This window comes from Lepisma saccharinum, chromosome 19 (genome assembly GCF_977018435.1).
Source record: "Lepisma saccharinum chromosome 19, izLepSacc3.1, whole genome shotgun sequence".
Lineage (NCBI taxonomy): Eukaryota > Metazoa > Arthropoda > Insecta > Zygentoma > Lepismatidae > Lepisma > Lepisma saccharinum.
In genome coordinates this window covers 29,792,814-29,864,902 of record NC_139247.1, presented here as the reverse complement: position 1 = coordinate 29,864,902, position 72,089 = coordinate 29,792,814, and the positions used below count along the sequence as shown (strand labels likewise).

General features: G+C 36.4%; 1 protein-coding gene across 2 annotated transcripts; it reads right to left on the bottom strand.

The window, feature by feature from the left end:
• Positions 1 to 17,971: 17,971 nt before the first annotated feature.
• Positions 17,972 to 40,006, bottom strand: LOC146003102 (uncharacterized). Of its 2 annotated transcripts, XM_083141274.1 has the most exons (10): positions 39,893 to 40,006; positions 34,768 to 34,825; positions 33,364 to 33,456; positions 32,703 to 32,822; positions 29,345 to 29,407; positions 26,935 to 26,997; positions 22,410 to 22,451; positions 20,436 to 20,507; positions 19,917 to 20,011; positions 17,972 to 18,140 (listed from the first exon to the last, which is right to left on the bottom strand). In XM_083141274.1, the coding sequence occupies exons 2-9, from the start codon at positions 34,798 to 34,800 to the stop codon at positions 19,928 to 19,930; spliced, it is 570 nt and encodes a 189-aa protein (XP_082997400.1). In that variant the 5' UTR covers positions 34,801 to 34,825; positions 39,893 to 40,006; the 3' UTR covers positions 17,972 to 18,140; positions 19,917 to 19,927. The 2 variants fall into 2 exon arrangements, with proteins under 2 accessions (XP_082997400.1, XP_082997401.1); XM_083141275.1 differs by lacking the exon at positions 22,410 to 22,451.
• Between the last annotated feature and the right edge of the window lie 32,083 nt (positions 40,007 to 72,089).

Sequence of the window (72,089 nt, the reverse complement as noted above, 5' to 3'; positions counted from 1 at the left end):
TAATTTCTCAAATTTCAATAAGGAGAAATTTGATGATGATGCTGCAAAAATTGATTGGGCACAAATTAACAGCTACGACAACATCGAAGATAAGGTACAGTATACATCTACCAATATTATCCACCTTTTTGACAAACATGCACCTCTCCACACTAAACCGGTTAAGCATAAAAGTGTTCCGTGGATATCCGAAAACACGAAATTACTCATGAAACTCCGCGACAGAGCTTTATTAAAATATAAACGCGAAAAGACAAACAACAACTGGGAACATTACAAGGAACTAAGAAACTTTACAACTACGGTGCAACGACAAGAGAAAAAAGCATTCTTTAACTATCACCTACGATCTAATGAAAACAACAAAGACCTGTGGAGTAAACTCAAGGCGTGGGGAGTGTATAGTAAAACTACTAATAATGAAATACCCTCTGATATACGAGACGTAGATAAAATAAACGAACATTTTTCAAACATTTGTCGTGAGGCCGACTGCTCGAAATCAGCCTTAAATAAAACCAGTAATTTTTTTAACTCCAAAATATTTAATGAAAGTGCACAACAATTTCATCTTAAAGAAATCAGTGAATATGACACAATTAAAGCAGTAAATAATATACGATCCAATGCCTCTGGCAATGATGGAATAACAATAAAAATGCTCAAACTATCACTTCCGTTTATCTTAAGTCACCTGACACATATAATAAATTTCTCCTTTCGGACTGGACAATATCCAATCAGCTGGAAAACAGCGCGCGTGATCCCTCTACCTAAGAAAAAAGTAACATCGTCCTTAAACGATCTTCGTCCTATAAGTCTACTACCCACCCTTTCCAAGATCACCGAAAAAATTGTTTACAATCAAGTCAGAAATCATGTGAACAGCCTCAATCTCCTTCCGAAATGCCAATCGGGCTTCCGCCCTGCTCACAGCACGGCGACGGCGTTGCTAAAAGTCACGGATGATATATTTCGCTCAATGGACAAGGGTATGACAGTTGCTCTGGTTTCACTGGATCTGACAAAGGCTTTTGACAAGGTTCATCACGACCTACTCTTAAGCAAGTTGAAATATTATAATTTTTCACACCCCGCACTCAAATGGTTCAGATCGTACTTGACAAACAGGCAACAGAACGTGTTCCTAAAAACTGCCACGCCCTCTCTCTCGAACACGCTTCCGCTAGAAACTGGCGTTCCGCAAGGATCAATTCTAGCTCCTCTCCTATATACAATCTTCACAGCAGATTTAGAAACCAACATACAGCATAGTACCGTACACTTTTATGCAGATGACACCCAAATTCAAATCCCATTTCCACCAAAATCACCAGATTATGCAATAGCATTACTTAACAAAGATTTGGCAGCCATCAATACCTGGTGTAATGCAAATGGTCTGAAAATAAATCCTCAAAAGTCTGTTTTCACCGTCATGGGTTCCAAGAATAGCCTCGCAATGATAAACCCGAATAATCCACGCGTTAAAATAGAGACATCCGAAATTCCACATTCAAAAAGTATAAAGAATTTAGGAGTTATGTTAGACGAACACTTGAACTGGGATCTTCATGTTCAAGAGCAAACTAAGAAAGCCTACGCAGCACTAAGATCCCTCTATAAATTTAATGAATACTTAAATACAAATATTAAAATGAAACTTGTGCAAACACTGATTCTCCCTCTTCTAGACTACTGTGATATAGTATACGGTGCAAACTTGTCTGTTCGAAATAAAGTCAAAATTCAAAAAGTTCAAAATTCGTGTTTACGCTTCGTATATAACATTAAAAAATTCGATCATATTCTTCCAACCCTGAACGAGAACAAAATGCTAAACATGAACAGACGTCGCAGACTTCATTTCTGTTGCTTTATACAGAATCTTTTGCACAAAAAAATTCCCGAAAATTTATTCGAGAAACTAAAAACCAGAAGGGAAATACACAACTACAAAACAAGAGGAATAGCGAAACTTGAACTCTTCAAACACTCACTGGAAATTTTCAAATCGTCTTTTACACTTTCAGCGGCAAAAACATGGAATGAACTTCCGCCCTCCATTACCTCCCTCCCCAGTCCTAACAAATTTAAGAATAACCTAAAGAATTTTCTGTTAGATGAACAATATCTCTGTTCAAGCTCCCACGAGTAACACTACACAATACAGTTTAGATTACATACGAGCCTCGCCAATCCAATCCAATCCTTGACAAATCTACAACTATATTGTAATATTTAGGTATGCGTTGTTCTATCGTATCTCACAAAACTACCATAATCATGTAACATCCGTGCGTGAATGTCCTGCTCAGAAATGTTTAGTATGTGTGTTTTAATGTGTGTGTGTGTGCGTGAATGTGTTTTTTCTCTCTCTTTTTTTTTACGTGTTGTCTTGATTTTTTTTTTAAAATCTCATCTTTGTTCTTTCCTTGTAACCATTTTTTATTGTATTTTCTTCTCTTTTTTATGATTTTGTTTATGTACACTAGATAAATGTCAAACGGGGTTAGGTGGGAGAACAGCCACAGGCTGAACCTCGCCCTTTAATAAAGAAAATTTGAATTGAATTGAATTGAATGACTTCCTACAATTGAGTTCAATCATATTTACAAAATTGGGAGAATTTTAGATTCATATACACAGATGCATCAAAAAATAAAGAAGAAGTAGGATGTGCTTTTATTGACTCTTCCAATGGAAATATTAAAAAGTTTAGACTACCTGGAGAGTGTTCTATTTTCTCGGCAGAAGCATATGGAATATATCGTGCATTGATGTACATCAATAACATTCCAGAAAAAAGGATACTAATATTAACAGATGCTAAAAGTGTTTTATACAGTGTACAATCGTCATAAAAAAGTTATATAAGGCATCAGCATTGGTGCTTTGCATAATAAGATTATATGAAACGTTAACTACAGAAGGAAGTACAATTCATTTTGCATATATACCAGCACATTCAGGGTTCCATTATAATGAAGTGGCAGATAAAAATGCTAAAGAAGCAAGCATAATGGATCACGGAACGAATATGTTATTATCATATACAAATATGTTACCAAGAGTTAAAAACAAAATTCAACGAGATTGGGAGATATGTGTCAAACAAAAATTTACATATATGGGTCGGGTCATTCATATAAAAATGTACTAAATTTAAACAATAAGACTCCGTGGTTTTATGCAATTAATATACCCAGAAAGTTTTTAGTTTTAATACTAAGATTAAGATCAGGTCACATACGTTTAAATCACCATTTATATAAAATTAAATTTAGTTAATTCACCTATATGCAAGTGCAATCTAGACCAGGAAGATGCTAATCATGTCATATTTCAATGTCCACTTTATACACCTCAAAGAGAGATCTTATTCAAGAATATAATAAAAAAAGGAATACCTCTCCCAACTTCTTTAGCCTCTTTAATATTGTCACCAGATGTAACAATTGTATTTATCATTTTTAGATTTTTTCATGATATTAATATAGACATATGAAAATTGTAAATATTCAAAATGTGTAACTTGATATAGTCACCAGATATAACAATTGTATTTATAATCAATTTTAGATTTTGCATGATATTGATGTAGATATATGATGTATATGAAAACTGTATACATTCAAAATTTGTAATTTGATGTAACAGTATCACGTATGGCATATTTTTAGGATTGAATGAATGAATGAATGAATGAACAGGGAAATGAGCCGTCATTGTGGAGACATGACCTTGTAATCAAAGGGTCTTTGGTTCGAAACCTGGTTTAAACAAATTGCACATGGTTCGGATCCCATTTTAAACTGTAGGTCCAGTCCCGATTAGCTTGTATGTGCATAAAGTGGACTTTAGAAATAAGAATAACAATTCAGTGTTGAGACTTGAATAGAATAACAGTTTTGATAGGAAAAAGGCGTCACAACAAAAGTCCTTGTGGATCTGCATTGCATACGGCTCATTTAAAAATGTGCACCTTAATGTCGTGTGAATGTAAATGTGAAGCGATCGTGTAGAAGCGATTCACTGGCGCACAATCTCTTCATTAAATTATCATTACAGTTCATTAGTGGAATCGTTTCATTCCAAGTCATTTGTGTACGTTGAGCCACGCCACAAACATGTATGCAGATACGCGGGATGTATTTGAATTTTCCATTGTGAGAGGGCGGTGCAGTTCAACTCTCCTACTGACTGGTGAATTTCTGGATCGCTTCCAATGATGCTCCACTAGGAATCTCAGGTTAGATTAATTCTTCTGGAGGTAAGAAGAAGCTTATTTCTTGTTTCAAGTAACCCTAAGGAAGATTATCGTGGTAACATACATGCTTATGATGGTTATATAACAGTGAAAAATCTTAATTTTATTTTGGAGATTGAAATATCATATCATTCTTTGATGTTTTGCTCATACTGTTTGTGAAATTAAGTCACATGTGACGAAACGATCATTCTCTTTATTAAAGAGTTTCTTACCAGTAAGAATCAAGCGTCGAGTGATCAGACTTAGACTATCGAAAACACTAATGTTGCTGACCTAGGCAGTTTATTATGATTTACAAACACTTTACATGTAACGTTTCTAAATTAAATTTTTAGTTTAGTTTTTCGTCTGAGGAAGAACCTGATAGAGGGTCGAAACGTACATTGTTTATAAATCATAATGAACTACCTTGGTTACCAACTTTAGTGTCTTTAATATGGATATAGCATTACCATTATACTACATATTAAATTTCAGAAAGCAAATTGAAGGATGCATATGCAAAATGATCTTATAAAACCTGATTTGAATGTCATTCTTGGTGCCCTTTTGAAGTCACCTGGTCAGAGTTATATAAAAGTTGTTTGTGTGAGAATCTTAGCCAAAAGTTGCAAAAGAGCGAGGTAAAAAAACAACAAATCAATCAATAAATGAAAAGTCTAGTTTTTAGGATAATTGAATAATATATAACCTGAATTGCAACTTTCTGTATCCTTCTCGCCATTAATTATTATTAGTTCATGTTTAGTATAAGTATGTTCTTTTTTATATTTTGTTTTATTCAGAACTTTTCTTCAGGCACCTATGATAATTCTTTTAATAAAATATCAAATTCATCCTTTGGCCTATGTAGCGACCAGGATTAGCGCACGTGTTGCAAATAATTCTATATCTTACGAGGTTCTCAATTTTGTAATAGTCTGTAATTCTTTGTTTCCCTAATTAATTTCTTCAGTATACATTTTCTTAAGATCCGAAAGAATAGGCGTAGCTTGGCGGAGGCAAGGGGGCCACAATTGCACAAAGTGTTGAACAATGCACAGTCTATGTCAATGTATTCGGCTGCAGCTGAACGGGCTTTTTCTGTAATAAGACGTCTGAAAATGTGGCTAAGATCACTATGCACTAAGACACTATTGAACATGGAAAGGGAAATTGTAGCGGATCGCAAAGAATTCTTCAGGTATTTGTACATAAGAACAAAAAAGGAACACTTAGATAAGACAATTATGTAATTTGTGTTATATGTTAGTTTTTCCACGGAACTAATTGCAAGTGCTTCTCAGTTCTTTGCCTTGCAGCATTAAAATTTGTCCATTACCATGAACACTGGATTACCCAATATTAACACACTAAAATTATACCTTCTTTATCTTAAATAAGAAATGTGTTCCTTAACAGTGTATTTATTTATTTTATTAAAGTAACACTCGACATAAACACAATTCTATTTCTTTTGGATAAGATGATCTGGGGATCACCTGTTTCCCAAGGAGAATGGCCACTACGATTTTCGTAATGGATAAAAAGCATGAATAATGTTATCCTCATTTAGCCCCCCCCCCCCCCCCAACCAGCCCGGTGGACGGACTAAACTACGCCTATGGGTATCGGTGAGTTGAACTTTTTGTTACTTTGGACTGTAATGTTGGAACTCTAAAATTGTACGTTTATCTCTATCTGCAATATTGCCATAGTATTGCTGGTCACAACAGCATTTCTCCGACCACCTGTGGCGGAGTACTTAGCAAAGCTCTCTGTGGTGCAAGGGGTTTCTGGTCCGAATCTCAGCCTGGGTATAGGTGTTCTTTGTGAGTGTATGTCTCCACCTTCCATCATATCGTCACTCATCCTCGTCGTCACAATTAGACAAACTTGGCAGAAAAGCAACCTAAAATAAACTAATTAAACAAACCTCACAGCATTTCTGATCTTTTATTTGTTCCACGTATTCGTATCTACCCCCTCCCTTAAAGAAATTCTGTATGTGTGTGTGTGTATATAAAACATTTGCTTAATACTGGAGAATTATTTTTCTCGGAATATCGGCATTGTATTTAGAAGGATTCTTGTATTTTTATATGTTGTATTGTGTTTGTATTTATTTATTTATTTATTTATAACAGGTGGTCAAAATTAATGTTGCCGTACTCAGATACCTCTGGAGCCATTTTCGGATCTGGATCTGGGCCCTACCTCAGAAATCATAGGGAAAACAAACTCTGAATTTTCAGCTTGGAATAATTGTTAAATCATTCTTTAAATGTAATAGTGCACGTAAGTAAATTCAAGCATGAAACTGTCTCTGCAGGTAATGGTAAATTTAAAGTAAATGGTAAGGCCTTGCACTCAGTGTATCCGGAGTTAGACACCCGCTGGAGGCAAATAGTGGTTCGGATCCTACTTGAAACTGCAATATCAGTCCGAACTATATGTATATATGCATAATGTGAACTTAAAAACACAATCTAAAATTGACTTCCAGAATTCAGTGTTTCAAATTGTCTGAGATTTTTAAGGAGTGTCAAGTATGTAACAGATTTAAATCATTTTTACGGTGGAACTTCTTGTGCACATTGGCCATTTACTTCAAACAAATGTGTAGATTCATTATTTCAGATTCTGTGTGTTCTTGCGTGTCTCTATAATGTTTGCAATAAAAGTGAGTGAAATATAGAAATGGATATATCATGTATAAAATTCATATTTTGATGGAAATTCGTTTAATTATGAAATTGTACTACAAGCCCTGATTGATTTGGTTTATTTTATTCCACTTTTCTGTCACTTTTGGCTAATCTCAAAGATGAGGATGAGTGATAATATGATAAAAGGACTCTTACAAATGACATCCATGCCCAGGCCGGGATTCGAACCCGGGTTCTTTGGCGCTGTGCTAACCAGTCCGCCAAGAGAGCGGCGAGTCTCTCGTGTGGTCGGTGGGGGGACCACCTCTATCCTTCTCCCCTTATTGAACTGGCGTCGTTTCTTTGGATTGGAATTCAGGGTTCTGTTCGAGGACTGTGTACGAATCTACTGATTACGTTTCGGAACTTCAGATGTGCGGTGTTGACACGTTCCACGTACGTCTTTACTCCGTTGAATAAAAATCTGCATAAAATCGGTTTCGCAATGTGAATTGGCAATTATAATGGATTTTAAAAACAGATTCAAAGAGCTTCAAAACAAGACCAATATTGTAGGTATTAGTAAGACTACCCAATACTTACAAAAAGTTGTTCCACAAAGCTCATAAAAACGGTTTTTTTTACCAATTTTAGAAGTCTAAAAATAAAGAATTGTGTTTAAAAGCTTTCTGCCTGCACAGTATTAAAATTCCATCACGATCGGAACACCCGTTTTCTATTTATAGATTTTCAAAGAGAACGATCGTTTGCAAAACTAAAAAAACTGCAATTTTTTGTTCACAACGATAAAAAATAGAAGGAAGGCACACTCGAAAAAAAATGTGGTTACCATAGATTGACGAAGAATTGAATAATCTAAATTTTGATATAACTCGTTTCTATGTAGGTCTATTGGTTAATTTTCAATTGGAGTACAAACTCGAGTATCTATAACTTTTAATCCGATACTAGTCTTCAACATTTTTCTTGCCAACAGCACTTTGCCAAGGCTGTAGCTCAGAGATAATTGAGTTCCAGATCTCTCTCTTTATAATACCTTCTTTGACCCAAGTTCCTTTTGTTTTATTGCGATTTCATCATGCTACGAATGCAATTGTAAGATGGTTAGATTTCGATTTACTTCTGTTAACACATTCTGCGGAGTTTTAGCGATTACTTATCATTTTGTTCAATATATGCATTCGAAGTTAGGTTAGACAGGCCAGGTTTTCTTCTCTTAGCATTAAAATAAAGTCCCTGATTGCATTCTACTAACGTTCCGATTCACTTCTACATTAATACCCACTAGTCTACGATACTTACAGTCGCTTGTCAACGGAAAATGTATTGTCCATGTGAAGCGCGCATGCTTGCGTAAGGTAATTTTTAAGTTGCTTTCTTCAACATAAATACCTTCTTTTCGAGATCCAAACAATGCTCATTACCTTAAGGAAGGTTCAAATTTCGTGTGACATTGACTGCCAAAATTTTACGATATTTATTCTTCCTGCTAGGAGAATTTGAAGAAAATCATAAGTCAATTGGAACCGTTACCCTTCTTGTCTTCAAGTTATTAATTCTCATTGCAAGAAGGGGAAAGTAGCTAAGAATCATATAACTGTACTGGACTGGACCTTTGGCACCTGAATGGGCGAATTTTTTTAAAAAATCCTTTCCATTCGAAAAACCGCTGTGATATTCCAAAATATGAAAAATTACATCTGCTTAGAATTCCTTGTAGAGGATTGACAAAAAATTTCATGCAGTTTGCTCTCACTGTTGTCTAGATATTATCAATAGTTTCGCGATTGAACTTTTGATAATACAGTAAAACCTGTCTATCCCGGAACATGATGGTTCCGAGCAAAATTTTCCGTCTTAACAGTTTTACTTCATATACAGTGTTGACTTTAAAATACAGTATAGGGCGCTCCAGGAAATAATAGAAAGACAGATTTACATTTCGCATTACTTAAAATGTAGAGTACTAATGCATGTACGTACATGAATAAAAATGCGATAGTCGCAATAAGCATAGCAGAGATTACAATTATGTAACTACACAACATGTTGGTACACTTTTTACAGTATTGTAAGAACCCGGGACCCCTGTCGTCGTAGCGCGATATGCATAGAGGGAAAGAGAAAGATCGAAAGATTGAATAAGAGAGGCGAAGAAAGATTGAGATAAAAGTGAAGAAAAAATAAAGAAAGAAAAAAGAGATAACAAGAAAAATAGAAAAATGAGGAAAGAACAGAGGAGAAAAAGACAAAGAAAGGTGGAGAAAGAGGGTAAGAGATGAATGAAATAAACGGAATCGTAACAACTATGAGTATTGTAGCGCATTCTTTCATATCGACAATGTTACCGATAAGCGAGTGGCAACAGAGGCGTGTTCCACTTACACAATTGCATTGTTTTCTTGCGAGCGAAAAAAATAAAGAAAGAAATTTCCGTCTTACTGAGAATAAAAACATCTCGATGGTCTTTAAATGGTGTTCCGTTTCCGCGTTAAGGAGGTTTCCGCCTTAAGCAGGTCATTTTCCGGTATAAAATCGGTTCGTTCTGGGGACTTTTTTTTTTCCGTATTTACAGGTTTCCTTCTTAAAGAGGTTCCGGGATATGCAGTTTTTACTGTATCTAGATAACAGTGAAAGCAGAATACACGAAATTTCACGTCAATGCTCGACTAGGAATTCTAGGCGTATGTAATTTTTCATATTTTGGAATATCACAGCGGTTTTTCGAATGAAGAAGATTTTTGTTAAAAAATCGCCCATTCGGGTGCCAAAAGTCCAGCCGAGTTGACAAGGGTATCCACCGATCTAAATAAATCCTTATTTTGATGACCTAAAAATATTTGAAAAATGACCTTTAAAATGACAACAAAAATCCTGTAAAATGACCTAAAATCTTTGAAAATTGTCTCAAAAATTCGTACAAATCTCAATCTGCTTATTGAAAATAGTATATATATTCCAAGACAAACAATTTAACAATTGCTTCTTCAACTTGGTGTGTTGTACGCACTGTGAATAAGAAACTCGACATTTCGCGATTTTCGGACAGGCTTTGTTGCGCTGGTAGTTAACACAGAGCAAGTACCGCAAGATAACATTCAGACAAAACAGAAATTGTTGAACTTCTTATGTTTCAGCATGCAATGACACAAAAGTATTTTTAAAAAAATGACCTAAAAATGAAGCAACACTAAAAAATGACCGAAAAATAAAAAAATAAAAAAATGACCAAAAAATTACATTTCTTCAACCTGAGGAGGGTGTTCAGGATTTGTGTACTAGTTATCAATGTCTACGTTGCACCAGTTAAAAGATGAAATGTCATCAAAATCCGGGCCCTGCGCAAACAATTTTATCTCCAAAACCATCTTCAAGACGGCAGTTCACTAATTGACTCCTTTATGTTGGTGCCTCGTGGAAGCCTAGTGCTCGGGAGTGGGTGTGTAGCGAAACGTTTTATGCCTTAGAGACCTAGAGAAGAATGCGGAAAGGTGTACATGAGAACGTAACACAATAAGTTGGTAAACTTTGGAGTGTTTCGTCTGCATAAATAATCCATTCGCGATGCGATTCATGGGTGGTGCAAATTAGAGAGACAGCTGCGTCTTGTGCGAAGGAAGGGCCCACTCATGTAGCAGGTTCAAGGTAATACGTCCTTACTGGGTCACTCGGATGTCACTCCATATGTTACTCTCCCGTTGCAATCTTTTGGCCAGTGTTGCCACAATCTGAGGGCATAATTTCCCTTTTCGTCCAAATTTTTCAATTCATATAAGAAATCTTGTAATAACAATGTTATTATTATTATGATAAACGCGATTTGACAACCAGGCACATTACTATGTCAAAATAGGTAATAAAAATTACAAAATTTAATAATGATTCTGAAATAATACAATGAATCCTACAATCTTATATATCATCACAAGTTCATATTGTAGGTTTCCACAAGTTCAGCTATGAAACCTCTGGTCATTTTGAGATATGTTAGAATTCAGATATTTCCTCTGCGTATATCTGGGAATTTTATAAGATATTTTATTCACTATCTATTTGGATTGATAAATTCTATTATACAAAATTGTTCCTTTTCATTTTCCTTCTTTCTTCTAAGGTAGACATATTTAACTGTGTTAACAATTCAGAATAATGCTATTTATAGTAATTCTTTCTAAACTTCGTGCAAAGTAACGTGATAAAAAGTTTTTGAACTGATTCAACTTTTTGAAGGTAATTAATTCTTGGCTGTCAGAAACCATAGTTCATTAGCATATTCAAGAATAGGGTGAACTATCGTTTTATACAGGTATATTAAGGTACTTTCTTTTTTATGAATTTTCCATGAGAATAACCAAGCATCTTCTTTGCTCTTTTGCAAATTTCTGAAATGTGCTCATCAAATATGAGAGAGGAGTCTATTAATATTCCCAAATCTTTATGGTTATCGCAGATTTGGATATTATTTTGATAAGTGTAAGAGTTAGAAACTAGCACAATTAACTTTCTTAGTACATCTTAAAACTTTACATTTTTTCAAGTTAATTTCCATTTCATTAATCTTACACCAATGTGTCATTCTATCAAGGCCAGCCGGAAGTTTAATGACATCATTATTTGTTAAAATATTCTTAACTTTTTTTATATCATGTGCATATAGTAAACATGTGCTATATTCAAAACATAAAGTAACATCATTGAGAAAAGCTGATATAATTGGCCCGAGTGGCCCAATAATAATAATAATAATAAGTAGTAGTAGTAGTAGTAGTAGCAGCAGCAGTAGTCGTCGTCGTCAGGTGAAGTAGGTGCCGTTGCACTTCACAACATATTAATATACAAAATGTTTTTAATAAATCATCCATATCACGTATATCGTATCAGTATTTAAAGAAATGTGTTTGTGCACTGTAGTCTGTTTTGTCTGCTCGTGAGCTCGACAACATATTTTGTCTCAGAGAACCATCCGTGTGCAGAACTCGAGCGGGAAAAACGATACCCCTCCACACCAAAGGAGCTGAGTTACGTTGATTGCCATGAAGTCGCTGCTTTGCCTCCGTGGTGTAGCCTACCCTCGACTGAAGAGCAAGGGCGAGACAAACCAATCTACCGCACTTGCCTTCGAGGAGTTGACCTCATTGCGTATTGCTTGTTACCCTGTCGTTCCTTTTCGTGCAGTTTTAAGATAAATATGATTGATTGATTTAGTATATTTTACTTCGATTTTGTGCCACTTTTTGGTTAATTGCGAAGATGTGGATGAGTGATGATATGATGAAATAGATGAATGGACACTAACAAACACCCATGCCCAGACCGGGATTCGAACCCGGGACCCCTGACTTTGTAGCGCGATGTGCTAACTACTCCGTCACGGAGGCCGGTTTAAGATAAATATGAATCCTGTTTATGATTTAGTGTATGCTTTGCTAGAAACCCCATTTTCTCTTTGAAAATGAGAAGATTGATTTATTGATTGATTGATTGATGTGGTCTCTTAAGTCAACTTTATTCACAGTAAGGCTAATCGGGACTGGGCCTACAGTTTTAAAGTGGAATCCGTACCACTATGTGCCTCCACCGGGTATCGAACCCGGGGCCCCTTGATTACAAGGCGACGACGATACTCCTGCGCCGTCGGGAGGCCCAAAATGCGAAGGATGTTTTACAGTGTGGATGTCCTACAGAATTACTAACAATCAGTTCTACTAAAGAGTTAAGAAATTCGATAAGTGCTACAATGAGATTCTTAAATGTCCGTCGAAATAAGCTTTTCATGCCTCAATCGTATAGAAACATACCTCGCGAATACAATTTCATAAGATGGACTTTCTTCATTAGCCAATATTTCAATTCAGAGAGAACCGTTACTTCAGATAATTAAGGAGCAGCCGTTGCACGGACATCGCTGACAGGTTTGCGGCCTCAGAGGACAGAAAAATTGATCAGATATACAAGAAATGGTAGGTTCATTGTTAAAATAAGTATGTGTAACTATTGATGTAATTTTCTCTATTACCCCATGATTTTTCTACTAGCCCTTCACCTATTTTCAGTCACCATCCGCAAGCTGGTTTAGTGCTGCTGTAGGTAGTAGTAGTAATAGTATGAAAAACTCAATATGCTAACCAATTCAGAAATTTATTTTATTTTAAAAACATAAACTAAACGTAACGTTTCAACCTTCTAGCAAGGTCTTCTTCAGACTCTGTACCAAGTACAAATGAAACAAGGTACAAATCAGGAAGATATATATACACAAAAATCACTCCCCTCCAGACACAATATTATTAGAAAGTTGTTTCTGGAACATTCTAGCAGGTGGCCTTCCCTTGTCAATTGTACCTTGTTTCATTTGTACTTGGTACAGAGTCTGAAAAAGACCTTGCTAGAAGGTTGAAACGTTACGTTTAGTTTATGTTTTAAAATAAAATAAATGTCTGCCTTGGTAGCATATTGAGTGTTTCATATCATGGAAACAAGGGTTAATGGTGTTATAGTAGTAGTAGTAGTAGTAGTAGTAGTAGTAGTAGTAGTAGTAGTAGTAGTAGTAGTAGTAGTAGTAGTAGTATTTTCGTTGGCTCACGTTTCATACATGAATATGTTAAAAGAGTCACATCAGCTAGATGTCTCAGATTCTAAGCCTGGTGAGGCCCATTGCCCATTTCATAAATTCATCATTCATCCTCATCGTTATTATTAACTGAGGAATAAGCAAAATAGAAATAGATAGTATAAAATGAATTGAAATAAGAAGATGGATACAATGATTGGATACGAAATTGGAAGCTAATCAAATTCGGCATTTTTCATTGAACTTCCCTTTTCCCTTAGGTTTAAAATTGGGTTTAAATTTCTCTGCAGCAAAAATTCCCTTCATGTTGCAACACTGCTTCTTACATGCGTGGGTAGGCAAAGGTAAGCTGCTCTTCGTGCGTGTGCGTAAGGGGGAAGCCCGCAGGCTACACCTGCCGTTATATAAAGAGTCTTATGGTTTCTTCTTCAATGGATGCGTGTAACAGAACCCATTACACATGTCAACATAGCCTGTCCTCGATACGGTTCTGTTATTTGGCTGTCTTCCTTCGTGTAGTCAAGGGGACATATTTGTCACCGTAAGTATGTTCATTCGAGGGGCGGGGGGGGGGGTGCATTTCTGCAAGATATACCACGTGGATCATCCGATCAGACAGTACAGGTTATTAGGGTGACGAGAAATACGAAGTGGATTTAACACTAGCTTACTCGTGCAGTGCTTACCTGAGTGTGTGTATGGGGGGGGGGGGGGGGCACAGGTCCTCACTTTTCTTTATCAATAAACTTCAAAATACTACTTTGTTATTGAATTCCTTTGTCGATTATATGTGTGAAGTTATTCATTAGCTAATTATGATAATTATAAAAATTATCATCATTAATAAGAAACTAATAACTAGGGCCCGGACTTTTTGGATTTTATTGACATCATTTTAGGCTTTATAAAGAGATGATTTAGCCTTTTTTAGGATTTTTTCCCTACCCGTATTTTTATTGAAATCAATCACAAATCCTTGCATTTACATGAGCATCAATACTGCAAACACTTTTCCCTTCACATATTATGTGTTTACTAAACGTAAAGCATACAAAGAACACAGTTTTTAGAAAATACACAAAATAATAAAAATTTAAAACGTGTCATTGTTCACCTATTTCTTTTGTAATGCCAACTTTGCTTCTCTTTGTTTTCTCATGCCCTTTCCCTTCTCTCATTTCCATTCCCCGTTCTGTGTGTGTGTGAGAGAGATGGGAGATAGAGAATACGTTTTCATATTGTCGTACAGTTAACAATGTATTCACTCTGATGAAACAAAACAAGGTTTCAGCATTTTTTATTATTTTACATTTAGTTAGCTGAAAAGTTCAATTTAGCCTTTTTTAGGATCTGAAGTCCTTTTAGCCGTTTTTAGGATCTGTAGGATCCATGTATTCCATTAAGAAATAGCTAAAACGAAAATATATGTTGGAATAGTGACGTTACCAAGTAAGGAATAAAATAGGTTAAAACCTGAAAATCCGGGCGCGACTAATAACTAATTATTGCATGAGTGTCACACACATTATTTTACTATTCACTAAATGTCAAAAAAATAAAAAATAATTTTTGATTAACGCTTTTTTGTTTATAGAGGTATTGTTGATCATTAATTATAATAATCACCAAAATTACACCTAGTGCATTTTGCCTTCTATTTACATTACAGCTATATTTTTATGAACAAAAGTAATATAGAAATATTGGAAACACCTTAGGAAAGAATGTAATTTACTTTCATTTTTATATTAACAGTTGCAAAATCAAAAAAATAGAGCCGGCTGGCTAGGATTAGCATATTCACAATCAGCCTTGACCTATTGCTGTTACTAGAGAGCGGAAGTTAATGAAATTTAAACGTTCCCATTTAATTCTTGAGTTGCCGGTTTAGAATTCTTGGAGGTGCCATCGTGTTTGCCACATTATGTGTTTTATCAGTTCATCATTGTCGCGATTAACCTAGAGAAGTATAAAATCAGTATTAAATAACCACATTAAAAATTAATATTATTTAATCATACTTCTAAAATTAATTATGCTTTTGTGCTGATCGTAGTATAAAGGTTCAAATAAAGCAATTTTTACAAATAAAATAAAATAACAAGTAAAAGTTTTTTAAGGGGCCTCCATGATAGCACCTTAATCAAGAGGCCCCGGTTTTGATACTCGATGGACGTACATAGTGGTTCGGATCCCGCTTCAAACTGAAGGTCAGGTGCCGATTAGCCCCTTTATGCATAAAATCGACTTACAACAAAGCTCAAGAGAGTTTTTCTAAGAACGCATTTTCTTAACATGCATATTTGAAGCGCGCAGAGGAGAAAGAAAGTCCAATTTTGGTGAAAATTGAGATATTGATACCATGCTATTGTAAGGGTGCTATAATACATCCCCCCATGCTATTTTTTTGCTAAACATACTCATAGTTCCGTGTAAATCAGCATCGGAAAAATGATTCTCTACTTCATTCTGTAGCTATTTCAAACTTCAAATTGCATTTCTCTAAAAGTTATAAAGTGGATTTTATCTTTCCCCTGCACTCCTCATTTACCGAATCTATCAATTATTAAGATTAGGAACGCAGTTTCCAACACCATGCAGAAGAATGTACGTAGATCAACACGAGGAGAGACAATTACAATTAATGAATATAAACTTTTAGATGTTTTTTTCTGAAATCCGAGCCTAACAGATAAGAATTATATGGCAAAAATGCTACTTTAGAAATGATATAGATGTGACGTGTAGGCTACGCACACTAACACGCATATATATATATATATGTATATAATCAAATGTTAAACAAAGTTGGTCCTGCAAATTATAAACATAAAAAGAGTTTCAAACAAAACGTAAAGGGTATGACATTTTTGGATAAGAAATATTTTGCATTTTTGTTTTAGAACTGCAACCGTTTAGCTGAAAATCATTGTCAAATTTTTAATTTTATAGACATTTTAAATTAGAACGAAAATATGTATCTTAAATTCGTGTAACATGATTTCCAACTTATAAATGGTTTACATATTGTAACCTACATATTTTAAGAAAGATGGTAAAATACCTACTGTAAATAAAGAAAATATGAATTGCCGTATTTGTTGCATTACATTTTTTCCTCTAGAAAAGTACTTAGTTATTTTTAAGTATAGTTTAAAGATCATATATTATTACAATTATTTCCATTGATAAAAGTTTTCAAGAATCAGTGGTCGGAAAGTTACTTTTATAAAAATATCGGGTTTACAGTTGCAGTTGCTTGATTAAAAAATAACTAACTTACAGTTACTCATTTTGAGAAGTAACACACTTGCCGTGCGGTCTAAGGCGTTATGCTTTGTGCTCCGGCTACGGGACGCGCACAGGTTCCAGTCTCCTGTGGGAAGCGTAACAATTTATTTCCTGGGATTTCGGCCTGTGTATGGAACCGGTAGCCATCCACCTTCGTTCGGAAATTGGGGAGCTACGAATGAGTAGTGTGACCCGGTCATGGAAACGTACAACGACTGGAGGTTCGTCGTTCTGACTACACGTCATCTCGTAACTGGTTGGATGATCGCCCAACCCGGCAGGTGAGAGTGAGGCCGGCAGTCGGTAGGTATGCCCTGGCCCTCACAGGTTATTTCGCCATGGGTTACTATTACTAACTCTGTAACAGAGTAGCTGTATCTTACTTTTTAGTTACTTTCTGCCGGATTTTTTTACAAAGAAATTATGCACTATTAATGATCATTAATTGTAATAAAATACATTTATGAAGACTTCCGTGTGTTTAATTAATTAATTAATAATGCTATAAATCGCCCTCATTAGCTATTACTGTAGTTCAAATAAATAACACATAAACCAAGAGGTATATCAATCAATAACAAATTACCTTTGATATCAATGTACTGATCAGTATCCATAGAGCATATGGCGGTTTCGAAGAAAATGCAGCTCCAATTTGTTTATATAGTCGATTTCTTTTTGGTCATTTTTTATATTTGGAACTGCAAAAAGGGTTACATTAGTTCGAAAATTGACCTAAACCACCATTATATGCCTTCCATTATCACAACCTAGACGACAAAGTGTATGTGACTGTGTGTGTTTGTGTTTGTGATTATTCCTGCACACAAACTAACAATGTGGACAATTGCATAAAACAAAACAAACGTTAATTTTCAAACCGGTCATAATTCAATAAATGTATTTTGCCATTGATAATATTACTCTAACATTTTCTCAAATATCAGTTTCCCCTACTTTTTTTTAGCATAACAAATTTTTATGCTTATTAACTGAGCAAAAATTCTTACAAATTACTTTAAGCCATAGAAGACGAGTCTTGTGACAGTAGTCATTTACGTGTGTAATTTAATTTGAATCTAAATTATAAACTTTCAAGCTAAAAAAATAGGATTTACTGTAATGAATAAATTAAAACAAAAGTATTAACAAAAATATAAAGTTTAAATTACTATTGCAATGGTTTTATTGTGACAATGTTGAAATCATTTTACATATTAACACTATTTCATTGTGACTTCCAAGGATAAGACTTCAGTAGAATTCTTGGTTCTCCATTTGCAGAAATTTTGTGACAGCATTCTGTATATACGTATAAATATTAACTTGACTGATAACACACACTTAGCAGTTTTCCCTGTAAGAATATATTATATGTACAGGGTGGGAAATAACCTTTTGCTAGGGGTCTGCAGGAAAAAGTAACAACAATTAAGAAATGATGGTAATACCAAATGTTTACTACGAAAATTGTGGTTACAAAAACAAAATTTAAAGTTAGTTCACGACAAAGCACCTTGCTTCAAGGCAAATGCTAAAACCAAGACCTTCTTCGGCGAAGTGGCATTGACTTCTTCAGCAGTTCTGAATGGCCGGCTGCATCACCGGACCTGAATGCAGCGGAGCATTTTGGGGCTATTCTGAAGGACGCAGTTGAGTCCTTGATGATAGTGGAACGCGGACCGGACCGCTATTCCCGGCCAACACTCCTTGCACATCTGGAACAAGTCCTCCGTGACATGGAATGGAATACGGACTGTTTGCGAATCTTCTGAGCTCCTACCCTGAACGTCTTCGTGCTGTGAGAGAAGCAAACGGCGGACATACTAACTTTTAATTTTGTTTTTGTAACCACAATTGTCGTAGTAAACATATGGTATTACCATAATTTCTTAATTGTTGTTACTTTTTACTGTGGACCCCTAGCAAAAGGTTATTTCCCACCCTGTATGTATTGTAACAAGTAAGTGTAACTTAGATTTAGTATACTTATAAAATTAATGATTCCTTTCAAGGACTCCAGCTGAGAGGGGCCAGAGTGGCACTTGCTCACCCTGAGATATCAGGAAAACTTCATATGATTCGAGTTGTGAAATTGCAGCATGAAAATATGCACACCATCAACCAAACTAAGCAAAGTACACAATCATAAAAACAAATAGAAATAAAATCTTTCAAGCTGCTGCCAGTATGCACCTGCTAAAAACGTTAGATGGGTACCCCAAACTGGCTACGAGAAAGGGTTTTCTACTCATTCTGTACTCAAAGGGTGATTTAAATTTCTACAATTCTTAACACATGTAGTACATACTGTTTTCTCCATACTCAGCCTATATATTTATGTATGTTTGTTTATGGTATTCCTGTATTATGTTTTACCAATGACGACATCTATTGCATTATTCTTAATGATGAATCTTGATGTTCACATTCAATTCAGTTTCTATTAAATAGTGGAGTCAACTTTGAACTTGATAACCACGCCAAGGCACTTTCAATTCATTCCAATTTTATGAGATGTGAAACATGTTGTTATTTTATGACTGAAGTGCAAGATATGAAATCTTACTCTGCCTGCCAAAGCTCAAAGTGTAAATTTCTAGAAGGTTGTAATGTTTGTATGGACCAGGAGGGGGGGGGGGAGGGGTGGCAATAGCAATTATTGTAGTGGGCTGCCATGAAACGAAAATTTACTTTCCAGTTTGAAGTGGGAAGAAGTGTATGTACATATACGCGTATAATATGATAGACATGCTGTATGATAGCGTCTCTCAAATCTGTGTAATTTGGTCAGCTTCTTAATTACATACGTAGTTGTTGTCGTTATGGAGTTTATAAGTCAATGATTATATTCCCAGCAACATTTTCTCAATGAAGGTGTCCCTTATTCTTCATGTCAGATATGCCACAAATTGCCACCAAAAAGAAAATGCTCAGGTTCATCAATCCAATTTATTTCAGTTTAACTCTTAAACTGTAAAGTAAAAATGTGTGAAGAAAAATTGTCAGCATAAAGTTATCTAGAAATGGTTAAGTGAGACATGATTTTAGTATTATTATTTGTGAGAAGGAAAATAAATTTATGTTGTCAAATATTTTATACCGGTATTTAGTATTTTAGGAAAAGTCTTACCTTCCTCCTTACTAAGAACAGAGAGCTGAATCATTTTCTGAATTTTCAAGCTCACCGATTTCGTTCTCCATCACGGTTTTCAAATGGCCCAGATACTGCAAAGAACAAAATTCATAGATACACTTGTGGACCTTATCTCGATTTAAACCAATCTAATGTTAAAATGTTTTACTCATAAGGTTCAAAAAATTGAAGGATTTGGTCAAATCTTAACTCTCGCAAAAATATCACAACGTTACAGCAAATATGCAGTGACATGATTGTTTAATTAAGTGTTTTAAGGGGGAGAGGTTCGAACGGGCAGGGTAAGTCCTCTTCTGTCCTAAGCTGCGCTACCGCCTATATACGCATTTCATTTTGGTTATTTAATTTTGATCTGGTCAGGTCTGTACCTCAATCGCAGTCTTTAAGGTGGACTGCTTTGAATAAGTGCCGAGCCAATAGGTCTTTGACACGTGGTGGAGATGCGGGGCATCTAAACTAGGAAGAAGGATAGGAGAATCGTAGTAAAGTGGTTACCTCTTCAAAAGCAGCTTCCATGATCTTTGTCTTGTCTTCAAGGAGGGTAAGAAAGATCTTGTAATTCATTATCTAAAAATATAAATAAAACGTTACAATACATACACGAAATCAAATACTAACAAAAACACAGGCATTTACTAATTGTTTCTAATTGTTTCAGTTATCTTAAAAGAATGATGATACATCTTGTAAACGTTTTTACTACGTTTTACTGTGAAATTAGCAAGTCGATCTTTTGTTACAAATTAACTAAGCACATTAGTAAATAGTAATAAACTGCCCACGGTAAGCCCTTACATGTATCAAATCTCTTTTTTGTTCCTACAATAGTGTATAAAAATCAATATATACATACAGACCGTCACAAAAAAATAGCACCACTCTTAAAAATTGCATGTTTACCGTGATTTAATAAAAATCGTAATTTTTATCCACCCTGTATGTGACCCTTGCCCTTGTCCGTTCACAGGCTCAGAACAAAATTAATTGTTTATTTATTTATTTATTTATTTTTTATTATTATTATTATTATTATTATTATTATTATTATTATTATTATTATCGTCCAGTTGCCGGAAGATCACATAATTCATAGCGGAGCACAAACGCAGTGGTGCTGTTTTTTTTTGTTTCTTTGGGTGACGGACTGTATATATATATATATTCATTCATTCATTCCAATATTGACTCAAACACGCAAATGTACGGGAATAAAGAATACTTATAGCGTATGAATTCCGTAATTTATAGTTTCTTAGTCCCCAAACTTTGCAGTTGATTAAAACAACTGTTAACGTTCGTATTTTTTATATCCCATACAACAAGCGGACTCACCGAGATAATTCCCATCGATAAGACTTTCAATATACCTAAATCATATCTTCCTTTCTTATTAATTGTGATGGATCTTTATTGAATATCTTTGTTGACCAGAACAGGCAAGTAGGCGGTCTATTGAGAATGTGTATATCGCATCAAGTTACATAGTTGATAGTTATTTCACCTCATCATATCTAATACACAGAACATTAATAATTTCTTAGATATCGGAAAATAAAATAAATCGATTGTTAACTTTCGATGATTGTTCTGTCCCAGACGGTAAAATGAAAATAACTTTGAACATAATGAATAATTATAATCATATATTCTCTTCATCTAATTCTTTTCTGTACCGACCATAGCAAACCTTAATTTCATATGATTCTAACATATCACTCGAACCTCCCACATTAAACCGTGATTAAATCGTCACCTTCTAATTAAGCGGTTCCGGATTTGATATCCGCTGGAGGCTCATAATGGATTCCACTTTAAACTGTTGGTTAAGTCCAGTTTAGCCTATCTGTACATAACGTGGACTTAGACAAACTGAACATAAACACCGCTCAATTTTTGGTACAATTTTTTTGGTTATATAACTTGCCATTGTACGTACAGTCACGGACACTGCTGGGATGTAAGAATTACATTAAAAATCAATGCATTCATTACAACCCAGAACTGTCCGTGACTGTACATATTCAATTTAACTAATCGCAACTATGAACCGTTTACTACTATCGTAGATCTACTTTATTACGGATCAAAATCACTATTGCATGTTGCATTTTCAATTAATAACGAGGAAACAACAAAAGAGTTTACTTAGAAAGGCTTTTATACTTTCTTCCATTTTTAGTAATAGTAACGAAACCTTCCTTACTGAATTAACAAGACATTAAGCATTAAGATGTAATAAACATTCTTCCTTTGTTTCCCAAAACTTGTATAATGAAATTCGTAAATATTCCATTCTATACTACACCAACATATAAGTTAGTTACAAGTATATACTCGGATTCAAGAAGCACCTACATTTTCTGCATCCAAACCCCCTCACTACCAAAATGTGCGCCTTAGATTCGAAGAAATACCGTATTAAAATTAATCCTTTTAGTTGTGATTATATTGAATGCTTTGAAACAATACCTGCTTCTTGATGGCCAGCAGATCACATCCTCTTTTCTGTACCTACGATGAATCAATTCATTTGCATTAATATATAATTGCTTTGCTTATATTTGTTTTACATACCAGCAACAAATGCTAAATACCTTAATTTATAAGCTGCTACAAAGTCTTTATCCCAACAATAGACAATAACTTAAATGTCAGGAAATGCATGCATGTTCATTTGTAATTTTTCATATTTAACTTCAATTTTCAACCTGTTAAAGTTAATTCCGACCTTGAGGTTTGAAAATGAATTGATGTAATTATAGAATGAATTCGAACACCAAAATATGTTGAGAAAATTGAAAAAAATATAATAGATGATGTGGAATTTTGAAAGTAAATTTTGGAAAACAAATGAGACAAGAATATCAAATTAAATACCATAAAGTAATTTCAAAACCAGCTTTTCTACATGGCAGCGAATGTTGGACGTTTTGTCAACATGATAGAACTAGAATAAATTGTTCAGAAATGAGCTTTTTGCGGTGTTTAAGTGGAGTAACCTTACGGGACAAAATTAGAAGTGAAGAAATCCGACATAAATGGAAGGTTGAAGGAATGATAGAATAAATTCAAAACTATCAGATAAAGTGAAATAAGTATGCTCTGAGAATATCAGATAGCCGTTTGACTCGAAAAGTTTTATATTGCGGGGCAAAGGAAAGAAGAAATTTAGGAAGATCACATCGCCGATGAAATGGTCAATTTAAGTAGTCGCAGAACTGGATTGGGTTACTCAGAGATGGAAAAGGTTGAAGATGAAAGGTTAATCACATATCGGTATATCTTTCATAAAGCAAGGGACTAAATTATTGGGGTCTAGTCAAGATGAAACGAGATGGAGGCAAATCGAGACGAGATCGAGGCTTTCTTGTTTCTCGTTGCTGTCTAGTTCAAGATTGCTAATACGTTTGAATGTAAGGTGTATGAAAATTTCGCTTCAATCAAAAATGATTTAGCATATGACTCATTCTCGTGAGTGTGTTATATGTGCAAAAAAAGTTTGTTTTCAGTTTGCTTTCATGTTTCCTCTGTTACATTTTCTTCCCTACTGAATTAAGACTAAAACAAAATAGAGAGTTTCAGAAAGAAACTACGCCCGAAACTAGAATGTCAATGAAGTTTAGGTAATCTAATGTGCCCAAAAAGTGTTGTGAGTGAATCCTATCTACTTTTAACGATGATATGTAGAAACGTTTTCAACATTAACACTGCAGAACCGAAAAGTGAAAATAGCGTTATTTGGGTTGAGTGATATTAACCACGTAGAAGTCATATTTAGCGTGTGATTAAGTTAACATCTACATTAATGAAATTATATTTTTATTATGAAACAATAAAAGTATGCACAAGTTGAATAGCAAAATAGCTGGTATCACGGAATTGTAGAAGAAATCGGGGAATAATTACAAAATTGACTCTGTAATGTACTATTGAAGGAAAAATTGCCATAGGAGTTGAAAATAGAATTTAGTTTAAGATATTTGACGCCTTAAATATTTATTTGTTGTTGATTGTTGTTTTAAGTACACTTTATGCACAGAAAGGCTAATCGGGACTGGACCTACAATTTAAAGTGGGATCCTAACCACTATGTGCCTCCACCGGGTATCGAACCTCGAACCCCTTCATTACAAGGTGACGACGCTACCACTGCGACATCGGGGAGGTCTAAAAATATTCATTTGTGAAAATGGTAATAGTTTTAAATCAAGTTCTAATGAATGAAGATAGTTTGGGAATTATATAGACGAAGCAAATTTCCTGAGAAACCATACAAAATATTTCTGAGAATCCAAACATTATTAACCAAGACAAAATAACAAAATACAAGGTATCTGAGAGTGAAAGAAAATGAAATTGCAAATTGACTCGTTTGATGATCTCAATGACAAAAGCCCACACTGTCAGTCAATAAAAAGTAACTAATACTTCTCTCTCAAACACTGATTCGTCACCTCATTCTGTTTTCTTTTATTTGTACAATCTTGACGTCATTCAATCGCAGACACATCAGATTTTTCAAGCATGTGTGATAAAATGTTAGTCTGTAGCTATTGCATTTTTTGTTTGCTTTACAATTGAATTTAATTAATCGCGAGAGATGTAAATAATTTTACAATGCGACATTATATATTGTCTTACACTTCTTGTTCTGGAAAATTCAATTTATTTACTATTTAAATTCACGATTGTAGTGCTTGCGTCATCAGAACCAATGGAATTGAACAAACAAGTACAATAAACAACATATGCTGAACAAAATCCTATACATTTTTTAAATGAATAACCTCACAGTCAACAGATCTTGTTAAGTCATATGTTTATGTTCTTTAACCAAATTCAACAGTTTTGATTGTAAATTTATTACTTGTGTTGGAAAATAAGTGACTTGACTGGCTCAAATATGATACAACAGTTCTCTAGCATCAATAACTTTATACTTATTTGTACAGACGCAAATACGAGGCTCGTTCGAGGTTGACCAAGACTTTTATTTATAGACAGGAAATATACATACATAGAAACACCAAACTATGTCAGTTTTTCAAAGCATTCCCCCTGACATCCAGACAACGTTGCCATCGTTGTGAAAGTTCCTTGATGCCTTTGGCATAGAAAGAAGTAGGTTGGTGTCGTAACCACTGCAGGACTTCGTTTTTGAGTACCTCATCTGTCTGGAAGTGCGTATCGCCCAAATGCTTTTTAAGAACCCCAAACAAGTGGAAATCACTGAGGATCAAATCTGGACTGTAAGGACTGTGTGATAAAACCTCCCAGTGCAAGTTATGGATATCGTAGTGCGCGCGAAGCCGTCATTTTGTTATATATCTCTTTCATTTGTGCCAGATTGATGGAATCATTATTAATTTTGCCACCAGAGGTCAATAGAATCGGTTACGCAATGACGTAATGAGGATGCCTCGGTACAACCTCGCAGCTCTTCAGGCAGCGCATTTTGGATTCTGACCCAGAGAGAGGAATTTTTTTTTCTTCAATTCAAGGTAGACACTTTGTGAAGGTGTCCGAGGAACCACAATATGGAGGGGAAGGATATGTACTTTCCGAAATGTTTTAAGTTCCGATCTTGCACTCACTAACTCAATTATATTTTGTTCATCATCTTTCTCTTCTATACTACGTGAAGAAGTGACTTGACAGTCAAAAGACAGGTTTAGCTCATTATTATTAATTAGTTAAAGTAATATCCATCAAACTGACGCAAGTGATAAGACAATGTTTATTTGAGCGAGTTTATTATCGAACAATCTTTCTTTATGTAGTCTAATTGTGCTTGCACATTATGTCAATAAACTCGCATAATTTGGAACAGTGGTGTATCTGTGTTGTATCTGTACATTCGAATAGCATAGCTACCACATAGCTAATAAGTAGACCTTTAAGGCGGAAATCTTCCAATGCGCGCTTACTTCAAGGATTGTATGCATTAAACAAGCCAGTTTAACCTGCATGAAGTTGGCCAGTGTTGTTTGAGTCAAATAGGCCGTGTGTGGCCTGGCATTGTCATGGAGAAGAATGACATGTTTCGACAACATTCCAGGTCTATTCCTCCGAACGGCCCTACGTACAGCACATGGATAACACCTTCCATGTCCCAGAAGACAGTTTCCAAAATCTTACAGGCAGACGACAGCGCTTTGCTTCTTTTGGGTGGAGGGGAACCCATATGCCGCCACTCCATGCTGCTTCGTTTGGTCCCCGGGGTGAAGTAATGCAACCATGTTTCATCACACTTGATGAAGAACTCCAGAAATGCATATCCATCGTTTCGATACCGATTCAGGTGCTGTTCACAGATCAACCTGCGTGCCGCCTTCTGATCGAATGTCAAATGTCGGGGCACCCATCTTGCACAAACCTTACGGAACATTAAATGCTTGTGAATAATTGTCTACATACTGCAAACACTGATATTGACTGTATGCGCTATGTCACGCACTGTTACTCGCCGGTCTTCAAGGATAACTTGATCAACACGTGCGATATTCACCGGAGTAAACCTGTCCGTGCGGTTCATTTGCTACCAACTCCCACCCGTCTCTGAACTGTTGACACAATTCGTACACTCTTGCTCTTGACAGTGTTTGTTCACCATACTGTGCTTGCAGTCTACACCAAATTTCAGCAGGTTGCACCTTCTCATTCACGAAAAATTGCATTATACACCGCTGTTCCACAGCAACAGATACACTACTTGACGCCATCTTTGTTTACACTACTGCGCATGCGCCAAATGCGTCGCAAAGGATCATGGTTATTCGCAAAGAATTATGGTCTGTCCTGCCAAAGTAATGCAGCGTTACATTGATTCATTAATATTTTAGGCACGAAAGTCTTGATCAACCTTGAACGAACCTTGTAGTTATCTAATGTATTGTGCAGTTTGTTTTGTGACCATACCACATTCATAAATCTAAAAAGTTTTCTATCTTGATGTATTACTCAATCAATAACTAAAAACAAAACTGTGACTTACCTTATCGTGCAGAAATTCCATGTCAAAATCCAATCTTTCAAGATCCTCTTTGTCCAGGAGAAGCTGAAACATAACAAAAATATAGATACATGAATAGACCTTTAAAACCGATATTTATTAAACTACTGTATCATAAAAGTAAGATAAAGTAATATTTAAAGTAATTTTTAAAATTTAAAAATGATGTGCTCGAGGTCAAAACATGGTGATATTTTGGTCATTATTGAATTACAAAGTAATAGGAGCCATCCTTCTGTTTTCACCTGTAATTTTCGTGTCATGCAATTTGCATTGGACTCATTGAACACTTCTAAAATTGGAAAATACAACACGAAAACATTTTATTTTCAGTATAGCGTCTCATACCCTTTCTGCTCAAGAAACTCAATAATGACCAAAATGTCACTTACAAATGTTTTACCCCCGAGCCCTTCTGCCTTGTTCTACATTTTATTTAGAAGCAAATTGAAGTAACTGATTTTATAACGAATAACGATATCCAGAACTAATTTTATTCCCGAACAAAATGTCTCTTTCTGATGTATTTTTGTATAGTGAAATCAATTTTGTTTCCAGAATTTCTCTATCACCCATAGTTTTACTGTGTTCAGGATGGTTCATATACTTACGTAGACATTATATCTGAAACAAAAGTTTACTACATTCAACGATAATATTATTTTGCCTCCCGAATGGCTAAATAGTAACAACTGATTGAGTGATTGATGTGTTTTATTTTACTTTGCCTTTCGTGCCACTTTTGGCTAATTTGCGAAGATGGGGACATGATGAAATTGATGAATGGACACTAACCAACATCCATTCCCAGGCCGGGATTCGAACCCGGAACTCCTGGCTTTGTAGCGCAATGTGCTAACCAATCCGCCATGGGGGCCGGCTAAAGGGTAACGACCTGCCCTTGTTATGAATGTATTTCGGGCTCGATAACCGGTGGAGGTCGTTGCATAGTGATTCCAATTCCATAACGAGTAGGTCCAGTCTCAATTAACCTAATACCGGCCTCCGTGACGGATTGGTTAGCTCATCGCGCTACGACACCAGGAATTCCGGGTTCGAATCCCGGCCTGGTCATGGGTGTTTGCGAGTGTCCATTCATCAATTAAATCATATCATCACTCATCCTCATCTTCGCAATTAGCCAAAAGTGTCAGAAAAGCGAAGTAAAATAAACCAATTCAGTCAATCAATCCACTAGTCTATTTGTGTACATAGCGGGTTTAACTTTCACAATATGATCATTGCGTGTGATATGAAATAATGTTTTATTTCTGTAGATTTGTAAATGTATTTTAGGAGGAATGGAGACAAATTTGTTCTTCGTGTAAACTAGGGGTAGCCACGAAAAATTCTGGGCAGAGGTGTAGAATGAGTTCAGTGTAGGGGATTCATCACTATAATAATTACTTCTTGATTTAAACACTCGACGTTTTTGGGAATTTCAAAGTGTCACCATCTCCGAATACCACTTCTCTGTTGAAGTATCACAAGTGCAGTGCGATTACAAATTACTTGGTAAACATGTTCTTTTTAGGTCATAAATACCCCTACCTGTTACCCTGTTATTATTCATCTTTCCCATTTGCATATCAAGTCTGAGCTGATGATGATCTTTGTCAAAGCTAGAGTCACATGCACGAGGAACGGAGATCATCAGTATCAGTAAAGTATAAATCAACAATAAATTAAAAAGTGTTTTAGTGCTCTATGTTAATTGAATTCAATAATTTGAAGACATTTTTGACACATAAAAGTTAAGTAGGTGTCTAGTTTTGACACAAGAGTGGCGTGGATATGTGATATTTACATTAGAGATCAGAAACTCCATAAGTTACCACAATTATGACAGAAATAACAACACAACTGCAGAAATGGCTGGAAAACATTGAGTGCACGACACAGAAACGTCAAAGGACAATGACAAACCAAATATCGATGCATTAGTTACAACGTTAAGGCACCACTAATTTAGAGAACATGCAATACGAAACTATATTATAATTTTAAATCAAGTGTGTCGTTTTCGCTCGAAAACGTTAAACGGATTTCTTACTTTGTTGTACATTGTGCATACCAATTTTCTAAGGCGCTGGGTATGAATGTTCCATAGAATATATAATATATTCATACCCACCGTCTTAGATAATTGGTATGCATAATGTACAACAAAGTAAGAAATCCGTTTAACGTTTTCGAACGTAACGATACAGCTAATAATCACGATGTAAATTTAACAATTAGGATATTTTTTCTTATTCATAGGAGAAAAACCATCCTCAATTTATTTCATATACAGTATATGTATTTTTCTATTTGGCATGAGATACCGTGAAGATACCGGTATAGATAATGTTATTACTGTGAAATATATAAAATATATTGTTTTGTTTACCGTGTATATCCTTCCTATCTGTTTCTCTAGCACAACCTTTTTCTTGCGTTGGAGTAGAAGTCCCTGAAACAATAAGTTTTATTCATATAAAACGTTTAGTAGTGGATAATGATCAAATTTGTTGAAAAAATATAGGTAACCAATAGGTTAATAAATACGTACAAAGGTGTCGTCAACATGTTAATGAAGCCACATAAATTGGTACAACGCAGAATAATAATCTGATAGACGTGATTCGTACATCAAGTGTTGTTTAATTTTTTTAGGGCTTTTTGGCGTGAATACATGGATAAGAACATTCTTCCGCAAATTTGATTTTCGTACTCGACAAAATGATGCCTACAAATTTCATCTTGGTATGGTGAACTCAAGAATACCTTTTCTTGACATACGTTCAATTACAAAGTCTTTATTGGTCTTGATATTTGATAAAGAGTGCAAACAAACTTCCAAGGACGAAGAATCTCTCTATGCTCCTCTAGAAGCGTCACAGTTATTCACACCTTCTTTCACACACGCGACTGTAGAACCCCCTCCCCCAGATGTATGCAATTCTCCACATTGATACAAAATGCCCACGTGTTGAGACAATGCATAAGATGTACGCTGTACAAGTTAAGTTGAGGAATGTTACAAAACAGACTCCGCAGAAAACTTTTATGAACGGTACCGAATTCCTGGGTGCAACACAGACCATTGGCGGTTATATTTAAATCACAAAATGGAGTGTATCCCATTATGACTTGCCGGCTCGGTTTATCACGTGAACGCAACACCCGGAATGCCTATACGAGAATTAAAACCGGTCCTGGATGCTAGAGAATACTCATTACTCTATGATGCCTCCAATCCATGTTCACCATGTCCTCTCCTCTTCAGGCATCTATATAGGTTAGCCTTTTGTAAGGTGTCCAGATATTATTCACCCCATAAAAGTTGTCCATATAAAGCTTTCTATTCAAGTGAAGTGGAGGTTGTTAGTATTAACATGAAGAAGAACACAAAACATTTTTTCTATGTACTTGGCAACACTCGGTATCATCATGCATTTCAGCAAAATATAAAAAATTGAAATGGCGACGCTGCAGGGAAATGAATTTTTGTGTTGTGGTTGTGAGGAACAAAATCTCCTATACAACATCCCACAGATTTATTTACGTGGGGCTACGTGATGGACATCGTATACAACAAGAAAGTTACGGACTTGGTGTAATTGATGTGCAGGAACTAGGAGGCTGTCGCATCAGTCACCGTGGATATGATCAGGAATACGTGGAGTGAATTCATCAGTAGACTTGATATTATGGAAACCACTTCGGGTGCCCATGTAGAGGTTTATTAATAATGATAAATATGTGAACTAAAGATTCCTTGAGTCAATTAATGTAATTTCATGTCTGTTGTTTTCGAGAAACTATTTACAGTTAAGATATTTTGACGTGTTATGAGGTGTACAATTTATGGACACCCTGTATTTAAGTTCAAACCAAAATGTGAGATTCACACACCCACACACACACACACACACACACACACACACACACACACACACACATATATATATATATATATATATATATATATATATATTCGTCTTGCATACATGCACCCACTATCTGTGTTTCTGTTTGCTGCCTTCCAATTCCTTCTCCTCCTCGCACAAGTTGTAACTACAGTAAAACGTCTTTAATCCTGACCCCGATATCCCGGACTTCGCTTAATCTGGACAGGCAGAAGGAAAAAAAGCAGAATGCAAGGTTTTAAATGTTGCTAGAAGTCAACAAGAGAATTTCTCAAACAAAAGGCAGTCAAACACTGATAAAATTCTGTTTCCCGCAGACTTAGTACTCCATTGTATAGTGAATTTAGGCTTATGCCCTTTAAATACACCATAATAAACGTGTTTTGTTGCTATAAACGGAGTTTTAATGCACTTTCTACTGTTCTTTTAGGTTATTTCAGTTAATCCGGACTTTTGTCAAACCGGTCAACTTATCCCCCCCCCATTAGTCCGGATTAAAGAGGTTTTACTGTACTACTAGTTAATTATGGCTTAGCCGATTGGCCTATACCAGTGGTATCCGAAAGTATCAGCTGTATTATATTTACCGATACCGAGCGACACTTTTCTCGACGTTTGGATCGTTCACGGAATCAAATACAAGAAGTCAACGTATCCTGAAAGTTATGCAAACATTGAGGTTTCTATTGACTTTGCACCAATATTAAGGGGAAAACTGTATTTTTGTGATAGGCATTTAAATATTCTGATGTTATTTTTAAATACTTTAAAGCAAAATTCTGGAAAATTTATGCTTGTAATTGGAGTCGAATACTCATGTACTAATATTTATCAATATGTTGTACAACTTTTACTATTACAATTTTCAATCACCACTATTAGTATCGATGGGAATCGGTAAGAGAATTGCTATCGGTATAGGTAACGGTTCAAAGTGGTATCGTTTCAGCCCCTACTAATTCATCATCCGATGAGCTTCCATTTGAATTGCTGGCTGGTCCGATGTGTTTGTAGCCGTGCTGGCCGTTCACAATTGCTTAACACTACGGTTGCAACATGAGCCCAATTATCGATTTATTTATATATTGACTTGCTGTTTTAAGTTCACTTTATGCACAGTAAGGCTAATCGGGACTGGACCTACAGTTTAAAGTGGGATCTGAACCACTATGTGCCTCCATCGGGTATCGAACCCGGGACTCCTTGATTACAAGGCGACGACTCTACCACTGCGCCATCGGGGAGGCCAATCAACAACCAATCTTGGGTTATGAATGTATGCAAGAATTATTTTTTTTGTGTGCTTCTGCACATAAGGCCATTTTCCACCCTTCAGTGTATATGGGGAAATAGCCCCTTATCGAAAATATTTACCTAAGAGTTAAAGAAAGGGGTGTAAAAAACTCCTTGGGAAAAATTAAAAGTGCAAGTTAAAACAATACGAAAACACTAAAGGCTTCATGAAAGAGACCAGCTCTTCTTAAAAAAAAGAGCTAAAAACATTTGCTAAAACGTTGTCGTCATCTCCCAACAGGGATGATAGACAGTTGGGAAGGTCATTTTGTATTTCACTTCATGGGTCTCTCCGATGGCATAGTGGTAACATCCGCGCTCCTCCTTTGATACCCGGTGAAGGCACATTGCACACTGATCTCACTTTAAACTGTATGTCCAGTCCCGATTAGCTTATATGTGCATAAAGTGGACTTAAAACAACAAATCTCCACAAAAAATATCACTTTGTTCCTAATGTCTCCAACAACAGCGAGCGTTCTGGAAGAAACGTAAAACATTAAGAGGCTCCTTTCATCTTTGCTGTTCACTGGAAGGACCCACCTTAACAAACAGGGCGAAAATCATCAGAGAAACCATGAATAGGACCAGGAGTTCCAAGCTTTTTAAATGCGCGTTGTACCACTGCGCTGCATCGGCCAGGTAGCAGAACACGGAAGCCTTCTGTAACGCAAAATTATTTCCAATTAAAACCAAATGTGACATACACACACATACACATGATTTATAACATTAACCTGCAACTCAAATGTATTTATATATTGCACCGTAGAAAAAGGTGACTTGTTTCTGTAGCTACACCCCAACATCCACTGCTCGAAATGGAGACTTTGACATTCATAATGTTATTTTGAATATTCTTGAATTGGAAATGTCGAAGGTTAATAGCATAAAATAACACTTATTAACTGTATCTTCTGTGGCAGGAACTAAAATTGGTGGAACGTTTTAATACTTTTAAAAATTACAGGTGTGTGATAGCCGGCTGTGTTCTCCTTCACAAAAATCCCGTGTCATTTTGTATAGAAAGAGATTCAAAATCATCACCCACCATATGTATAGCACTAAGTATAATTTATTAAAACATAATTATAACCAACATTAAAGAAGCCACATAGATTTTATTTCTATAGCTTTATCAATGTGTTGATACTCTACTAATCTGTTTTACTAACTGATTCTTTTGAATTTGATATAGTCTCACCAAATACTCCAAGCCGAAAATTCTGAAGAACGAACATTTTGGAGTCACCTTGGGCGAAGCACACAACGACCACAGCCATGTCATGGGTCTTCCCTGGAAACAAAGAGCACATGTTACACCAGCTTTCTTACTCTGCATTCATCCAAAGGAATATAGCACACAGCAGCCACGTGATCGGTAGGTGCCATCGGAACAGAAGGGTGAGGGGATACTTTTACTCTTTGTAGTAGCCAATCCTTTCTTTTATTATTATTTTACGATTATTCGATAACATTAAAACAACGGGAGATTGAAACATATGAAAGGTACAAATTTTTAGTACAGAAATTAGCATTAGTATCCAAATCCAAATAGCCTACATTATATTTTTTGCGTCATTTGTATTAGGAAAAATAGGCACATACAGAGAAATAAGAGATAGAAAGGAAAAGATTGAAACTGTTACAAAGTGAGAAAACGAGACAAAAATGAAGTGAGAAAAAATAGTAAGAGGGGGAAGAGAGAAGAAGAAACAGAAAAATAGAAAGACAGAGAAACATGTGAAGAAAGAAATTGAGAAAGACAGAGAGAGAGAGAGAGAGAAAGATACAAAAAAGGTAATTATAATTATAATTATAAAATCAGAAGGCGAAGGACAAATAGATTTACTAGAAACAGAGAGAGAGAGAGAGAAAGAGAACGAAACTGAAAGGATAAAGAGAGGGAGAATAAGTTGGGGAAGAAGGGGAGAATCTTAGTAGCAGAAAACTAAACACCTCAAATCTATTTGATGGTTCAGAAAAAAAAATTGATGGAGTAGTGTGTTTCTTGGCTTTTTCCACTAATCAGTTACGCAGTTTGAGACATTTCTGCATATCGTTAAATGATGCGAATGAGTACTTTTCTCCATACCGATCTGTGCTGCATCTTTCTGCATCCTTATCAATAATGCACCTAAGCATTTGGTCTGAGCTACAGACTTTATGATAGTCAGTATAGTCCTCTTTATATTTCAGACACGTGATAATTTTAGGTACGGTAAGGGGCTGAACCCCTTATAATGTGAATAACTCAAATAGCTTAAGTGCTGACGCACCCACAATTTTAATTTCAATGAATAAAATTTGAATCTTCACTTATTTGTATCGTCACGATTAACCAGAAAAGGTTGTAAATTGACGCTAAATAACAAGCGAGCTAAATATGATTTAATTTTATATTTCTCATTGTTTATATATAAAAACACAGAACTCTCATTTGAACTGCATTCTGGCAACTAATTTCATCCTAAAAAGCAAAATTTGTCTGTTTTAAATTCAGAAGTTCATTTTCTAGCCAGTTTGAGAACCATATTTCACACCCCAATCCTAGGTTATTAATTAAGTATTAATAAAGCCATTTATAAATAAGAAAATATTTACTTACGATGTTTGTAAAGAAAGAAACCACATGATCCATTATTACAGGTGTCTTGTAGAATTATCTGAAATCAAACACAAGAAGTAATTCACAAACTCATAAATATTTAAGCTAACTATACATAATTGTATTGCATTACTCAGATAATTTTCAGTGTCATTATCAAATGAAATGCGAAAAACTGAAACGTCTATATTAAGAGTATAAATATCACATACCATTTAAAAATAAATCATTAAAGTTGCATTAACGTATAATTTAATTCCATTTTATGGTAGTAAAGACATAACTATTCCCTGTACGTACAAGGTCGACTAATTTAGTAATAAGCGTGTTTTATATAGTATAAATTAATACACTTATTTTTCACTCTTTGTAAAGGACGTCCCAATAAGAGTGACGGATTTAATATGCTTAATAGAATACTTTCTTAAAAAAGAATGACAAGTATTTTTACATCATTAAAACAGGTAAATGTTCCTATTTAAGAATGACAAGTTTAATTTTCACAACATATCTTGTGGTTGGGTTAGTAACAATGTCCTTACAAGTTCCTTTATCAGTTATCGTTGTAGCTTAGTTGACATGGAGCGTTACACAAAGGAACAATGAGTTAATAGAGAAAAATCATTACAAGAATGGCGAGTGTTATGCAGAGAGTGTTAGTAAGATTCGTGCAATCGTTGGACTTGAAAGTGTGTCTAGTGAGAGAGTACATTTCGCAAGTTGATCAAAAAATTTAAGGAAACAGTTTCGACAGCAGACATTAAAACATCGCGCTCTCGATTTAGTCAGGGGACATTTGCCGGATGTCATCTTTTATTCTTAAATCGGAACATTTACCCGTTGTAATGATGTAAAGAATTTTGTCATTTTGTAAATATACAGTATTTTCTTAAGCATATTAAGTCCATCGCTTTTATTGGGACACCCTTTACAACAGTTAGAAGCCATTTCATCTTCATGAATAAGAATGGAAAAATAGATTGCATGATAGAAAGTATGGTTTTATCACAGGCCTATCACGTAGGTTGAATTGTATGTTTTACAAATACGCTGTAAAAATAAACAAACTATCGGAGTAGTAAGCGAGGCAACAGTACAGTCAATGGCAATAAAATGAGACACCTAGATCCTTAAATACTCGTTTTTCTACAAGGCGTTATGTGTGTTGCCTAACTCTACGGCATTGGTAGAATTTGCCATTGCAAATTTGCTATTGAAATAGACTTGTCGCCTTAGAGGTAGGCAACACACATAACGCCTTGCAAGGAAACGAGTACTTAGGGATGTAGGTGTCTCATTTTTATTACCGTTGACTGTACATTGCATCATGACATGAAGGCACATAGAGGGTTGTGGAGGTAGATCTCCATCCATTCTCAATCTTGGCCATAGTGGAGGTGATGCAAACAGCATCATTCTCTCACCGTCTTTACACTGCAGTGAGAGAAGGGGGCGGGGAGAAATCGAGTGGGCAGAGCAAAGCATTACACGCTGCTTGGAAGGCTGATAACTGCCGTCGCCTCCCCCTCCACGCAATCCCGTTTCTCTCACGTGTTCATTGGTGGAGACGAATATGAGATTGAGTGGTGAACTCATAATATGGATGGTGGAACAAACTCACTTATGCATCCCATGCCTTACAGAGGATTCAAACCTGCGACCTCTGGGTTCGTAGCTCATTACGTTAACCACAAAGCTGTGCAGATCGCCGAATGCACCACCGTGACTCCATTTTAGGAGTACACCCACGTATGTAATTTAAAAGCGTGTGTCCCGTAGAAAATATTCGCGTTCCCCACTTTCTACGTCTCCCCACCCACTTTCTCTCGCACCATCACTGTAAATCTAAATTGTGATTATCCGTATTGAAATTGTATTCATATTTGTCATCTGGATACTCGTCAGACAAATACCCGGATACCCGTCATGTGATTATCGAATACTTTGATTTATTGTTTTGTTGCTTTTAGTCCACTTTATGCACAGGAAGGCTAATCGAGGCTGGACCTACAGTTTGAAGTGTGATCCGAACCACTGTGCCTAAACCGGGTATCGAACCCGGGATCCCTTGATTACAAATCGACTTTCTTACCACTACGCTATTGGGAAGGTCCGTTATCGAATACTTGTTTGGATGCTCGAATATGCATGGAGCGGCCACACCCAGCCCCCCGAAAATTTTATATACACCTAAAAATATATATATATTTCACACATAATTTAATGTCAGTCACAGTAATCCTTGTCTATAAGGACGTTGGAGGAACATGATAATTTCAGACCGAAGCAGTGTTTCTTGAAGGGGCATCACTATTATGGGGGAAAATATTCATCCTTTGCCTCTCTGCAAAAAATTACCTTGCTTGACCCTCCTTTGAAAAAAAATCCTGCGGACATCCATGCGAATGTAGCATATTTTTCTATCATCTCGACACCGATAGTGGAGTCATCGCATTAACCAGTGTCCATTCACAGCGCAGAACTGTTATTTTGACAAAATCCCGTTTCCCTGCTGGCTGCTTCGGGGAGGAGGGGAGGAGAGGACTTAAGTTTGCAGCGCCTAAGTGTTTCCACTCGTAGATATTCGCCATCCGGTTACCTACACACCTATTCCGTCGATACCCGAATAATCGTCATTTGAGCTGAACATACGTTGCCTCCATATCAAGATAACGGTCATCTTGGTACCCGGCATGACAATACCTGGAGACTTGGTCCAGATACTCATCAGTTGGATACGCGCCGTCCTGATACTCCCGTAAGCAGTCTCTCGAAACCATCACGGCAGTACGTAAATACTCATCACGTGGATACCCAAACTTCATATATCAGTCATGAAGATACCCATCCACTGGGTATCTAGATACCTGCCATCTTGATACCTCAATACTTACATTCCCATACTCGGATATCAGCCATATCAGAACCCAGATACCTGTCACCTGGATATCCGCCATTCGGCAGAGAATTATTTGATACACAGATACAACTCATAGCGATACCTGGATATATGTTATTTAGATACTAGTCAAAAATATGTCCACCATGTAAATACCCTTTCTCAGTACTCAGACACCCATCAATTGGATACCCAAATGCCCGTTGTGTTGATATCTGAATATCTTTCCTTACTGAAATTTTATACTTGCTATCGGTGTTTTTGTCATCTAGATACAAGAATACTAATGTTTTCAGTGCTTGTCATCTAGATATTCGCCATTTCCATACTCTTCACCCGCTGGTACACTGATACTAGTTATCTGTATATTCGTCATCTGGACACCCGGATACCCAACATCTCGATACTAGCAGTGATAATACCTCTATACACGTCTATCGCAAATGCATATTCATCTCATCTGGTAATCATATATCAGAAAAACACAGGGCTGAATAGGTTGCCTTTTGGGATATTCGCATAACAGGTGCATATTATGTGGATAACTGTCATAAAAAAAATATTTGAGTACTATGTTAAGCCATATACAGCATAGCCGGCCACCGTGGAAGAGTGGTTATCACAGCCCACTGTGTCGTCAGTGATCCCTGATTTGAATCCCGGCCTGGGCATGGGCCTTCTTTGTGAGTGTCCCTTCATCAATTCCATCATATCTTCACTCATTCTCATCTTCGCGATTAGCCAAGAGTATCAAAAGACAGAAGTAAAATAAACAAAATCAATCAATCTATCATATTTGGATATTGTAGATATCTAGTTATCATGATGATTGTTCAAAACCTGAATTATACTGAGTACCAAATTTAATTTCGCCTTGAAATCAAGGGATCCTGGGTTCGATACGAAATGGAGGCACATTGTGGTTCGAATGCAACTTTAAAATGTAGGTCCAGTCGCGATTAGTATTTCTGAGTACATGGTGTTTTTCTTTTTAAAAACAAAAAAAAGCTCTAAATCCAAAATTTCAATTTATTACGAATACTGATTCTTTATCATTATCGTTAAAATAAAATTGTTCCACGCAGGCTCAAACTACAAAATTGAGTTAACAAGGATTTTTTTTTTAGAAGGCATATGTTGTCATACAGACCGTGGCGGCGTTGGAGTGGCGGGGGGGGGCAGGAGGGGCAGTTGCCCCCCACTTTTCGCCACTTTTGCTCCCTCACTATGCTAAATCTTATCTGCAAAGGAAAATATACTCTCTTTGCCCCACCAGTTTTGGCACCTTGCCTCCCCGATTTTGGAACCCAATCGCCGCCACTGCACACAGATATATAGGCCTATATGCGACCTGCGCAAGGTGATTACCATCAATAAACTTATCTGATGAACTCATAAATCTAATGAAACATTAAAGTTCATGAAAGACATTTCCTTTTCGTGTGCATTACTCAACACTAAAATCATTGTTACACGCTTGCAATCACATATATCTCATATAGCATAACTCACACCAAGTCATATCTCAATTTTGGCCCTTTAATGCTCATTCTATTTGATGCATTTTTGTCCATTTTCATTTATTTTATTCAAAATAATGATAATAATTTGCAGAATAAATTTTGAACATTTGACATTATTGGTTCATTTAAATCATAGGATACGATTGATTGATTGATTGAGTTGGTGTTTTAAGTCCACAATTATAGGAAACGATATGTCTCTATTTAAAATGTACAAAAATTGAACCCTACATTTTGAAAAACGAACCATTCTCTTGAATGCTATAGCTCTTTTCCTGGGCTCTTCCTCTAAAGATCGAACTACTGAACCTTCGTTTGAACTACAGACGCAAACATTAACTTTTATTTTCTTAACGCACTTCTACAACCAGAAAAGATAAAAAATTTCAGTCGGACTTCTGTACTTATTACTAATACAAAATGTGTATATTTTACTTACTAGAAGACAGAGTTTGGATGCTTACGCACACGAATATCAAATATCTAACATAAAAATAAAAGTTATGATGTTAATTATATTGAATCTCGCTCTATCTGTCGATTGAGTTCACTCAAAAATAACTTAATTATCTGAATTGGCCTTGATAACCTTAACAGACACATGCTTCTAATTTCATGAAAAGTTTGTTATGATTCACTCAACTATCTACAAACATAAGAAGCTGGACATTGGTGTAATTGAAATGAATCATACAATACTCACTCCACTTCTGAAAAGCGACGCATGACACCGTTGCTCTCTACAGCGAACGTCGGACGTTCATACAAAGCATGAAGCGACAGGTAAGTAAATATGGATGGACTTGCATTATTGCCTGGAGATTTTTATGTGCGATAATCACAGTTAACAATTCGAGAAAATGATTGATTTGTGCACTCTTTGTTATTCCAGCAACAATAATAAATCTAGTAATTAATATTATATCATTGCATTGTTGCATTGTAACTAATGTAGTTCTTTATACATAATATCACACTTTCTCGAACACGTAGTATATTTAACAACGTGTTTGTATAAATATCAAAAGTGATTCTATATGAATTGCTTTCAGCAGTGCAAAAATACACGAATGTACAAATTTTGATATATTTGCCTTGGGCAGTTTCTGACTACTTTTTGTTGATAGATTCCTATGCTAAGTTATATGACCTAATAAATGGACATAAGTAGCTACATATTTTACCAATGACAACATTTATCTAAATGTCAAACCTCTTTCCGTTATCCTGATCTTGAATAGTAAAATGATTTTATCTCAAAAGTAAGATTTAGTACATTCGTGATTTTGTTATTGGTGCGACTATATGAGGTATGAGATAGGCTATCTTACCTTCATAACTCCGCCAAACATAACGGCCACATTTATCCTCCATTGTTACCCCCAGACAGTGGCGGAGATTAAGATGGACGTGGGGGAGGCAGTTGCCCCTCCCCCCTATTTTGCCACTTTAGCTTTCTGTCCTTGGAACCCAATCGCAGCCACTGCCCCCAGATAATCATTAATAATGAGATACTGGTTTAATCAGCTCAAGCTAACTCGCTTCTGTACATTGCAGTCAATGTTTAACTTTAAAAACCCACATTATTCAGTTTTCCCGACATTTCATTTATTATCATATGCAGATGCTGATTTCAAAATGTATTGCAACGAAGGTGCTCATCACATTTATAATTAAAAAAAATAACTTGTTCCTTGTTTCTTTGAATGCGATCAAAATAGCATTTTATTTTGTATCTATTTAAATAAGCAATATCGAGGCTTTTCCTGTGACTTTCATTCTCTGGCAAACTTTTAAGAAACACTAATAACATAAACAGCGATGTTGTTTATGTGCTGTAAAATTTGATTCTAAGTCTCTAAATTAATTCGCCTATTATTGCAATTATTCAACTTTACTGGAACTTTCCCCATCGTTTTGGGGCACTTCAGTACCAGACTAGCAGACAAGGCACTGAATGCTTTTTGCATATCAACTGAAGAAAAGTGCCAGTGAGGAGGAGAAGAAAAAGATTTGTTAGGCCTTGTGCAAAGATGCCGTATGATACAGCATCTCCAGGAAGCAATTACGAGAGAGGAATTTCAATCTAGAAGATGAACAGCATCCTGGACAGTCAAAGAAAGTGAAGAATAAAGAAATAGAGCAACTGTTGAACGAAAATCCAAAAATTAACGTCAAATGATTAGTTTGAGTAACGAAATTGAGAGGAAAATACCATTTATAGGCGGTGGTGATATTGCTGCACGATAACTCTAGGTCCCACACAGTAAAATGAACTAATTAGAAGCTCTATTCATTGGGTGGGAAAGTTCTGCCTCATGCGACTTATTACCCTGACGTAGCCGCTTCAGACTACCACCTGTCCCGGTTCCTGCATCACAAACTAGTGGATTTCCACTTAAGATACCTTAAGGAGGTGGAAAATAGCATTGCTGAGTGGATAGTCTCTAAACCGTCATTGTTCTATTACTAGGGGATTCGCCAGTTGCCTGAAATATGGCAATACGTGTATACATTTCCATAGAGAAGCTTTCACCGATTAAAATGCAAGACTATTTTTTTTATGAATAAAAATGTTATTTCCTTAAAAGAACCGAGATTATTTTGTGCACCTAATATACAAACGCAAACGCACTATTTTCAAAATTACACCAAGTACTTGGTAGCTCCAAGCGCAAAGTGCAAATTTAAAATTTTTACATTTTATTAATACAGACCTCAGACCAACAAAATAATAGCGTAGATAGGGGTGTAAAAATAGACAATACAAATATCGAAAAGTGATAGAGAAAAGCTGAAAACGCAAAATAAAATACGAAAACAAGTCACAATGAAATGCACAACAACTGAAATCCAACGAGGAATCCATTTTAATTACAAATATTGTTCTTATCTTTCTAACTGTTGGACTTTTCTAGATATAAAAGTTGGCATAGATATTTTATTAAATTCTTGAAAATCATAGTGAAATTTTCACTCCACAAAATATAAATAATTATTTTGATAATTTAATAGAACAAGTCTGTATGTATATTGTTACTCCTATTTTCAAACAAACCGACTAATCATTTGATATCATCCAATCGCCGTCCCCCGTGACGGAGTGGTTAGCACATTGCGCTACGACGCTAGGGGTCTCGGGTTCGAATCATGGCCTGGACATGGATGTTTGTGAGTGTCCATTCATCAATTTCATCATATCATCACTCATCCCCATCTTCGCAAAATTAGCCAAAAGTGGCACAAGAAGCGAAGAACAATAAAGTAAATCAATCAATCAATATCATTCAATCGTATTACGAGGGTCACTATTTATATTTTGAGCCTAACAATGAAAAAACAGGAATTTGGCATTGAAAACTGCTTTATTGTTTTTCGAAGTATTCTCCTTTATGGTCAATATACTTTTGCATTCGTTCGAACCATTTGTCAAAGCAGTTTTTCCAATCTTCTTGAGACACCTCCATAATATGGTTTTTGAACGCATCAACGGCGTCTTCCGCCGACGAAAATCGTTGTCCACGCAATTTATTCTTGACATTCGGGAACAAGAAGAAGTGATTGGGTGCCAAATCAGGACTGTACGGCGGATGACCCATCAATTCGATTTTTGACTGTTCATAAAGTCGGTTGTTAGACGAGATGTGTGACAGCTGGCATTGTCTTGATGAAGAATGATCCGACGGCGTTTGTTTGTTTTCCGTATTTGACCGAAGACCTCTGGCAAACAAATTGTTGTGCATCATTCAGAGTTGACCGTTCTAGGTTCCTCTAAAGGCACAGTTGCCACATGACCAGTTTTCCCGAAAAAACAGGCGACCATTTGTTTCGATGTGCTTCGAGCGCGAACAACTTTTGTTGGATTGGGTTCATCTTGAAACACCCATACAGTCGACTGCTGTTTACGTTCCGGCTCATATGCATATATCCATGATTCGTCACCTGTTACAATCTTATATACGTCTTTTGAAGCACCACGATTGTATTTATTGAGCATTTGTTTGCACCAATTGACGCGAGCGTCTTTTTGAGTTCTTGTCAAATTGTGTGGGATCCAACGAGAACATACCTTTCTCACAGCTAAATGATCTTGTAATATTTTATATATGCTGGTGGAACTAATGCCTATGGTTGCCTCAATCTCACAGTATGTCACATGACGATCTTGCAGTATTAGGTTTTGCACAGCATCAATGTTTTCTTGAACAACAACTGATTTTGGACGACCTTCGCGAATCTCGTCGGTGAGCGAATGGCGGCCACGATTAAATTCGTTATACCAGCGTTTCACAGTGGAAAAGGATGGGGCTTCATCGCCAAATGTGGAAGTAAGTTGATCGATGCACTCTTGTCTTGATAATCCACGTCGAAAATCGTAAAAAAAATCATCGCACGAAAATGTTCACGAGTTAATTCCATTTTATTGTTGTCTCGCAATCTCCAAGGCAACATAAACAACACAAATGAAGCTATTGACAAAACATTTGAAGTACGTTATGGTCAATAATGCCAGACTATTCCGTGCAAACGTCAAATCGCGCCTAACTTCAATCAGTGTTGCCAAGGCTCAAAATATAAAACCTCATACTTCCTTCAACTGACGAAATTTCGTATTTTTATCTGTTTCAGTTTCAAAAGAATGAACGAGTATTGAAGGTTTCCATTGTGGACGCGAACAAACAAATCGAAAACATTTTATCGGACGAATGAAGTAGGTACTTTATGACCTCTAGTACAATTAATGATATTTTCGTTTCTTCACTGACTTCTGAGACATCTTAGGTTGGAAATGCAGTATATTGATGGTTGAGTTTATATTACGTACTTGACTCCCACAGATAGCGTATATTCAGATCAGAATCTTATGTACTAAGTTATGTTAATATCTGCATCTTCAGTTTCACCAAACGTTGTTTCAACCTATAGTAATTGATAAATAATTGGTTAGTATATATATATTTCCTCGAACTGTAAATTATACAGTCCAATGAAAACGCCAATTGAAAATAAAAGTAGTTCCGTAAGTTGCTATTATGGATGTATTTTAGTTCACTAAATTTGAAACTTATGTGTATTGCGAATGGTTACGGAGATATCACTTACTACAATACTACATATTGTTGATTTTCGATTGTTTCACACTCATAGACGCCATAGAGATGAACGTTTGAACCGGTACAATGCAATTGCTAGGGCCAAAAGTTCACCAATATACATACGAATATAGCTGTAGTTCTGAAACTACTACTAGCTGATGTTAAGCCAGACATATCTAGGGGATATCCAACGAATGTCTAGTATATTTTCCTGGATTCCGTCTGGCAATCAGAATTTTGGCACGAATACTCAAAAGACAACCAACCATTGCATGTACCCTGGACATAGTGATGTATTCATTTTTCAGGTGATTCCGTCGACTGACTGACATACTCGTTCATACACTTGAAGCGGGCCAGCAGCTGTTCCATGGAAACTCATTCTTGTTGTTTCAATGAGTCATCCTCTCCAAGTTCCACAGTTCTGCAGGGACGTCGCTTTCGTTGCTGCTGGTGCAGCAGTCTTGTTTGAGAGTTCAGATAAGATTCAACACAGCCCATATGACTTTGGTGATTTCAAGCAAACGCGGTGGCGCCAAGATTAATCATGTAGGGGTAATGAGGGGTGCGAAATGAAATTTAGAGGGGTGCGATGTTGAAAGTAAAGAACAAACGAAACATGCATGTATGCTTTAGCCACATTAATGAACTGTTAGTAGGTTATTATGATAATATGCCAATGAAATTGAAAATTACGATTCATTTTTGCTTACTTGGTTTGACCACAACAACATGTACAGAGAAGTAAATGTGGTTTCCCTTTCAGATGAGTATCAATAAAATACTCGTTCAAAATCTCTCGTTCATCATATAGCTAATTGCGCAATACACACTTATCTGAGAGTTATTTTTTCATCCATGATGTACCTAAAAGACATGTGACGAAATAGACTGAATTTGGAGCCCACTCTCCGTTTGAAAGTTTCAAGTTCACAACCAGACATCAAGAAACTGTATCAGGATATGCAGGCAAATCCTTCCCACTAGAAACTCGCAGGATTTACAATAAAAACTACAAAACTGAACTTGACAGTTCGTTTACAAACTTATTTTTGTTCATTACATTTTTTAACAACACTGGAAAAAATATATGCAAAATTATTTTTTTTATGTACTTCTTAGCACACATACGTTTCGCATTTTTATTTATGTAACTATTCATAAAGATTGTAAACGTATGAACATTCAATAAAATAATAAACGTAGAACTCTAATGTTTATTTGTTTACGATCCTTTCACATACTCCCCAAATACCATTTTGCTCAATTCCAGATGCACGCCTCCAACATATCAAAAACGCTTTACCAATCAGGCAGCCAAAAGGAATTCCCAAAACCCACTATTCGGAGATAATTTATGGTGGGGGTACATTAGACGTTTACACACACTTATTGTTATTGCCCGTTACTCGATCTTAATCAATTCCAGATCTTATCCAAGTTTTCACCAGCTCGGATAGGAGAAACGCAGATCTGCTATGGCTATTGCCGCCGAGTGTGTTTACATTCTTCTATGTAATGGCGTCAGTTGAAGGTAGAGGTGCTTATTGTATTGATTGATTTGTTTTATTTTACTTCGCTTAACCGATACTTTTGGCTAATTGAGAAGATGGGATGAGTCATGATATGATGAAATTGATGAATGGACACTCACAAATATCCATGCTCAGCACGGGATTCGAAACCGGGTTCCCTGGCGCCGTAGCGCGATGTGCTAACCACTCCGTCACGGGAGCCGGCAGAAGTAGTTATGGTATTATAGTTTGGCAATGAGTGGGTATTCTGAGTTGGCCGGAATCAGATCGCTAGCACTAATACAATAATGTATTAGGCACTGTATGGGCTAACAACACCTGCTCCTCATTCATCATTTTCTTAAGATGTTATCAAAACCTTTTGTAGTTTCTGATTTAGTTCATTAGCCTACATTTTATTTGAATTTATTTTTTGAGATGGTGATTCCCTGTATTTTTGCTCGAGTGAAATAGCGTACCGTCTGAAATAATAAAGTTTATTTGCTGCAAGAAGTAATGTAACACGTGGAAGTTTTTAAATATAGTAACTATAATGTGCTTCACACATATTTTATTTATCTGTGGTTAAGTTTAAAAAGATGTTTCAGTAACTACATTTTTAAGAAGTTAGTCATGAAAGGTCAATCATGTTTCTTGCCAATTAGACTATGCATGTGATAAATGTAAAATGGAACCGTAATGTTATGTATTACGTATAGTTGATAACAGCAAATTAAGGAAATATCGATATTTCACTAATTTGCAAAATAGATATGACTTATATAGGTGTGATTATTAGTGACATGACTATTATGTGACAGTATTTATACAAACTTTCAAAGCTTCATAGTTGTATTAAATTAGCAATATTTTGCTTGCAATGTAAACCAAACTACTAGCAACATCAAATTTAAGTTGCATAAGAAACACTGAATTTAATTTATATTTTAATGAAATAAAAATGTTCAAGAGGCATCTGGGTATTCCAATCAGGTTAAATGTCTACAAATACTGCTATCAGTTCTTATTTAAAATTAAAAGACTTCTAGTTCTTTAAATATTGCAGAAATGCGAAGTAAAATAAACCAAATCAATCAATCAATCGTTCTTAATAATATTTCCTGATATTTAAATAAGTTCCGTGTTATAATCAGTAATATTTGCAATACTAGTCCGGCATAATATGTATTGTGAAATATTTCTAAACCAGATTCAGTTGGTGGGAATGCTAAAAGTAAATAATTCAACAAAGTATAAAATAAAATATCAATTTAGTAAATAATAATACGAAGTGTATCTAAGAAATCAGAATAAACGAAACATTTTTTTCACAATTTTCAGATTTATTTACTTATTCTGGAGACAAAATAAATGAAATGCTTATTTACGCCGAGATAGTATTTTCTGTGGCAATCGTTTTTGTTAATGTGGATTCTTCTATAAAACTAAACCGGTAGCACTTCTTGGCTTAAAAATGCAAAGGAAACCACGCCGTTCCGCCAATTTAACTCGGAGGAACATGTGAGTTGCATGTGGTTGGAGGAAACACAGAAATTTGCACGCAATGACTAAAGTGCCCTGGTTTAATGTGATGCATGCAACAGGGACCCAAATAAGCGCAGAAAGAAGGAAGATCTAACGATATAGGCCTATTAATAGAGGGAATCTTGCACGTGACACAACAGATAAAGATACCTCAAAAGGATATATGGAGCTTTATGTACTTTTCACTTTACAAAGAAGTCTACAACGCGCCTTCTCCGCTTTCTATTCAGATGTTCCCCCCAACCCGTGTGCCAGTTGACAACATTTGTATCTTTTTGGAGAGCTTATGAAACGAGGAAGTTTTTTCCGTAATTTTTACGCTAAGTGTGTTACCATTTTTTTTGAGTAATCCTCTTTGATTTAAACGATAATTTCCAAATTTCTTCATGACGTGTGCTCCAATGACTGTTTCTTTCTGTGGGTATGGTAATTTTGGGCATGATTTTTTTTCCAGTAGTCACTCATTCGTCAGCTGTTAGCAACGTGTCAATTAAGTGCCCAGGGTGTAGTAGTTTTATTCAAAATTATTAGTTTTTTGGTCGCAAGTCGGAATATGTCACGAAAATCTACAAACTGCAATAACTCGAAACCCATTGATTTCCGACTACCGGTGCACAGGGTCAAATTTGTTGCAAATGTGCTCTAGTATTACCCCTTTCTAGGAATTGGTCGAATTACCAATCACCCTGTACATACATACATAAATATACACATAGAAACAGACACACACACACATTTAATAAACATGAAATTCCCATATTCTATTGTTTTTCATATGTTTTAAAATTGTCCTTTTCAGTTTTGAAGTCGAAGAAAATAGGTGCACATTGTTTTCACATTTAACAATCTAGTTAAATGCCATACACATACTCCAAATTGGCGATATTTCAAGTGCACTGGTTCTACTGTGTTGGAGGCTAAACAGATGCTTTCTTGGTCGTAACTTACTTAAGGGGACATAGAAATCCATCTGTGACAGGGCGAATGGAGCTTCAGTGTGATTATTTAATATGTTGTGAAGGAAAATGAGCTGGTGCATGTCTGCTGCTAAGTGTTGTTGAGTTAAAATATCTGAGAAGGCTCTCAAGGGATTCCATTTGAGGGTAACTGCCATCTAATTTGTATTTTACAAATCTCAAGAATTTAATCTGGATTCATTCTATATTTTGTTTACGTCTTGCTGGGTTTGAGGGTGCCATACTACACATGCGTTTTCGATTTTGGACCTGACGTAAGCATTATAGAGCATCATTAAGCTTTCGACAATTTTGAATTCCTTGCATGTACGCATTATAATTCCCAGATGTTTGTAAGCTTCGTTTAATACAAAGTACGAGTAACGTGCGCGTTTAGAATCAAACAGAACTCCCAAATCTTTGATTGTTTCTACTTGTTTTAATTTTTGCTTTTTTATGCAATATTCGTATTTTATTGGAGTAGTGTATCTAGTATATGACATTTGGTAACATTTTTGTCTATTTAAGATTAGTTTGTTGTTTTGGCATCATTCCACAAGGTTGTTAATGTCTGCTTGTAAGTTGGTGCAGTCACTGTAACTGGATATTTTTTTGTATATTTTTAAGTCGTCCGCGAATGGAAGCTTACCCGATTGATTCAAATGTTCATGAAGTTCGTTTATATACATAAGAAAGAAAAAGGGTTCAAGGTTATAGCCTTTGGGAACTCCGGATGTAGCCTCAAATTCATCGGAACTAATCCCCTGAAACGTGACGAACTGTTTGCGGTTTGTTAAGTAAGACTGAAATAGTTCTAACATCGGATTCGATAGATTGTAAGATTTTAATTTTTCCATTAAGACTGAATGATTTACGGTATCAAACGCTTTCGAAAAATCTGTATATATTACATCTACTTGGGCTCCGCTATCCATTGCGGTTGCGATAAAATGAGTGATTTCAGATAAGTTGGTACAGACAGACTTTTCACTTCAGAAACCATGTTGATAAGGAAATATCACTGATCGTATGTGATAATAAACGTGCTTGTAAAGAATTTGCTCCAAGAGCTTGGTCGGTTCTGCCGATTTTGGTATCGGGGTTATTATCGATAGTTTCCAAATGTCTGGAAATGTTGCGGTCGAGAGCACTCGATTGAACAGCGTGCGCAGAGGATATTTGAGTATCTCGCCGCATCCTTTAAGTATATAAGGCGGAATTTTATCGGAACCAGTAGATTTTTTCGGCTTAAGATTTTCTATGACATCTTCGATTTCTTTAAGACTAATAACTGATAGATTTAAGTTATCGATTTCACTGTAAGATTGAATATTCAAAGTCTTATTTGTTCCATCATCTTGCTGGTATACCGATTGAAAATATTTAACAAACGCTGTTGTGTAACGCGTCTGACTACCATGCTCAAGGTCCCGGGTTCGATCCCCGGCCGGTTCAAATCCGGGAACTTTTCTAACGGTGGAAGCGGCCCCGGCGCCCACCCAGCGTCGAATAACATGGGTACCTGGGGGAAACCCTGGGGGGTAAAGGCGGTCAGGGGCGTGATGCTGATCACATCACCCCCACTCACGACCGGATCAAGAAAGTGTGGGGCGTTACCCCCACACCCCCTATACGCCTTCATGGCGTGGTGCTATGCACAGGGGAAGACTTTACTTTTTTACTTTTTTTTGTTGTTACTTCTGGAGTGTCAGGAAGTATTTTACCCTGATATTAAAAAAGTTCTGATCTTCTTTGTTTTTTCATATTTTTGGCAAAGCCGAAAATGATATTAGGTGTATGAAATGTTATATTCTGTACTTGAAATATAATGCGTACATGCTTTCTGTATCCCTCGTTTAACAATATTCCTAAGTTCTTTCAATTTCTGATAATGATATTCAGCGTGGGGAGCGTTATTTTTCTATTTTTCCTGTGATATGCTTTTTTTTATATTCTTAATAATTACCCGTGAGAATCAACCCGGAAATTTCTTTGGTAGAATTTTTGTTGCGGGTACGGATTTATTGAATACGTCATACACCATATCATAAAACTTATCAGTAGCGGCATTAATATTAGTGTATTTCTTCAGATCATCCCAATTCACAGCTCTCATAAGATTATACATTTTTAAGAAATCTGCATTCCTAAAGTTTTAGTTATATTCTGTCTGATGTGATTGTTTTATGATAGGTTTAAGTTTAGTCTTGTAGATGTCAATATATATAGCTGGGTGATTAATGTATTCTGGCACGAGAGGATCGGATTCCCTTGTTGCTTTTATGCTATTAATATTACTTAACACTAAATCTAACGTTCGTTCGTTATCATTTTTTATGTCATTGAAGCTATTTAGTTGGTGGAGTGACATGAAATGATTCAATTCTACGCAAGCTTCGTTTGAGAAGCACACTTGTTTAATATGTATGGTGACATATATTTTTGTACATTTTTCTCGACGAGAATTTACGAGGTAGCTATTGGTATTTATCTATGCATTGTCTGAAATATTGGCAACTGATAATTTACTCTATCACAATTTCCCTGAAGTTCAAATGTGAAGATAATGTTTAATGGCACTGAGAGTGAAAGCAATGTTTGAGGAATGTGTAACAAACACGTGATATCTCAATTTGCCGATCACCGCTGATGAGTAGAAAGGGAAAATCGGATGGACATGGGTAAAGTACGTGATAAATTGACACAACTTCGGCACCCATTAAGTAGAGCATGGAGTTTTCATACAGATATTTCCAACATGAAAGTCTTCGGCCGTGTCTTGTATGTTTGTGTGGTGAAATGACACTTTCACGCTTACTTTCCGCTTCGTTTGAACAACCCCTCACGAAGAGAAAAGTACTCAATGCCAATATCTAGTAACTATTCAACAGAAGACGGTTTCTTGCAGACATTATCCATTGTGTGGAATGCCAACTAAACTCAAAACTAATGTAAATCTATTTCAAGGTAATGAAAAAATTCCTATTGTGTAAGGAACACACTAGTCATCAAAGCACCATGACGGAGTTACACGAAAACTGCATGCGTTACATTCAAATAAGTTGAGTTTTAGTTTGAAGTCCACTTTATACACATGCAGGCTAATCGGGAATGGACCTACAGTTTAAAGTGGGATCCGCCTCGAACCCGTGACCACTTGATTACAAAGCGACAACGTTAACATGTTTTGACTTATGGAGAATAATTTAAAACATATTAAAATATATCTTCCGCTTATCAACTGTGTTCAGTGAATATTTCAATGTTTTTTCACGTTAGGTTATAAATGTTGAACACCGCCTTCACTGATTTACAGACAGTCCTTCAAAGTATTTCGCTCACATGAAAATTTGAGATCACCTTCATCCCAACGTACACTACTTGACAACATTGAGACTTTTCATTAGAAAACATAATTAATCCTCTAATTGTAGTACTATTTCAATTACTCGTAATATTGTCACAAAAATAATTAATTGCTCCTATTTGCCTCCGGCCTCTACCAAACAACACAATATATTTAAAAGATTTTATCGTCATGTAGTTGGACAAGCGATGACCTAACCATCCCAAGCTCAAGATATTGTTGTTTATTACACAGTACTTTGATTGTCGGTGACATATATATTTATTTATACAGATATGCAATAGTGTATTTTGGAAATGCTCTATTCCGGAGAGAAAATGCACCAAAATAATCGCTCTAGTATAGTTTCTAATCCAATGACAGAACGATCTAATTATTAAATTTATGCATTAAAATATTGAACATGACGGAATTACAACATGTGTTTTCTGTGAGGAGATAAGAAGGAATTTTGACAGTAGATTTGTTATAATTGATAATTTTAATTTTGAAAGCTAATTGTTCTGTCTATTCAAGTATGTTGAAAAAAAAATAGGTGAAAGTTTGGAAAATAGAGTAACATACTAAGAGCTGATGTACAAATTATCAGTGTTATGGTGTCATGAATAACTGAATTTATGGCAATTCCAGTGAAGTTACGATAGTATCCAAGGTGAAGCACTCCCTAAAACCTTTTCTGCTCACATTGTGGAACGAACATATGATTTAGCTATCTCTAACAGGCCAACGACCATGTAAAAACATCTTGCCTTTGGTTTTAATTGTTTTTCCATTGTGTATAATCATCTACTGTATGAGAAGTTCATAAATTTCTGACACTCGCACAAAAGGCAACGAAAGGAAATGAGTTTAAGAGATAAAGGTCTAAGCATTACAACGTCATTCTTATTTGCTAGATTTTTGTCTCAAGAAGACACAATTCTATGCTTGGCTGTTTAATATCGATGTCAACTTTGTCTAATCACAATTCAACCCAACCAACTATATCTAATTTGGGAACACAGTGTACCTATGAATACTCCATCTATTTGATCTTCATTTCTTCTTTCTCTGTCTGTCCACCTTAGACAACTTTTTATTAGGTGAATGGCGACGGATTCACTCAGTTAGGTACACAACATAACATATTATCTGTATAATTCTGGAAGCACTACATATCTGTGAATGGTAGGAGCAACTGACATTCCCATCAATTTTTATGTTTCTCAGGCGCGTATAGGGAAGAATAGGCAATGGAAGCTGAAGCTTAGGGCGTCATTCACAGAGGGCGCCATTTTCATTCTCAGATATCAGTAGGGTTTTATAAATATTTTGTAAATTTTACTTAGTGCATACTGTATTATTTATTTCACTTATTTCTCTTCAAGGTGAAATTATATTCTGGTACAGACTGCTGAAATTTTCATTCCTAAAGTAATACTAATATACTACTTTTTAAAGATTTTCTTCAGACACGAACATATAACTGAAATATTCTTAAATATGTTATTTTTTTAAAATCAGAAGTGTACGAATTTTCAAGTATAGTAAAACCATGTTAATCCGGACACCGATAAATCGGACTTCGCTTAATCCGGAGAGGCAAAATGGGGAAAAAAAGAAAAAGCAGAATGGAAGGTTTTTCGAGTGATGCAGAGCCAGGTCCGTTGGGCACATCATCATAATATGGCTATCGCGTATGTTAAATACACCATAATAAACGTGTTTTGTTGCTATAAACGGAGTTTTAATGCACTTTCTACTGTTCTTTTAGGTTATATAAGTTAATCCGGACTTTTGATAAACCGGTCAACTTAATCCGGATTAACGAGGTTTTACTGTATAACCTACATCATTGGAGGTGAAAGCGCCAACCACAATCCTACCTATGAGGCAGTTACGCGTACGGGCCTGATGTTTCTAATGATGTTATTCTATGTCAGTTCAAAATTTTAAGATAATTCCTTGACATTGTACAAGAGCCTACTAATGATTTGTATGAAACAACGGATAACATTTCTCCACAGATATCTGAAGTGAACATAGATTAGCACCCTGCGAAGGATTCCCATCATTTGCAAGGGCACCAATAACAAAATACAGGGTGGGCATAAGTAGGTATACAGTAATGAGACAGTAGGTGTTAAATCTGTAGATTCTATAACGCCAGGGGTCCCGGGTTCGAATCCTGGCCTGGGCATGGATGTTTGTGAGTGTTTATTCATTAATTTCATCATACCATCACTCATCCCCATCTTCGCAAATTAGCCAAAGGTGGCACAAAAAGCGAAGTAAAATAAACAAAATCAAATCAAATCAAAATCAAATCTGTAGATTGTCAGCCTCGATGGAGGAGGTGTTTTAAATTCTTCACGCCATTTTTCTCGAACCCGTTCGTAATTATCTGTTTTCCAGTAATGTTTCAAAATCCAGATTCGTTGATCTTTAGTTAAATTCCCAGCCATCACGACACAAGAAACTGAGAAGAATGAAAAATTAACAATTAGTAAACAAAAGTCAAACTGAGCACAGCTGAGAAACTTAATAAAGAGAAATTTTCCTGTAGCCACAAACATATGGTCAAAATTCTCATCTCAATCCACCTGATATACCTACTATACAACTGTATACCTACTTATGCCCACCCCTGTATAGTGTTAACAGAAATTTTATAGTTTGTCTCGTATGGCATACAAAATCATTTTTATGGTGCGGCTTTAAAATACTTATTAAAACACATCTAATTAGTATATTTGTGCAGAAATGAAATTAAATTATGTTACTAAGTGTAATATTTTCTCATATCTTTATTACTGTTGCCAACACTGATTGAGGTGTTTCAATTGAGCTCTTTTTATCGCTTCAAGCGTAAGTTCTGTTATGCTCGGATAATTGTGCGTGCACGACATCAGTCATCCTGATACGTTTGTTCGTTTATGCGTCAGAGAACACCGCGTATTAGTATTTTACGTACTTCTAATACGAGACTATTTACTGTTTCATTAATTGTAGTTGTGAGGTGTGATGCGTAGTTCCAACCAAGACGTCATATTTTCCAGAATGCGGTCTTTAAATGGGGGCTATAAAAAGTTTGAGAAACAGAATGGTGACAAAATGTTATTAATATTTGGAACAGCGAAGTCGTTCCAATAGAACGAGAAGAGAAACCAATTCATTACCAGCACAGACACACACATACACAAAATCGTTACATAACAATAACATGTGTAACACTGTCTATCCATGAACGTTTGTTTGAAATATGAAATTCGCCTAAATTTTCGAAATATAGCCATCTTAGACAAGGACATCGAGTATTGATTGATCTGGTATATTTTACTTCACTTTTCTGCCACTTTTGTCAAATTTTGAAGATGAGGATGAGGATGTAATTAAATATATGAAGAGAACTCATGCCCAGGTTGAGATTTACAGTGCTAACCACTCCGCTACAGAGGTCGGCAAGAACCTCGAGGATATTATTAGTTCACACCCTTGTCAGCTATGAAATATAGTTTCTTCTATTACAGGAAAAGAGATAAAATAATATCTGTTAGGATACCAATATTATTATTAATAATAATAGTAATAATAAGAATAAATGCTAGTAAGAATTATTGCATTGCATTAAACTACAGTTTGATAATGATGCTACTCTGTAGAATCTTACAGATATTTAAGGGTTTTCCTTAACAGGAAACTGAACTGGCAGATACACATAAATTATTTAAAAGATAAAGGACAAAAAGTTATATCTTTTACGCTGCATCTCTACCACAAGGTGGGGCATTCGACTATGCGGGCTCCGCTTATGGTGGAGAAAACACAAAGCTTCTGAAAGTCTTGGAAGTACTGCAAAGACGATCTCTTCAGGTCTGTCTCGGTTTGATGTCATCAAGTCCTAACGTGAGCGTGTATCTAGAAAGTAACGAACAAGCATCATACAAGCAACGAAAAGTTCTAACGGTACAATATCTACTCAAAACATGGTCGAGACATTTCCAGCCTTTCAATAAGATCTTCGCTATTCAAAGACAATGGAAAAGGATTTAACTTCTATTCCCACACGTTATTTTTTCTTATATTGTTATTTAATTGATCCCGAAGCCTACCACCTCACCTTCACGCACACAGAACTACTCATCTCTCATCTGACAATTCCTATTGAATCACGTGTAGAGATGCAGTACGATAACCACGGCAGACATGAAGATTATAAAGAATTCTGGTCTAAGTTGACTTTTATATACACTGACGGTTCAAAATCCAAGGATGGAGTTGGTTGTGTATTTTATGTCCCGTCGTACAATGCAATTTAAAAAAATTACATTACCACAAGATACGTCAATATTTTCGGCTGAGTGTTATGTCATATATCAACCGTACCTCTACGTTGTAGAATTAACAATTAACCACTCCCCTAATCCTCACTGATGCATTGAGTGTCTTGCAGGCTTTGTCGAGAACAGGCAGTGCTGCTTATAAGTTAACAACATTTGAATACTTGATTTTCTGCACGATGAAGCATGTTCGACAAAAAGGACACAAAGTGGTTTTCATTTACTTCCGTGCGCATAGTAATCAAAGTAAATATCATGACTTAGTAGATGAAAATGCAAAAAAAAGTGAGAACCCAGGATTATATAACACCTTTTCGACTACCTTATACAGATATCTTACCCAGAGTAAAATATAAGTTAGAATAATAGACCTTGGTACCAAAACATGAATTTTCCTCAGGCAGTGGTTGTTTCTATATTAAGAATGCGAACAGGTCATGTATTACTAAATCAACATTTGGCTCGTTTAACTTCCTGCCAATGCGGAGAAGCTAATCAAACACTTAATCATTTATTTTTTGAATGTCCCTTAAGACAACAATACCGAGACTCTATATAAAACTTACAACATGCACAGGTACCATTTCCGATATTCTTATCTACATTAATATATGAACCTCGCACTGCAGTTATTTGGATTCTTTATAGTTTCGCTAGAAAACATAGGTTTACTATTTAAACAACCACATTGATTCACACTACAATTTAAATTAATAGCCTCACAAAACTGCTATACCATAAGAACAGGAAGAATGTTTCCAAGAAAGTGAATGATATTCAACAACAGTTTGGAACATAGATACGTATTAACAATGTACCTGAACTCAGCAACTTTGGCTGGAAACTGCAAACGCGGTGAGCCATAAAATGCTGAAGAAGAAGAAGCTACTCCCGTGTACACTTCGCAACATCTTATTTGACCGCCTCGAAAGAATTCTAAGTCCCGAAATCGTAAACTTAGCAACATTGCACTTCAGCTCCAGGTGAGAGTAGCCAACTTTGAGTAGGTCCTTCCACTAGACGAAAAACGCTGCGGTGAGAGGTTTTCAATTTAACACTTTGCATGAACTTAGAAACTATATACCGCTATTATAATACACAATCAAACAGAAATAATAAATTGGAAAAAGAACCTTGAAGTATATTTACGATTCTGCTTGCTCGACTTGAAATTTGGGGGGTTTGAAACACTGAATACAGTTTTTCTCCACCTGGAGGAAATTTCCATCAAGTTTGTGCAGAAAGAAGCAAATTTGTGAGGAGTTTATGCGACATTTTATTGACAATACCTTGCATAATATCGAACAGTTCTCAAAAACATATATTTTACACAACTTGTCGAGAAAATGTGCTTGAAACACAGGAAGGTGGGAGTCTTCATAAACGTCAACATGTTTTTAAGGGTATTATGTCATGAATCTAACGTAGACCAGTTGGTTAGGCGCTGATGACCTTATTTTTCATCAAGCGTGAAAGGTCGCGGGTTCAAATCCCACCCTCTCCTCTTTCTTTTTTCCTTTTTTTTTGTTTGTTGAATAGATACCGTTGATATTAGAATATTTAAAAAATGTATCCGATGCACACTTGAGGGAAGTCCCTTCTGCGCATATTTCCCCTTGGAGATTTCCAGTATTTAAAGTTAAAACTTTTATTTTTAGTTATTGTTCATATGTTGTGTTAACACACACATCATGATTAATTCACAAATCACATATATGTATTCAGGATGCAAAATGTAATGTTATTTAAGTTATGTCGTTTGCTGTGGGACGGCGTAGGTTCGAATCCGTCTCTGGTCGGAATTTATTCGGCCTACGTATAGGACGGTGGCAACCAACCATCGTGAGGAAATTGGGGAGCTTCGAATGAGTAAGCGTAATCCGGTCCCGGAAACCTACTATAACGGCTGGGGATACGTCGGACTGACCCCCCGGACTATTCCAATACTGGTTGCAGATCTCCACGCTTAGAAGTGACGAAGGAAAGCGTGGGAGGGAGATCGGCAGTCGGTAGGTAAGCCAAGTCCCTTCAGGGCTGTTGCGCAAAGGATTATTATTATTGTTTGTTCTTCACTGACACTTAAAATATTGATTATTTGATTTCGAAATACTAAAAAAAGATATATAGTTATGTTAAGTAGTGATGTAGTGCAGTACTGTAACGAATGAGAGCGTTTAATGAGTTCAAATTGCTAAGATTGGTATGTCCGTTCCTTCATAATGACTGTTGTCAATCCCTTCACCACCATCTTACCATGCGTCTAAAACTAATAGTAAATCGCTAATTAACATAAATAAATTGTTATTGCGACGATGGCCGATTCGATAAGAAACTACTAATAAGTATTTATATAGGGAGTGACAAACAAAAAATTCAAAACCTCACAATGATCGTTAATTCCTCACTGCTTTGTATCTAAAATGTTTGTCTTCTTTGAATAGAAAGTACGAGTATCAGATATAAGAAACTTTCCCCACTAACTTTGCAATATTCGAAACCACCATTACAGACTTCGCTCTATGTAACTTGATTCTGCGCATTCCACGTGCCATGTGACATCCTCCTATCATCGAAATAACTTTCTCTTACTATTTCCTTTCCTCTCGTGAAATACAGAGACCAATGTTAACTTCTTAGAACGGTGGATGCACTAAACACCCAGCGATATACTCCTGAAAAAAATCCTGCCTAGGTGGAGAATCGAACCTACGACCTCCCTCGTAAGAATCAAGCACGCTACCTCTTGTCTATTGGCGTTTTGTCATATTTTGTAGATTGTGTAAAAATTCCGTGTTTTGAACAAGCAATCGTTTAGTTACGAAGTAATTTGTTGTTTGTTTAAAGTAGGAACAGGAGAGCGAAAAGGAGCCATTTGAACCAGACCCCGTTTGACAAGAAACTTCAGCTTTTTCTCAAAGACTGTATGAAAAGAGAGAGGAACGTATGAAATATAAAATATGTGTGAAATTAAAACAATGGAAACCTTGAAAGATAATACTAACGAACTTCAAACTATGAAAAACATATTTTCGTGGTGGAAAAATCCAAGTCATTTTCGAAATATGAACTTGATGTTTTTCTTTATTATGAAGTGGAGATATGGAACGATATGATCCCTCAACAAGAAAATTTTAAGTCAGCTACCTCCAACTTTTTCAATGATGAAAAATCAACTTTTATTCTGACCCTTAAAAACAATGCTAAACCTGATATCATGTCCGTTTCACTTCAGTTAGAACCGGAAAACACTTTCTATTTTACATTTTTTTTTTCATTTTTCGGCCTTTTTTGGCTTTTAGTTTATTTGTCAGTATTTTAACAGTTTTTGTTGAATTTTTACTTATTTGTGAGGTTTATTTTTCTCCTCCCATGTTGTTTCGTGCATTTTAAATGCATTTACTAGTAAAACTTTCATATTTAGATTTCTTGACATGGTTCTTTTAGCAAATTCACCATGAATCGAAAATACGGTCAATGGAAAATCATAATATTAATCTTAACTGAAATGTTTGGCAATGGATTAAAATACTTTGTGTGAAGATCTACTTTGAGGTTCTTTTTCTGGACCCTATTATCGCTTTAATCTGTAGTTTTAAAGTAAAATTTGTCACAATATTAAATGCAATTACACTGGTATACGCGAAGCAGAACTGTATTTTCGGATGCTGGCCGACTACAGTATCATAGAAGACCCACTCTGAAAGGAGATGAATTGGTTGATTTGGTGTTTGAAGTCAACTTTATGCATAGTAAGGCTAATCGGGACTGGACCTACAGTTTAAAGCGGCTTTGGACGAGAATGCTTATCTACGTTTCTTGGATATTTCCTTCCGTTGATATTTATGCGATTTATGTCCAGCATTTCCGGATGCAGAAAGTTGACATGTAAGTTCTTAATATGTGTTAACGTATAACAGCTGAATGAAAGGAAAAGTATTTCCTAAAATCCTGCCAATCACTCAAAGATTAAAAACATTAGTAGAAGCATTACTTGAGGCATGCACAGTGGCGACGATTATGGAGTGTGGAGGGGCAGATGACCCAGCACTATGCTAAACATTATCTACAAAGGGAAAGAAACTGTCCTTGCCCCCCTCCCCCCACCTTGCCCCATCAGTTTTGAAACCCAATCGCCGCCACTGAGCATGCATCGCATAAATATTTACAGTAATATCATATAATATTATATTACGTTATTAGAACACTTCGTACTCGGTAAATAAAAAGGAAAAAAATAATAAGGAAAGAGTGGGATTTGAACCTACGATGTTTTGATCTTGACGAAAACAGTAAAAAGAAGAAAGTGCTGTCATCTAACCAACGACTCCAGGAGATTGCTAAGAGAAACCTCAGTAACACACGTTAATCTCAGTTGAAGCAACACTGTGCCGGAGTTTCGAACCATTTTTCGCCAAGAACCAAGCAAAAGACACACTTTGCAGAATCGTTTGGTGTTGTGCAAGGTATCTTTACTAAACATTTCGCATATAATCATCATAAATTTGCCTTCTTGCATTCAAATGTGACCGCAATTCTTTCCAGGTGGATGAGAACCTGTTCAGTGTTTCACAATGCATATACATTTTCCTATTTTCAAATTCAGAACGAAGAATCTTGAAATATTTTCAACATTCGTATTTCTACTTAACATTTCTTTGTCTACTCATATATTTTATTACTGCTTTAGGGTATCTGTACTTTATGGAATGTGAAAGAATGAAAAAAATATCACGAGCGTTTTCATTCAGGAAGAAGAAATGTTGCAAAGTTGGCTACTCTTAGTTGGCTCTGAAGCGCTATGCTGCCAAATTTACGAATTCCGGACTTTGAAATTTTTCAGGGCGGTCAAATAAGATGTTGCGAAGTGTACATAACAAAGCAATGCAACTTAGCGTTTTATTTATTAGGAATTTTAGAATGGAACGAATAAGTATTACCTATCGCAAATTTTCCGTCACCGTGTTTATGTTCTTCGATTCAAGTAATGAGAGATTCAAGATTAGTGGTGGGTGACCTTTTGAAAATGCACACAAATCTCAACCTCATTTTCACGTAGTGCACCCCTGTAACTGCAATGTTGCCAACGTGTCTCTAACTTCAGTATAATAGATTGATTGATTGATTTTGTGTTTTATGTCCACTTTATGCACAGTAAAGCTAATCGGGACTGGCCTACAGTTCAAAGTGGAATCCGAACCACTATGTGACTCCACCGGGTATCGAACCCGGGACCCCTTGATTACAAGGCGACGACGGTACCACTGCGCTATCGGGGAGGCCACGGCCAGTATAATAGTCTGTAGAGTTGTTTGTTGACATGCGCTTTGTCCATATATGTGCTGTGTGCTCCTTTATAGCCTCAGCTTTTAACATTGGTAAGGAGAGTTTGTGACGGGATCCTTTAAATATCTTGGATCACTAGTAAATGGCGACAACACAATCGAAGAACAAATTAAAGAGAGAATTATTTTGGGTAATAAGGCATATTTCTTTAAATTAGCTTTATTCAAGAGCAAATTAATATCTAAATCAGCTGAATTGAGACTTTACCATACCATTATAAGACCCATAATCACACTGCATTCGAAACTTGGACCCTCAAACTCCTGTAAGCAGAAACTCTTAATAAGAAGAATTTATGGACCTCTGAAAGAACCTGATGGTAATTGGAGAATACGAACTAACGAAGAACTCAACAAATTAATAAGAAAGGGAAACGTCGTAAAGTTTCATAAAATCAAAAGATTATGGTGGTTTGGGCACATAAATAGAATGTCTGATGAACGATTAGTAAAAAAATATATAAATAAAAACCACCCTCAAAACGAGCCTTCCACAGGCCAAGGGAACGATGGGAAGATGAAATAATTAAAGATTTGAAAGACATGAAAGTAAAGAATTGGGAGACGACGCACAGGACAGAAAAAAATTAAGAGATATTGTTTCGAAGTCCAAAACATTCAATATATTAAGTTGTAGCGCCTCAAGAAGAAGAGTGTGACAGGTGCAAATAACCTAAGTGCCGGTGCATCTAATTTTGGTCTCAATCAGTCAATCAATCCATCAAAGCTTCAAGAACTGAAAAATACGCCCAACAAACTAATGACCATCTTTGCACCAGCAGACGTACACAATACGATTCAAGATAAAAATTATTGTAAATAACCATGGACAATTTGCCCAGCAATACTTGTGCATAACACTGTACAATAAGTAATTTCAGTGAAGTGATGGTTTTCCTTATGATGGACCGATTGCAATTCTAGTTTCTTGGAATATGATGAGGCTGGTCTGGCATTCCAATTCCTGAACGGTTCTGAAATAGTTGACTAAAGTGGTCAACTCTCTTCAAAATATGATTTTCTGAATGCCTAGTAAGTAGCGTTTACTGCTCCGAACTGTCCTAATGACCTTGAAATTCTTCCGGTTTCTTGCGAATGCACACTTAAATATCGATGAATGAAACTGCAGGAAAAGGAATGCGGAACCCACATAATTACAGTTCAGATGCAGCTGGGATCGAAGACTGGGAATTTGCATGCGAAGAAATGAGGTTGAATGAAAGCAGTGGCGTTGCCTAAAGCTACCAAAGTGGGAATAAGCATTATGTATGGAAACAAGGCTTCGTTCAGTTATGTTAATCGCCCGAAATCTATTTAAGCAGGGTTGTTTATTTCAAGGAACCCATAAATTGAAATTGGATTTATTAGAGTTCAGCAACAGGGCCGAAACTTTTTCTTCCACAATTTAAATTCGGTCCAAGTTGCTTTATTTCAATACGAAACTTGGACTGGAATTAATTTGATCCGGAATAAGGGTTCCTGGGCCGTACTTAAATTCATCCGGAGAAACTGTTCCTGGACCGAATTTAAATACTTTAAATATAAAAAGGTTCTTTAAGGTCTAAAACCTATTTACACTTGCTGATTTTCTCTCACAGACGGGAATTGAATACATTTCATATTCCTGGACCTGTAACCCCCACCACCACCACCACCAACCCTGTGAATGTTAATGATCCAGGAATCCATACATTCTAATGGGTTCTATTGGGTTCCGTAACAGGACTGGAACTCCTTTCAAGCACAATTTGAATTTGGTCCAAAGTGCGTATTGATTCATTGCAATACGGAACTGGGACCCTATTTAAACTGATCCGGGGAAATGGTTCCTGGCCTGTTTTTAAATTGATCCGGAAAATAAAGGTTCCTGGACCGAATTTATAATTAGCCGGAAAGAAGGTTCCTGGACCTTATTTAAATTGAACTGGAAAAAAGGTTCCTGGACCAAATTGAAATATTTCACAGATAAAAAGGTTCTTTAAGGTCCAGAACCCATTTACGTATTCTGATTTTCTCTCCTTGCCCCAAAATGAACTTACTTAAAATTCCTGGACCTTTAAAAACCCTGTTTTAAAGATTAACAAAATATTTTAACACCAGGAGCGATTTCAACTAAACTTGGTGTTGGTACACGTATCACTTGCAATCTCGAGAGAAATACTCTGGGGCTAAGACACGCCTGGCACCTCTAGGTGTGGGGTTGGGAAGGGGGTGACATGTAAAAATAATCGAAAACTACAGATATTAGTGTGGAATCCATAGTTTTCGGTGTCGCTAAGATTAATAGTGAAACTCCCAATGCCCTTCAACTTCAAGACACCCCTGGCACCCCTAGAGAGTTGTTTTGGGAAGGGGGTGACATGTAAAAATAATCTAAAACAACCGATATTAGTGTGGAATAAATAGTTTTCGGGGTCGATAAGATGAATAGTGACACTCGCAATGTCGTTAAACTCCAAGTTCATTTTACACTATAGTTAGAGTTCATTATTTTCCTGTCTAATAAAATATTGGGAAAAGCCGGGCAATCAGCTAGTATGTGTGTGGCTTTGCGGATACGAAGGGCGAACTCAACAAAAGTACATTGTGAGGGAAATGCGTTTCAAGTTATCAGGCACAGTGCGAACTCCACAAAAACTTGGTAACAGTAGATCGGAATGTTTCGTGCGTGATTTCCAAAGTTTTTTGAGGAGTTCGCACTGTCCTATACAACTTGAAATGCATTTCCCTCACACCGCACGTTTGTGGCTTCGTGTCCGCAACGCCTCATATATAAAGAAAGAAACTTCTGACAGACTGCAATGTTATTTTTTGTTCTCGTACTTTGACAACGAAATATTAGTGCAGAGAACACAGACGTATAACTAACAAATATTCTGAATATGACAAGGTACTTAGAATATAAATTGAGGCAAATCTTTACTGTTGTTCTACTTTACTTTTTTTTAATTTAAGAAAGTATATATTTCAAGAACTCTTATGATAATAAAATTAGTAATTTTGAGTAGTTGTTACTCAGAGGTGCAGAAACGAATTCAAGATATACATTTTGAATATGTGTGTGTGTGTGTGTGTGAGCACATACAAGCGTGTGTGTGTATGGTCCTATCATGCGTCAATATTCTTTGAAATAAGCGGACTTGCAATTCATTTATTTGAATCGTTACCTATCAAATATCACCGAAGATAATGGTATAAGATAGTTTGAAAAAACCTTCACAATTGCATTTATCGTGAAATTCTAGCCTGATTTGATATCTCACATCACCCCCTTCCCATTTAAAAATTTGGAGTTGAATTAAATATGGCGGTCACCAATATGATGGACGTCCGCTTGGAACACACCAATGCTGTTCCCTCTTGACCTCACCTGTCTACATATCTTAAGGAGATGGTTGGATAAAGAAGTAGACGAAGCAGGCACGTTACCTTCCAGCGCAAGACTCCTTGACCTGGCTCTGTAGTAAATGAAACAACTTTTCTATTCAATTCTATTCTTTATTGTAACTAAGAAGTCGATCACGGACGCCGGCTGCAAGGAATGTTTATACACTACGACATTTTTTCTAGAACAATTTTATTTTAGAAGGCTAGGTTGCAAAGATTTAGTCAATTTTATTTTCTCCCAGGATATATGCAATTAACATTATGGACATTTTTAAAAAGTTTATTACATGCGTATTTGAAGCTCACGTTGTAAGTTAATCCTCTCACTTTGTTATTAGTTTCGTCGTAAAAGCTACCCAGTTTTGGTGATTAGGGGAGGCGTTGCCCCCCCCACTTCTTGGAACCCAATCGCCTCCCCTCAAGTTTCCTGTATGTTCATGATAACAAAGTTATCGATCAGGGGATTGTTTTCATTCATTTACTCCAGAAATAGCCGGGACAGGGTATAGTTGGAAAACTTTTTTTTAGGAATATGCAAAAACTTCCAACTTTTCCGAATTCTAGCAATAGCTTTCTAATACTGAGGAATTCCAAAGTATTCAATTTTTTCTTATTATGGGCAAGTTCACTCCAATGTTGACCACATTTGCCAATTTTATCCAAGTTCATCTCCACATTGTCATCCAACTTTGATTTGTTCTTCTTTGAAGTCTCTTACCACCAGGTTTCCCCGTTTAATGTACTCGTTTTGCTTTCCTTTGGCAGACTTTTAATCTTCCCAGCTGTTTGTCATCCCTGCTGGGAGATGTAATCAGTGTTTTATGAAATGTTTTTACCTTCTTGAAAAGAGCTGGTGTCTTCCATTGCCTGTCAGGAAATTTTTAGAAAATTCTTACTTTTTAATGTGTTGTTTTTGGCTTGTTCAAGTCCATTTACAACGTTGCACCTTTAACCTTTCTCATTTTAAGTAAGAATCTCAGATAAGGAGATATTTCCCCATAAGTCATTGAATGGTGCAAAATGGTCTTATGTTTTTTTTTGTTTATCAAAGTGTAATTGTTCATTAATTATAATAATTACCAAAATCTACATCATTACCAACGAATTGCTCACTCTCACTGACATGAGTGCCTCGAATAACATGTTTCAAAGTTGCCACCTGATAGGCCCATCTACTATCCAATTAAAAATAAATTAAATATACTCGAGTTTGGATTCCAATTAAAAATTGACCAGTAGAATTACATTAAAACGAGTTACATCCAGAGTTAGATTTTTCAATTCTGCGTTAAACTATGGTAACCAATTTTATTTTCGAGTGTGTCTACTATTTCTTATAGTCGTGAGAACAATAAAAAGTCCCTTTTTTTTAGATTTGCATACTATCGCTATCTTTGAAATTCTGTAAATCAAAATCGGGTGTCTGATCGTTATGAAATATTAGTAGGGTACAGATAGAAAGGTTTTAAACACAATTATGATTTTTCAAGTTTTCAAAATTTCTAATTTTTTTTTTAGCAATTTGGCGAAACAACGATTCATTAATATTGGATAGTCCTACAAATACAATACAGGTCTTGTTTTGAAGCTCATTGCATATATTTTTAAAATGCATTATCATTGTGAATTCACATTGTGAAACCGATTTTATAATAACACAGCACCCAGCGATGTACGTTGAACCGTGGAATCTGCCGATGGGTGCTGCGAGTTATAAAAATGTTAACAGTTGAAAAATATTTAAAAAATGAGGTGGTGGGCCTGACATTCCCTCGCCCCCTCGGGTAAGCTAGGGTTAAATCAATAATAACACTTTCGTTACATACAGTATTCTTAATACCATGATTACCTTTAGCGAGGTTAGATTCTAGGATTTTTTACTTTATGTTATTTAATTCGCTCGAGATCATATGTGTTGCGTTAAGCCAGCATTAGATAGTGTATATCAAGTAGTCGATGAATATTTATTAATTATTCATTGCTTTCTACTATCGTCTCAATCAGGATATAAAGTAGGTTAATGAAAATGTTTTTTGTATAAGAATTTTGGCATTTTAGCTTTGATTTTAGCTTTTGTTATTTAGCGTTGCTTTTCTGCCACTTTTGACCAATTCCGATGATGAGGATAATGATCGATATGAGGGAATTGATGAAGGAAAATTTACAAAGGACACCCTTCGACAGGCCGGAATGGAACAGCTGGCGTCGTACTAATCATTCTGCCACAAAGGTAGGCTGGCATTTTAGCTGTCAAAATTTTTAACTTGTGGTTTGAACAGTTTCAGAAATATCGATAAGTTAATTGCTGTCGACTGGACAAGAGAATGATGCATTCGGCAGTTTTACCAGTTTGTTAATCATCCTCGTCATCACTAGAGCCCGTACTTTTATTTAATATCAAAGTAAAGTAGAAAATATGTAACAATAATTGATAAAATATGTACCTAAATATGTATCAAAGGGTAAAGGTAAAGGTAAAGTGTTCCCCTGTGCTTAGCACCACGCCATGAAGGCGTATAGGGGGTGCGGGGGTAACGCCCCACACTTTCTTGATCCGGTCGTGAGTGGGGGTGATGTGATCAGCATCACGCCCCTGACCGCCTTTACCCCCCAGGGTTTCCCCCAGGTACCCATGTTATTCGACGCTGGGTGGGCGCCGGGGCCGCTTCCATCGTTAGAAAAGTTCCCGGATTTTAACCGGCCGGGGATATGTATCAAAGGGATATGTAATATTAATAACAATCAAGTATCCAAGTCATTTCAATAATTCTGCTAGATATTTATTTTGTGTGAACATATTCAAATTAATTTTAAAGACATAAATTGTTCAAATTGAAATTTGGATCATTATTTATAAACTCAATATAGCACAGCAACGTGCACATATTTAAGAAACCAATTTTGTCAACTAATAATTAAATTTAATATCGCAAATTATTGTAGAATATGTAAATATGTACGAGAGCTCTTCGTAACTTTCGAAACGAATTGTAAAAAAACGTGTACAGAAAGAACAATCGAATGAGAAAATATATCTACTTTTCTACTTTCTTGTACAAGGGAACACATTGTGTAACTCTCTACCTACAGGAAAGTAGCTTTCTTGTCCACCAATGCCAAGATTCTAGGTGCTTTGCCTAAACCTAAAAGAGAAACGGAAATATGTAACCAGAAAGGAGAGGGGAGAGAAACTCCAGCATGTTTCGATAAATAACAGTTCCAGTATTTTTTTTTTTGTCTTCGACCTGCATTTCGACTTGGCAGTCAATTTTAGGTGACCGTAAGCACTATAAGAACCACAAATCAAATGGTGATAGTGGAAACAGCTTCCAAGGAAGAAGCCGAGAAATTAATTAATAATCAAGATCTTACTAAACATCCAAGTAGAACACACTCGAAAGAAGGACCCACTTCTGATCATATATGACGTTCCGGCCAATAAAGACTCTGAGGAATTTTCCACAGAATTTTACAGCCTTAATCTCCAAGAATCTATTCCATATGAAGAATACACAAATGATTTCAATGTGAGATTTAAAACAGGACCCCGTAACAGGAACACAGTACATCTAGTGGTACAAACCACAAGTAGAATTAGAAAAATCCTTCTCCGCCCAGAAAATATATATTTACCGTTCCTATCTCTTTTTATGAAAGATTATATCGTGGTTGCACGTTGCCTGAAGTGTGAAGAACTGGGCCACGTAGCAAAATACTGCAAAAACTAACCCTTGTGCACCCATTGTGGGAATGAGAAACATGTACGCCAAAACTGTGATAAAAATCCCAACCGAAAACATGCATTCCATGTAAAAACAGGAACAACACATGCACTAGTAAAGACAACAAAGACTTCCAACATACGCCCTCATGCCCTCATGTGGCAAAGATTAGTGGACAAGACAGACTATGGAGAACACCCCTAAAACAGAAAGGCAAAGAAATCCACCAAGTAGAAGAAAAAGAAACGCTAAAAGAGCGGTAGCATACCGACTAAAGAAAAACCCAGAAGCTACCCCTTTCATATACTTCAATTCCCCAACCCTTATCGACCACTCTGCTGAATCGTACAACCCATCAGAGAATATAATATCCAATTCAAACAGCCATTCCATCCTCAATGACCCATTTCCAACTCCAGCTGAACCAATTGAGGTAATAAAACCCGCTCTGACACGAACACCTACTGACTCGGAACCTCCATCACCCTCAGCAGAACACTCATATCCCATCCCTCGGATCCGTACCTAATATATACAGAGCATTCCCTGACATTCGCTACGAGACTCGGCGGCAAGCTGTCCGGATCAGCGCTTGTCTTTCCCGGTGAACGGTTCAGCGACAGTCGCTAGAGTCGGCTATTAAAGTTACAGTTTTCATATTGTGTACTAACCTTGACTACAGAAGGTGTTGAAAATGATGTCTCTCTGCTGCAGCACATTCCTGGCATCTCCGAAGGAAATTGGCATTTACACGTGCAAGTTCGACTACTGTAATTCTCCAGATTTTTCGTACAATACTCTCTTTTAACTCACGGATGATGTGCGGATTGTCTTTGTATACTTTATTTCCCCATTTTTCTTTCCACTTTTATTCAGAACTGACCCTGTTACTCTAAACATATTTTTACGAGGTTTAATATAAGCGACTGTCGCGGACCCGTTCACCGGGAAAGACAAGCGCTGGTGCCGGGCCGCTTGCGGCCGAGTCTCGTAGCGAATTTCAGGGAATGCTCTTTAGAAACTTCGAACACAACTTGAAACTTTCACGCCTAGAAGAGAGAGAGATTCTCATTACCGCACTGAGACTACTAGTCAGGAAGAAGCATCACAAGGACAAAACTATTACCTTTCCCATACCAGAAGCAGTGGACAGGATAACGTTAAAAACTTTCAACCTTTCTACCGACACAAAGAAGCCGCTCCGGCTAACCGAGACATTTTTCGGACGTCCCTGGTACTTGACGGTGCTTACGCGGACTTTGTCAGGGCACACGGAAGGATGGAGTTCATAGCAACAAACGAATGGCCCCGGTGCCACCCATTAGTACGGTACTCATAGAAAACGACAAGATACGCGTTGCACTGATCAACACCAGGAGAAGCAAGCTTGCAACACTTGAAACAATCAATTACTTCAAAGAGCAATACATTGACATAATTCTCATGCAAGAACCATACACATCCAAAAACAAAATTCCCTACATACCACTCAACGTACACACAATTCTGGACCGCAATCAAACCACAGCAGCATTAATTAACCTAAACAGATATCTAACCGTCACCAAAATAACACAATTCTGTGACACATACATAAATTGCGCTCAAATATCTTCCGAGAATGGTTCTTGGATCCTAATAAATAGCTATTTTCAATTCAGCCATGACATAGAACCATATCTGGAAAAAATCGATCTGATCTGCAATGCGTAAAAAAACTAGAAGATCATAATCACAGCCGACACGAAATCCTCCTCTCCGTGGTGGTACAGCCAAGAAACCGACACCAAGGGAGTAGAATAGAATTTATTTCAAAGTATGAGCCTTTACAGCTATACATACCATACAAGTGAAAATTTTTTAGTACACTTTCCCTACACCCTTCCTCCTCTTAGTCTACTTGCACATTCACACTATTTCATTTCAACTCTTTCCCTATACTTGCTCTGTTACCTGAGTGATTCCTAAATTTTCTCACATTTATTTACTAATTTATTTATTTAGTAACCCTCCCCCCCTTTCACACATGTTCGCTATCCCTACTGAGCTTCTTTGCTCTCTTTACCCAGGCCTAGTGTAGGAAAGTTCCCAGATTCCTTATTTGCGCCTCACCCCTCTCGGTCTCTCCCTCCTAATAACGCTTGTCATTATATTCTCAATGTTATCTTCATTTATTTCCCTGATATATTTTTGTCTTGCTTCCCCTGTTTCTTTGCACTGGAGGAGAATGTGAAATTTTGTCTCGTCTTCGCCGCATAGCGGGCATTCTACGCTCCCGTCCTCCCGTTTTAGTTTAACTTGCGCCCATCCCCCCAGTCTGAACCAGGCCAAACCTGACCTTTCTTTTCCCCACACAAATCCACGTAGTTCCTCCTTCCCCATTCTCGATCCGTATCCACTATTTTCGCTGATGTTAATGATAATTTTGCGTCGCATTCTGACAAAATTTTCTGTTTGTTAATGTCTTCCAGTCTGGCACGAATGGACCCTAGCATCTGCATATTAATTCTCCCCTCTATTCCCTCTTTCCACACCCATCCCAGCCTTATACTGTATAATTCCGTCTTTATTTTTATTACCCATTGCCTCCCATTACCCCCCTTATCTGTGATTGTACACAGAGTTTCTTCAAATTTCCCCCCTCCATGGTGATCAGTTTTGCCCAGTATTTAATGCTCCTCATTTTGGCATCCACTTCCTCTCTTAATTTTCCCATTTCCCTAAGTGCCCCACATGTATGTTGCCATACCCCTCCCTACTCCTAGCCCTTGTTTTAGGAATCTAGACTGTACGACGTTTACGGTTTCCCCTCCCTCCCAGACCCACAATTCGATGCCATAGAACAGTGTTGCCTTAACTGTGGCCTCGTAGACCCCCTCCAGAACTTTGATTGGTATATTTGGTACTTTGTATTTTATTTTACTTGTTTTTCCTAACGCAAAAATTGCTTTACATTTATTCCTGTGTACGTGCCTTGCCCACCTGTACGTCATTGTCATCACCATGCCTAAATAATCGTACTGTTTCACTCTATCGACACTTCTCTCTCCGTATTTCCATTGTTCATCCTTACCAAATACATCCCCATTCTTAAATATAATTATTTTGGTCTTCTTCATATTTACTCGCATGGCCCATTTCCCGTAATATCCGTGTACTGTGTCTAGACCGTTCTGTAGACCTGCTGATGTGTTCGAAATCAGTACCAGGCCATCTGCGTACAACAAAAGCGGTACATTTACGTCGGATATCGTTGGTGGATCCGTGTCCCTCTGCGTTATTTCCTCCACGATATCGTTGATGAAGAGGATAAACAGCAGAGGGGAGAGAACGCACCCCTGCTTCACCCCCAGTATTGATTCATTTGCCCCTGTAACGCCCTCATTCCCGCACTTTACGCAAAACTTAACTTTTCATATGCTGCTTGGAGAGATCTGATCATTCTGGCGGATACCCCAACGTCCCACAATTTTGCTCACAACATTTGCCTGTTAACCGTGTCAAAAGCCTTTTCGAAATCCACGTAGCAGCAATATAGTTTCCCCCCTTTTGACCCCTAGTTTTTCTTGAATCAATGACTGCAATAAAAGTACATTGTCTATTGTCTGAAATTTTTTCCGAAATCCAGCTTGCAGAGGGGAAAGAACATCAA

What these genes read in the sequence shown, in the direction of transcription:
- LOC146003102 (XM_083141274.1), bottom strand. Translation starts at nt 34,800, where the DNA reads ATGGATCATGTGGTTTCTTTCTTTACAAACATC. An exon ending in TTTTCGGCTTGGAGTATTTG is followed by an intron (nt 32,823 to 33,363) that starts GTGAGACTATAT and finishes TTTGCGTTACAG; the next exon opens with AAGGCTTCCGTGTTCTGCTA. An exon ending in AGATAGGAAGGATATACACG is followed by an intron (nt 26,998 to 29,344) that starts GTAAACAAAACA and finishes GTTATGTTTCAG; the next exon opens with CTTCTCCTGGACAAAGAGGA.